This window comes from Benincasa hispida, chromosome 10 (genome assembly GCF_009727055.1).
Source record: "Benincasa hispida cultivar B227 chromosome 10, ASM972705v1, whole genome shotgun sequence".
Taxonomy (NCBI): Eukaryota; Viridiplantae; Streptophyta; class Magnoliopsida; order Cucurbitales; family Cucurbitaceae; genus Benincasa; species Benincasa hispida.
The window spans coordinates 4220812-4292900 of NC_052358.1; the positions used below are offsets into that span (position 1 = coordinate 4220812).

General features: G+C 33.8%; 4 protein-coding genes across 5 annotated transcripts in view; 1 reads left to right on the forward strand and 3 right to left on the reverse strand.

Annotated features, from left to right (window-relative positions):
• Positions 1-5846: 5846 nt before the first annotated feature.
• On the forward strand, positions 5847-7758 carry LOC120088504 (protein FAF-like, chloroplastic). Its single transcript, XM_039045869.1, has one exon. The coding sequence runs from the start codon at positions 5961-5963 to the stop codon at positions 7248-7250; it is 1290 nt and encodes a 429-aa protein (XP_038901797.1). The 5' UTR covers positions 5847-5960; the 3' UTR covers positions 7251-7758.
• Positions 7759-24042: 16284 nt separating this feature from the next.
• Positions 24043-39823, reverse strand: LOC120088049 (serine/threonine-protein phosphatase BSL3). Its single transcript, XM_039045075.1, has 21 exons — positions 38911-39823; positions 38062-38122; positions 37908-37986; positions 37729-37808; positions 37557-37651; positions 37328-37427; positions 36850-36919; positions 35978-36079; positions 35803-35884; positions 30685-30864; positions 29556-29826; positions 29219-29456; positions 28884-29054; positions 26959-27197; positions 26770-26854; positions 26580-26678; positions 26295-26494; positions 26080-26155; positions 25064-25199; positions 24850-24989; positions 24043-24754 (listed from the first exon to the last, which is right to left on the reverse strand). Exons 1-21 carry the CDS (start codon positions 39371-39373, stop codon positions 24671-24673), a joined length of 3051 nt encoding a protein of 1016 aa, XP_038901003.1. The 5' UTR covers positions 39374-39823; the 3' UTR covers positions 24043-24670.
• Positions 39824-56404: 16581 nt separating this feature from the next.
• LOC120087841 lies at positions 56405-59099 on the reverse strand. Its single transcript, XM_039044772.1, has 3 exons — positions 58625-59099; positions 57008-57115; positions 56405-56898 (listed from the first exon to the last, which is right to left on the reverse strand). Exons 1-3 carry the CDS (start codon positions 59030-59032, stop codon positions 56581-56583), a joined length of 834 nt encoding a protein of 277 aa, XP_038900700.1. The 5' UTR covers positions 59033-59099; the 3' UTR covers positions 56405-56580.
• A 10233-nt stretch (positions 59100-69332) lies between these two features.
• LOC120089479 (probable receptor-like protein kinase At1g49730) overlaps positions 69333-72089 on the reverse strand; it is a 3852-nt gene continuing 1095 nt past the window's right edge. For both annotated transcript variants that reach the window (XM_039046964.1, XM_039046965.1), the window contains exons 2-7: positions 71918-72089; positions 70602-70654; positions 70448-70515; positions 70227-70316; positions 70050-70119; positions 69333-69963 (exon numbers count right to left, since the gene is read on the reverse strand). The exon at positions 71918-72089 is cut by the window's right edge. In XM_039046964.1, coding sequence (XP_038902892.1) covers positions 69659-69963; positions 70050-70119; positions 70227-70316; positions 70448-70515; positions 70602-70654; positions 71918-72089 — 758 coding nt within the window. In that variant the 3' untranslated portion in view covers positions 69333-69658. The remainder of the gene's footprint in view (positions 69964-70049; positions 70120-70226; positions 70317-70447; positions 70516-70601; positions 70655-71917) is intronic.

The window sequence follows — 72089 nt, forward strand, 5'->3', positions numbered from 1 at the left end:
AAACCTCTTTCTTTAGATTACGTGGTGTTAATGTTGATTACAGTTCCCTTCGTGCCTTTGATCGTCTTTGCTTTGCCTCCACATTGGTTTCTCAATGAAATAAGTTTCATCCTCGAGCTATGGCATCTATGTTTCTTGGATACCCTGCAGGTGTTAAAGGCTATCGTTTTTTTTATATAGAATAGGGAAGATTTTCATTTCTAGGGATTTTGTTCTTCATGAAAACACATTTCCTTTTTACACTATTGATAACGGTGATGTTTTACCTGATCCTTTTCCTGATTTGGTTCTTCTAAAATCATACGACTACATTGATCATGGTGTGCCCTCATTGGTTACCGAAGCCTCTTGTTCTATACCTCTAATACCAATTGATTTTCTCTCTGGTGTGTCTACTGATGTAGTTAGTGAAGGGAATTGAATTTCCGCAGAAGCGTGAGATCGCCTTACATTCGATTTTTCCATTTAAAAGAAACAAAATCACAAGAGTCCATAGAAAGAACAATGGAGAATAAACATTATATTCAGTATGCTATTGAAGATGGAGAAAAAAGAAAACGTAGCTCACCTTTGTTGAATCCTAAACTTATAAAAAAAATCTTCTTTCTTTGATCACGAACACCTCTTCACGATCAAGGACACAATGTTATTCTCTAGGATTCTAAGGATTGGATGAGTGGTCTTCAATATTTGGAAGAGGAAGAGTTAGAGAGAAATTGATGAGAGAGTAGAGAGAATTTTAGTGTGGAGGATAGGTATTTTTGCACAAATGAAATCCTTGCCCTAAATGGACTATAAGGATATATTTATATGGAGAAAGATTAACCATTTCTCCAAATATTTTCTTTTATATCCTTAGTGCTAATTAATTAAATAACCCTTATTTAATTAATTGGCACACTAATTAAATAACCATATATTAAATAGAAATGTATATTTTTAAATATAAAAAATACTTAAAAATATTTACATTTTATAGCAAAAAGTTCCAAAAATACAAAGCACTTTTTGAATTTTTTGCTATAAAGTGTAAATATTTTTTGGATTTTGTTATTTATAAGAATTTCTCAAATAGATATCCTATTTAATATATGGTTAATTAACATATAAACATCACATATTTGTATGTATCCACCTCCCTAACATTATAATTAATTAATTCCTCATATTTATAAGAATTCTCTTCTAGTGAGCTAACAAGAGGACCTGGTGGACATGTAGATCAAAAGCTCCAACGATATGAGATTAAATGGCTAAACTCATTAACCAAGTTAATCAATATTCGTTAACTGTGGCTACACTTTATTAAAGACCCACAATTGCACTTTTCTCACTACAGATATATTTCTGTGTCCAGGGATATTGACCAATATAGCAAGTTAGTCATTCACGAGTGTTCATAACTCCAACTGGGTTAAATTACCGTTTTACCCTTGGGTTACCTTTGACTCCTTAAGTACTAATACTCCTTTAATGAACAATCTGTTTATGGTCCAACCAATGAACAGAAACCCCTCTCGGGTCAATGAGAAGGTAGGGCTCTTTAGGCAAATCTCAAAGACACCACCTAAGGAAACACTCATCTACTTACCCGTAAGATGAGAAGGAGTGAGTTCCATCTTGTATTATTATGCTCCCAATTCTCCACTCAGTCTTGTCCCCAAAATGTTAGGCTTATTGGGTAGACAAACTGGTCATCCTCACACATACAAATCAAAGGATAATTCTTTATGAATAGGAGTTCATAATATACTCAGGATTAAGACTAAGTTGCCTAAGTCATCCTATTGAAATAGGAACTAACTAGTTAAAGGTGTTACATCTAATGGTTACTATTTCACGGTCCCGTCTTATGCAAGCTCATTGTATAGGATACTCCCACTCGCATGTCAACTACATGAACCCATTGGATCAAATACAAAGTGGGTTGTATCCATAGTGTTACCAGGATAAGGTACCCAACCTTATCCCTATACTATAGACCCTTTAGGTTGTATGTTGGACATTGATCCATGTATGTCTCTACATATAGTTCAAGACTCATAAGGCAACCTTAGATGTTAGTTTATTGGATTTAGGGTTATTAAGACAAAAATAAACAAATAACACAAACAAAAACATTTATTGAATTAACATCTATAACTCTTTATTGATGACGATCAATTAATAACGTTTACTATCTACGAGTTTTAGGGCATAAAATCCAACAATATTAACATTTGTTTCATGGATTACTTAAGACGTTAACCATTTTCCATATGGATTAAGATTAGATTTAAATTATTCTCATACTTAAATATGATATCTCAAATTTTGGAAGCAAAATTAAAAAGGAAGATAAACTCTAGATAGCCCAACTATATGGTTTGTTTACCCATATTATCAATATTAGAATAGTAGGTGCCTCATTTTTTTCAAATGCTTCTTTTATAATATAAAAATGATAATTTTATCTGGATTATATGACACGATGTATATAAATTTTGGTGGCCATAAGCAAGCTATGCTTAACTTTTTATAGACCATTAATTATTTAGTGATCAAAATAAAATTAACAATTAGTTTAGGGTTTCTAATTTGAAAGTAGGAAGAGAGGTACCAATCTAAGACAGCTATGCGAATTTTTATTGGCTGGTTTTAAATATACATGAATCATTTGATTACTAATTACCAATTTTCTTTTTCTTTTTTTAGCTTTAAATTTGTTTTAAAGGGACCTATATAATTTTTTTCTAGAAAAATCTTACTTCAATATGTATGAGAAGAATTCGACGCTAAAAAGACAAAGGGTTGATGGGCAATTTCACATTTGAACTGGAATAATACTGACCATTTTTCAGCATTTTTTATTTTTATTTTTATTTTTTATCTTTGTAACCAAGGATTTCTTTCCCTTTTTTTTTTTCTTCTTCTTCTGCTTTTTTTTTTTTTTTTTTTTTTTTTTTTTTTTTTTTTTTTGATATATATGTGTGGTAGAACTAATTAACAGCTCCTTTAAAAAATAATAATAATTATTATAATTAATTAGGTTTCGTTTGGTAACCATTTGAATTTTTAAAAATTAAGTCCATAGATACTAATTTCACTTCCAAATTTCTTCGTTTAATATCTAACTTTTACCAATAATTTAAAAAGTCAAGCTAAATTTTAAAGTAGCTTTCAAAAAGCTATTTTTATTTTTGAAATTTGGTTAAGAGTTCAACCATTATACTTTTATACAAACTAGTGTAAGAAATATGAATGAAATAAACTTGAATTACCGAAAACTAAAAACCAAATAATTATTAAATGGGATAAAAATAATTACCAAAGGATAAATTCGGATATAAAATGGAATATCGTTCACGATAATTAGAGAGCTACAACAGTTGGTTTTATAATTATTCCATGTATATATATAGAAAAAAAAGTTCGATAAAATATAAATTACATTTACAATAATAGCTAATTCTAATAATTTGGCAAGAACAAAAGAAAAAAAAATATTATTACTGGATAAATATTATTAGTGGATAAACATTAACCTCATTTAACAAAAAAAAAGAAAGTTATATTGAACTTAAATAAATAATTAAATGAAAACTTCCAATTAGTTTAATTTGCCAATTATATTTCTGTTGGAGGAGACATGTTGGTTGTCGGGAGAATTCTTATGAACTTCATGGTTGTTTTTATAAGTATTATAGTTGCTATTTATTAACGGACATTATACATTTGATTTTGCTTTTGATGGTTTTTTTTTTTTTTTAATTTAAACATTTATTCAACTTGATTTTGAATGTATGCAATCTGAAATGAAACTACATATAAAAATAAGACGAGGGGAATAATTAGACTATATAAAGATATAACGACACAATTAAGAAAGTGTGAAAAAATTAAGAATTTATCATTTATATCAATAAACTATATCTTTTATGTATATTATTCATTCTATGTTAGTGATTTTATATAGAATTTCTTACGTAGCACATATGGTTAGTTTGTAGGAATAATTTTCACTCTCAAAAGTATTGTCTTAAGTGAATGATGTATATCACAATTAGACGAGATAGTCATTAAGCTTCAAATTTTAATTCTAAATCTTTTAATATAAGTCTAAATAAGAAACCACCATGAATAAACTAATAAAATATAAATAAGACCACAAAAAAGTTTTAAACACAAATACAAAAATCTTTAGTACAAATGTGTGAAAGGGTAAAAATATGAACTTTCAAATTCAAATTCAAAGAAATAGATATCTTTGGTAATTTAAGCTTTACTAAAATACTGATGATAACTTATAATAGATCAATACTTAAGAGGAGATGTGTGATGAACAATGGTTAGAAAGGGGAAAAAGGCTAAGGACATATTTGGAGTCTCTTTAGAAATGGTGATTTTAATAAAAGAGATTTATTAACAAGTTATTTGTTAAAAAGTAATTTTCATACCATAATTTTAATATTTGGGTTTATATATGAAAAAGATGATTTTCTATGACTTAAAAGCATGATTGGGATTGACTTTAAAAATAAGTGCTTTGAACTAAATTATTGTGATTAGTTTTGTAAAAGTATTATAAATCATGTATTTGGTTCGTTGGATAATTTTTTAATATGAAATAATAATCTTTTTTAAAAGAAAATTACTTACAATTACATAAATAAAAATCACTTGAAAATCACGTTTCAAGTGATTAGAATCATTTAAATGATTTTAGAAACATCCAAAAATCACTCTCATCATATTTTAAGAAGAAAAATAATTTTAGGCATGTCAAAAACTATTTGGGTTAATTATAAAATGACTAGTAAAAATTATTTTATCAATATGATCGTAGCACAACTAGTTAAGGGTATATTCTAGAGTGATTTTGAGATGGTCAAAATTACTTTTTCTCTTGCCAAAATCACTTTTTCTTTTAAATGATGTTATTTGGCATAAGCTAAAATTGATTTTTTAAAAAATCTAACACCATTTTAACTTGATTTTGGAGTAATTGGTTTATAGGTATTTTTTTTTGTTTAAATGATTGATCGAGAATCAGTTTCAAAATGGATATCTAATTCGATTTTTGTTAAAAATATTGTCAATTAGCTATTTGTAAAATCTTTTTTTTTTTTTAATTTTAAATATTGGAACAAAAGATGACATACATTATATGTCATTAAATTATTAACAAACCAAACAATTTACTATATATATATATAGTATATATATATATTGATTTTTCTTTTTAGAAACATTCAACTTACTCAAAATATCAACCATGCATATAAAAAATTAATAATAAAATAAATAAAAATAAATATTTATCATATATTTAGTTAAATAATAATTTCTCAAATAGAAAATACAATTTTGAGTAATTGTGTAACTCTAAAATCACCTTTAGAACCAAACATAATAATTCAAAATCACTTTTAAATATTTGAAAACCACTCTAAAAAGTTTGAACCAAACATAAATTTGATAGTTTAAAAAATCAATTGTACCGAACTCTCGTTTTTCTAATATCACTATTCCAACTATCAATTCTAAACACAGTGTAAATCATACACCAAGAGTTTAGAAGTTGGAATATCTTCCTTTAAAATGATTTTTTTTATATATATAAAAGAAAAAAAATTGGAATTATTTTGTGATAAGGAAAATGGAAGGAAATGAAAAAAAGAAAGGGAGTAATTAATAGGAAAGAAAAAAAAAAAAAAAAAAAAAAAAAAAAAAAAAAAGAGAGAAATAGAATAGTGGAGAGGAAAGGAAAAGAAAGGAAGTGGCGTAAGAGTGTGGGTCCCAGGGGACGTGGTTCCATTCAAGTGTGCTCTGTTTTTTGAATTGCTACAAATACCCTCTTCCCCTTCCCCTTCTCTTTGCTAAGCCCCATCAGCTTCAGCCTCCTTTCCTTATTTTTCAGATTGATTCCAATCCTCTCTGTTTTTTCATATCATATCATATCCCAACACTCTGTTTCCATTATGAAGACCCTTCACCATTACAAACAGGGCATCCCCACCATTCTCCCTTCTTCAGATCTCCATTCCCCCACACTCCCTCCCCCTTCCTTGAGAAGAACTCTCTCCGCCGACATGTCCTCCACCAAATGCTTCTCCTCCATCAGGAAAGTCGCTTCTTCCCAAGCATTCTCTCTCCCCAACCACAACCACGACCACAAGATTCACGAGTCTCGAAAACACCGGGATCCTGATTCTTGGAGTTCAATTCTGCTTCACAACTCTGTTTCCGATCCTCCCAAATCCACTATTTCTGTTCCCTATGTTCATCCTCTTCTCAAAAAAACTTCTCACTCTCTCAGTGAAATGAGTCTTCAGATTTGCACCGAGAGCCTTGGATCTGAAACTGGCTCCGATGCCTTCTCCTCCTCCGAGGATGGAGACTTCGATGAACTGATGGCGAAAACAGAGTACCCTCATATACATACTTCTGAATGGAAGCCTGTCAAGTTTGGACGTATAAAATCGCCGCCGAGGTCTTTTCCGCCGCCGATTTCTTCTCTTAATTCCCCCGATGGTGCGTCTGTTTGCATTCAGTCTCGCCGGGAAAATGGTCGATTAATTCTCGATGCTGTCTCTGTTCCTTCTCGGAAAAACTTCCGTGCCGAACGCCGTGATGGCCGTTTAGTTCTCTCTTTTCTTACAACTCCGGCGAATTTATTGGTTCAAGAGGAAGAAGATGAGTTGGAGGAATTAATTGCTAGGGAGTTTGAGGAAGTGAAAGAATCGGAAATTGTTGGAGAGAGAGACGATGAGAATGATTTGGAAGCCGAGGAATTGGAAGTTCCGATGGAGAAGGTTCCGAGATTGCCGAGCTCTCTTATGAACTTCCACCGATTACCATTGATGGTGAAGAAGCCTGATCGATTCATCAATCGGAACCCGGCATGGCCGAAGGAAAAGAATGCTTCAGAGACACCAACTCTACTGTCACAGTCTCTTCCACCGCGTCCGCCGTCACTCACGGCGGCGACGGCTGCCGGTTCCCTGAATGCATACGAGTACTACTGGCGACCAAAATCCACCGGAAAATCAGCCGGAATTCAAAACCCAATTGGCCCACAACAAACTCAACCTATCCATAGCGTAACCCGCAAACTTATTTCTTCAAACAATCAAATGGCGGATGAGAAACATCAATTTTCTATTCTGAGAGGAAACAGAGGAGATTATATGGTTCCATTGTCGAATGGTTGTAAAGTGCCAAGAAGGTCTGTTCTTCTCCGGGAGCCCTGCTGCATTGCCACCACCTGAGCCACCGCCGGCGTTCACCGGAAAAACCCATATCCTAATCTCCATACATATTGATTCTGAATTGTTAAATCTCAGCCATTTCTTTCCTATTTACCCAAAAAGCAATAACAGAGAGGCTATCGAAGAAGACGATAGAAAATTATCTCAAATTAGCAATTAGAAATTAGAAAATCAAAGGGGGGGGAAAAGAAAAAGAAAAAGAAAGTGACCCCAAAAAGAGAGGGAAAAAAAAAAGTGTACATTATGATTTCATTTTAAGTTTGTGCGATCTCTCAAAGCTGAACAAAATCATAGGCTGATCTTTGACCCACTGAACTGTTTTCTTGTCTGTCCCATACATTTTGATGGGTTTTTTTTTTTTCTTTTCTCAAAATAACTTTTTTTTCTTTTTCTTTTTTCCTTGGTTATGATGATCTAACCAATGGGGTTTGAGTATGAGTCTAGTCTGTGTCAATTGATCTTCCATTTTTGCAACATCATAATCCAACACTGATATGGGGTTGCTTTACTTTCCTACTAAGGTTTTCCTTTTGGATTCATAGTGTTGTGAATTCTTATTATTACATATTTATTATACTAATGCAAATAATATAAATATCTAAAACTTCAAATCCTATTTTTCTCTACCCTAATTACATTCATCTTATCGATACGAGCATAGTTGATAGAAATAAAATAAGGACCAAAATTCTCTATTCTTTCTGTTTTAGTTCATTTTGGTCCCTACACTTATAAAATTGGTTTGTTTTTGTTTTTATACTTTCAAAATGTAAGTGACCATTTTAGACTCTTCATTATTATTTTTACTTCATTTGTAAGGGATAAGAATGTTCATTTTTTTAAAATTCAGATACCATAATAAACTAAAGTTGAAAGTACAATAACCAAAATGAACATTTTGAGAGTACATGAATCAAAGTATAGTGACTAAATTTTAAAAATATAGAAATCAAAATAAATTAAAGAAAAAAATACAATAACCAAATTAACATTTAAATCAAATATAATTTATCGTCTACGGGATTAAAAAGTACAAATCCCTCAACCCACATAGTGTTTAACTCGGGAAAAAAAATTGCAATGATTTTGCTTTGCTTGTCAACATGAAACTCAACTCATTGGTAAAATTAGGAGTGTTCATGGATTGGTTGAGTTGAGTTGAAAGATTTTTTAGACCCAATCCAATTGTTCGGGTTGTAAATTTATTCAATCCAAATAACCTTTGTTGAAAAATGAACTCAATCCAATCCAACCATGAAATATTTGGGTTGGGTTGTTCGGGTTAATCGGATCATTTATTTAAAATTTTGTTCTTAAAAGAAGAAAAACGTAAATATGTAAAAATTTGATTTGATTATTTTCATATATTGAATTAAGATTAACAACTTAATTTCAATTTATATAGTGAAAATTTTATTTCTAAAGTACAAAGAAACTACTTTTAAAAGTTGTTGAAGAATAAATTATTCAAAAAATATTGACATTAAATAAAATTAAAATTAATATATGTATAAATAATTGTGTTATAAGTAACAAAAATATATATATTTAAGTTAATAATAAATTCGGATTGGTTTGGGTTATATTAGGTGAACCCATGAACCAACTCAACTCATAAAATTTTTATTTATTTGAATCCAATTCAATCCAAGTGAATTGATAACTCAATTTAAACCACACGAATTGGATTGGATTGATTGATTTTCTCGTGTCATCGGATTTTTTAAATATTCCTAGATAAAACTATCAATACTAAACTTAATTGTAAATCGAGTTTAATGTCGAAGTAATTTTTGTTCTACCGATAATATTTGAATTAACATGTGTTAAGTAGGAAGTAAAATCTCAAGTTTAAAAAAATGTTAAATTTCAAAATGAAATCAATATTTGTCAAATAATTAAGGATAAAGCACAATTGTGTGTTTGTAAGAGCTTAAAGAAAATATGAAAGTGAAATGTTGAAAATGGCTACGCTTAATTATCGCTCAAAAATATGAAAAGATGATGCTTTCTTGAGGTGGGCACTCCGAATTTGAAAATATTGACAGAAAACCCAACGAAATCAAAATTGATTTGAAATTAAGAAATTTACTAAATTTTCATCTTAATTATTGTAGTCAAAAATTCTTTTTTTGGTCTTTTTCAATACAAAAACTTGTCTAATCACTGCAAAGAAACGTAAAGAAAAAATCATCTATATATACCCCTTCACTAAGCAAGCAAGTTAAAGTCAATTGCATCTCTAAACCAATAATTCCATGATCTAAAATCCTTTACTTTGCAAGTCTATTCAATTAAAATCTACCGCTAATAATTTCAATGACTAAAACTTAAACCATTTTCCAAAAAAATAAAACTAAATTTTGTAATGGGTGAATTAAAATAATAAAATAATAATTATTAATTGAAACCCAAAATGATCTAAAAAAATTTAAATTCTAAACTTGGCTCAGCTTATACTCTTCGTTAGACACTATTAGAGGACTAAAGACTGTTACTTAAATTGAGACTAAGTGTGAAGCTTACCTTTCTAATATTTTATATTAAAAAGAGAGGAAAATTGACTCAGAAAGATTTCCATGATAATGAGAATACTCTACATAGTAAAGTAAAGAGTTAATATATGTCCTTTTTTTTTTTTTGAAGTTTATACGATAACGAGAATGTAATTTGCCACATTATCTACTAAAATCTAGTAGATAATGTATGGTGTCCTTGCCATCTGAACGAACTCAACGAAAACCCTACACCATCAATAAGAACATGTTCGCTATTGTTCAATTACCGTATATATATTATAATAAAAGCCTTACTCCATTAAAAAAGATATTAGGATGCCAATATAGTAGTAATCATATTAGCACTAAGAGAAAAATTGATGTGAACGTTAGAAAAATGAGGTCAAGAGTAAAAGAATAAGCTAGCATAAAATACCAAGATGAAATTAATTAGAGAATTAGAGTTGAGTTATAGTACGTTTAGGAGTGATTTTAAAAGGGTTAAATTCATTTTTATCCCTTTAAAATCATTCGAAAAATATGTTTGATTCAAATCATTTTTATTAGTACGAAAAATATAAATAAAAATATAAAATTAAATATTAATTTGATCAATGATTATATATATATTTTAAAGTGATTTTAAACCCAAAAAAAGTGAATTATTTCAAAATTCCACCGTAAAGACGTTTTTGTTGGTGGAGCAGGTACAAGAGTTACATATGATATAACTTTTTTTCACCATTTGAGATTATCTTTCAAATTCTTTGGGCATTTTCTGACTTGTAATGATACTTTTCTTTATTTAAATTAGAAATAAACAAGCCAAACAAGTATTTGCATTAACCATGCTTTCGTTTTCTAATATTAAAAATTAAATGACGACCATCATATGTGACTCTCACTTTAATTGATAGATATAATAGATATAACATAATATGTATTAAAATATTTTATAAATTGAGAGAGTTCTAATTAATTTATTATTAATTTTACTATATAGTTTAATTTATTACATGCAAAATTTAAAATTTTAATCATTAAAATTTTAATTAAATGGACCAATACTGAAATAAACATAGTTCAATTGACATAGTAATCATACTATCAATCTTGAAGTTAGAATTCAATTCCTCCTTCTCACATATTGTTAAACAAAAGAATTGATTGGACAATGGACCAATAAAATTCACGACGATAATCGTTTTTTTCTTTAAATAAAATAGTTTAATAACTCAAATTAATGTCAATGCATTTAATAAGATATAATAGGGAAGTAAACTATGTTGATTCATTCCTTCAATTTTAGCCCTTAATAGAAAGTTTTATTCATTTCTAGGAGAATATTTCTTAGAAACCTAAATTATAGGAAATACCTTTCAACTTTGTACTAATTTATTTTAAAATAAACACCTCTAAACTTTTCTTCTTTCATTTCCTCTCTCTCCATTGCTTCACAATCCATGACAAACTTTCTTATTTTCCCTATGTTTTCCTCTATCTTATTCAATACCCTCTTCTCTCTTTTTCAATTCTCCAATCTCTAAAATGTCCCCTTCAATTATATATATANTATATATATATATATAAAAGAGAGAGACAAGTGAAGAATTTGGGACAAAACTTTGAGGACAACTAGTAGAAGGAAAAAAAGGGAAACATGTGCATTACTAAATTTATAGCAATAAAGATTTTGTTGTTCATTTCAGTACTTCAAATTAGCCTATTTATTGTCATAACTTAAGAAAGGTTCCTCATGATTGAAGATGATATTCTTTGTTGGCCCTTATTGTATTTGGCGACTTATCGTTTTGCTAAATTTTGAGGAGAGATTTTGATTTGGGATTTTAAATATTAACTTGAAATTCTTGGGTTGTGTTCATTGCTAGAAAAATTAGTGTAACAACTGAACACATAGGAGAAAAATGAGGGTCTATCTATATGGTGAGAAAAATAAAAGTATCTGTAAGAGTTGTTTTCAAATTGGTCCTTTCTCAAATCAAGATAACTTCAAAAAAAACAAAAATTAACCATACTAACGATAAGAGCATTTTTAAGTATTCTTTTCCTTTGAAAGATTAAGGATAGTAATGTAACTTTTGAAAGTTCATAAGTTCTCTTTAAACAAGATACTAATAGAGTAACGGTTTCGTCCATATATTCATAATAATGACATTTTTCATTAACTTTTTTTTTTTAGTTTTAAGGATATTATTAAAACTTTGAAAGTTTGGGAATATTTTTTAAACAGACTATTAATAATTTCCATCTAAAACTAACGGTAAGAGTGTCTTTGAATATTTTAAAAAAGTTTAAGAATATTATCAATTAAAAGTTAGTTTTTTTTAATTAAAGTATAAAGTTTAAGGATATTTTCTATAATTTAATCTTTTTAAAATGAGTATTTTCATTTTTGGTCAAATTATTCTTTTTCTGACTTATGAAAATGGTCAACTTGTTCAAAGAAATTATTGGACCAAAAGTTCGAAATCACACCCCTCAATTATTAAACTCAAAGAATAATTTATAAAAAAAATAATAATAATAAAGAATGATGAACATCTTGAATATTTTTAGATTAAATACATAAATAAAAGTTTAAAATGTGAGGTTGAAGGATATGGCAGACTCACGCGGCAAGTCGAAGTGCTCGTTGTCGTTTGAAGAGGTATATGGTTGGACAGTAAACGATAGTGCTAGAGAGGTAGACGATAGTGTCAAGAGGCAGACGATAGCACATAGACAAGGTAAACGATAGCGTCAAGAGATAGACGATAGCATTTGGTGAAGGTAGACGATGACGTCTGAAGGAGGTAGACGATAGTGTCAAGAGATAGACGATATCGTGTAGACGATAGCGTCNGTAGACGATGACGTCTGAAGGAGGTAGACGATAGTGTCAAGAGATAGACGATATCGTGTAGACGATAGCGTCAGGAGGTAGACGATAATATCAAAAAAGGTAAACGATAGGTTCAAACAGGCAGACGATAACTCAGATGGTACACAACAGTGGCAAGCCAACTTTTCCTTTATAATTTCTTGTCTATTGAAATGTACATAAGTGATATATTTATACAACATGAAATCCCTAATTTGGGAATGCAAGAATAACTCAACAAAACAAATGGTTAGACACTTTGTTGTAACCATCTTGTTCCTTTGGTAAATCCTATTCTTTTGTTAGAGAGGCAAGACTGTAATTTATGAAGTCTTGCACTGTTGACGGAGTTGCTGGGTGGATTTTCCGTTAGTGACGTGGCTGGCTGTGTTGGCATCCTTAACATCCCCCTTTAAACGAGAGGGTAGCTCTACTACACCAAGTTTGGATCGAAGGTGGAAGAACTGTGAGTGTGTTAAGGTCTTGGTGAGGCAATCAGCGATTTGGTCGGAGGATGGTACATAATGAACATGACCACTGAGGACTTGATCACGAACAAAGTGAATGTCGATCTCAATGTGCTTGGTCTGCGCATGAAACACCAGATTGACGGCTAGAGCACCAGCGCTGAGGTTGTCACACCACAGAACTGGAGCCTACTTATGTTTGACACCAATCTCAGACAATAGTTGTTACACCTAGATGATTTCTGCAGAGGCATGAGCAAGCGCTCTATATTCAGACTCTGTGCTGGACCGGGCAACAACGGATTGTTTCTTTGAGGACCAGGAGACAAGATTACCACCAAGGAAGATGCAATAAGCAGCAACTGATTTTCGATTGTCTATGTTGGCTGTCCAGTCGGCATCGAAGAAGGCCAAAACAGACAGGTCAGACCCATGTTGAATATAGAGGCCAAAGTTTCGAATGCCATTCACATATCTTAGTACTCTCTTCACCGCTTGCCAGTGAATGTCCATAGGTTGATTTAAGTACTGACTTAGATGATTAACCACATCATGGTGGTTAAGTACTGTAGGACGCCAATCGTGCTCCGATAGATATAGGGATTGTCAAGAGGAGTGCTATCGGAGATGGAGAGTTGCTTGTTTAGAACTCGAAGAGGTTGCCGGTTTAGATCTCCAAGGTCAAGGCGGTGAAGTAAGTCTTTGATATACTTTTCCTGATTCAGTAGAACTCCATTTGGAACAGTGTGCAGTTGGACTCCAAGGAAGTAATGGAGTTAGCCAAGATCCTTTAGAGCAAACTTGGAGTTCAGGCTGTTACAGACTTGTTGATTACCTGCGGATTGGTGCCAGTGATAATTACATCATCAACAATATACAGTAAGAGTATCAAGGCTGAAGTGCTCCGATATATGAAGAGAGATGTATCAGACTTAGCATTCCGAAGCCCCAGCTATATAAGTGTTGTTTTCAGTGTGTTGTTCCAGGCCCTTGGCGCTTGTTTAAGGTCATCTATGGCTTGAGTAAGCGACAAGCATGATTTGGTAGGTGAGGATGAACAAATCCTTGCAATTGGCACATGTAAACTTCTTCATCGAGGACCCATTAAGGAAGGCGTTATTGAAATCTAACGTCTCAACTCACCCTTTGGATACAACAAGGCTAATGACGATCCAGGTGGTGGACGCCTTTACCACTGGACTGAATGTCTCAAAGAAATCAATGCCCGGGTTTTGATGGAAGCCTTTTGCTACGAGGCATGCCTTGTAAGAATGAAGCCATTAGGACTTCGTTTGATTCTAAATACCCATTTATTGCCAACAACGTTCATCGACGGTGACAAAGGAACTAAAATCCAGGTCTTGATTTTTCATCAGTGCTTGAAATTCATCACTCTTCGCTTTGTTCCACTACGTGGTTTTGAGCGCATCACTGACTCGGGTAAGGTCGGTTAGGGACCAGTATTTTTTTGGGTTTGGGAGGACAGTATTTTGGGTTTGAAGATGCCTGCCTTTCCCTCGGGTAATCATGGGATAAGTAGATACGGGTACAAGAGTATGGGACAGTATCGGGTGAAGACTGGGCAGTGGACAATGAAAGTAAATTGATCGTGTGGTTGGACGAAGGACGATGGTGAATCAGGTGGTAAATGATCAGAGGGTAAACGATCGGTGGGTAAGCGGATGGAGGGTAAACAATCGCTGGGTAAACTATCAATGGGTAGACGATCGGTAGGCTGGACATTACACGATGAGGGTAAACGATCGCTGGGTAAACGATCACTGGATAAACGATCGGTAGGTGAACGATCATTAGGTGAGCAATCACTGGGTAAGAAACTGGTGGGTAAGCGATCAGTGGGTTGGACACTAGACAATAAGGGTAGACAATCGTTGGGTAAACAATTGGTGGATAGACGATCAGAAGAATGAGGTGGGAAGGTTGGGCTATCTGTAGAGTTATTAACTGGTGATTAGGTGTGGGTTGTTCTGATAATTAGTGAGGGTGAGGTTGTGTACGTAGAGGGCATAGAGTCACTGTGCGGTGTGTCCTAACTGAGGGGCAGCGGGAAAACCGGGTGGACGGCAATTGCTTGCTTAGCTGGTCTGCAAGCTGAAGAAGACACCTGACAAGGAAAGTTAGTTTCATCAAACACAACATGCCAATAGATGAATAGCCTACCATTGGGGTTGAGACATTTATAGCCTTTATGATTCATAGCCGAACCGAAGTAGATGCACTTCTCTGTGCGATAGCTTAACTTATGTGAATTGTAAGGTCTCAAGCAGGGGAAACATGCACACTCAAATATTCAAAGCTCCTCAAACCTGAGCTTCTTTTTTAACATCACTTCCATTGGAGACTGTCCATTTAGAACAGGGGTGGGAAGGACATTAATCAGCAGAGTTGAGTATAAGAAAGTATCCCACCAATGATGTAAGGGAAGATGTGATTGGGCTAGTAGGGTTAGCCTTGTCTCCACTATATGTCTGTACTTTCTCTCAACCCTTCCATTTTGTGTTGACGTATATGGACAGGTGTATCTGGAGGCAATGCCAAGCTAATGACAGACTTTGTGTATCTTGACAAATTCTCCACCATTATTCGACTGTAGGGACTTGATCAGTGTATTGAACTGAGTTTGTATCATGGTGAGAAAGTGTTGAAAAGCTGCAAGTGTGTCACTTTTTAACCTCAGAGGATAGATCCATGTGTACCTACTGTGATCATCAACAAAGATAGCATAATATTTGTACCCATCTATAGACAAGAAAGAAGTTGGACCCCACAAATCAGTATGTATAAGTTCAAAGGTTGCAGACGCTCTTAAGTTAGAGTTAGAGAAGGCTAAAGAATACGATTTGCCATAGCTACAAGAATCACAAAATTTGAGCTCTTCATTAGATAACATAGGGAGATTACAGCCTTTGATAATAAATTCTAGTGTTTTGACGAATGATGGCCAAGCCTTCTATGCCATGTAACCTTAGACACCCTATGCTTCAAAGATATGCTAAGAGCAGACAGATCTTTATTGTTGTGCACTATTTGCGATGGTACTCTGTTTCCTACTGGCTTCGAGCTGACTTCTGCACCTTCTAACTAATATAGTTCATCTTTAAGCATTTCTTTCATTACTGTTTGTCTCGTACCCTTGTCCTTAACAAGACAGTAATCCGTGTGAAATTCAATAAATACGTTATTGTCTTTTGTTAGCTTAGATATACTAACCAAATATTTTGCTATGGCAGGCACACATAACATATCATTCAGTTTCAAATTGCAGGCATCACTAGACAGACATGCAATTCCAACATGAGAAATTTCCAGAGTATTACTATTAGCTACAGTGACTGCTTCAGTACCTTAGTATTCAGTCGGATTGCCAAGATTGTTGAAGTCTAAAGTAACATGATTGGAGGCACCACTGTCAGCATATCAATTTGAATCAGTCATGTTTTCTTGTCTTGTTAGAAAGGGGTTACTTCCATAAGCAGTGGCTAGGGCTGTTGGGTGAGGTTGTGTATTTTTGGTCTGGTTGTTGAGGAAGGGTTGTCCCTTGTTTTGAGAAGAATTAGGAACAAAATCTCTGTTATACCTATTGAAGCAGTAGAACGCTATGTGTCCTACCTTCCCACAGACTTGACACACAGGTTTGTTGTTGTTTCTTCCCCTGCCTCGACCTCTGCCATGACCACACCACCTTGTTGCCCTCCCCCAGTAGACTGATTGTTGTTATTGGTCTTGTTATTTTGGTTGACATGTCTAGTGTTTGTCATATTCACTGATGCATTACTGACTTGGTTAAAGCCTACTGTCATCTTTTGGTTTGACTGATGTTCCAATCTCCTTTCATAGAGGAGAAGTCCTGATTGCATATCAAGCCACGACATGTCCGCTCTTCCTTGGATCATGGCCATGATGGCATTGTACTCTTCATCAAGTCCTAGTAGTACCTGTGAAACAACAGCTCTTGGTGGCACAGGACTACCAGCTTGCTCAAGATTGTCAGCATTCATTTTCATAGTTCAAAGGTACTCTTCCATTTTCAAATTACCTTTCCTGGTTGTTTGAAATACATGTCTAAGATAATCTTCTTCAACCCTGGACTGAACACCAAAGAGTTGTTGAATGTTAGTCTACTGATCCCTTGCACATTCACATCCCATCACTTGAATGGTAACCTCTGGTGTCATGGAGTTATACAGCTAGCCGATGAGGAGTTGATTTACAGCCATCCACGCTTCATATTGAGGATTTACCTCAAGTGTTGTCGACGAGCTGGAAGCACCACTGCCGGAGCTTCCTTCTGCACTACGTGGAGCAGCTCCTGCTCCAGTCGATCCAATCGGTATGCTCTCACTGACTGCAGGTTGCAAAAACATTGGGGGACAAACCTTTTGTCCGGTCAGGTATCCTTCGAGTCGGTAACTTCGAAGAATTGGAAGCGTCAAGTTTTTCCATAGAAGGAAATTGTTGCGATCAAGTTTAATTGAGGTTATCTGATTGAGGAGTTAGTTTAAGGGTGGGCCGCTGAAGTTTGCTATGCCGAGGGTGGCTCCCAGGTTTCTTTGATTGACGTTGGTCATTATTAGCTCTGATACCAAGTTAAAATATGAGGTTGAAGGATATGCCATACTCACGCGGTAAGTCGAAGTGCTCATTGTCGTTTGAAGAGGTATACGACTGGACAGTAAACGATAATGCTTGAGAGGTAGACGATAACGTCAACAGGTAGACAATAGTGTCAAGAGATGGACGATAGCACTTAGACAAGGTAAACGATAGCATCAAGAGATAGGCAATAGCGTTTGGTGGAGGTAGACGATGACGTCTAAAGGAGGTAGTCGATAGCGTCAAGAGGTAGAAAATAGATGATATCGTGTAGACGATATTTTCAGGAGGTAGGCGATAGTATCAGAAAAGGTAAACGATAGTTTCAAACAGGCAGACGATAACTCAGACGGTACACGACAGTGGCAAGCCAACTTTTCCTTTATAATTTCTTGTATATTGAAATGTACATAGGTGATGTATTTATACAATATGGAATCCCTAATTTGGGAATGCATGAATAACTCAACAAAATAAATTGTTAGACACTTTGTTGTAACCATCCTATTCCTTTGGTAAATCCTATTCTTTTAGTAGGGAGGAAAGACTGTAATTTATGAAGTCTTGCACTGCTGACAGAGCTGTTGGGTGGATTTTTCGTTAGGGATGTGGTTGGCTGTGTTGGCATCCTTAACAATAAATATTAAAATCTTATTAACCAACTTCTCCGTAGGTTAGTGTGCATTTGAAATATATTCAGAGGTTACAAACTGAGAAAGACATATGTCCCTCGACTAAAATATTAATTTTCATATCATCACTAAGAAATAATTTACCATAAACCATTTTTTTCTAAAACTTTACATTTATTTAGTATAACTATGGAGATGTAGGACCGAAAAGTCATGATGCACTTAATATTAACTTTTAATGTAATTTTAGATTTCTAAAATTGTTTTTTATTAAAAAAAAAATGACCTTTTAAAGGACTGTTTGATAGTCTCCATGGAGTTGGGTTATGTTTGATACCCGCTTAAAAGAAAATGGTGAGTTTTAAACCCACCGTTTTACTTACCATTTTCATTTAAGGAATTGTTTGATAGTCTCCATGGTGAGTTTTAAACTCACAGTTTGAGAGTCTCCATGGAGTTGGGTTATATATATATCCCCCAAACACTTTATATTATATTTTTAGATGATATTTATTATATTAACTACACATAGTTGTTCTAGGTAATGTTATTAAGTAAGTTCTGAAACTATCATTTATTGAAACTCTAGAGTATGCTTAAATTATAAGCTAATGTGTTTTCAACTATTATAATAAATTTTAGACAAATCCAAAGATCTCAACTATTATCATACTTACGTAGACTTGTTTCGCTTTTACGTAGTTACACTTATAATTTGTCAACTAGAATATCTAGTTGCATAATTTAGTCTTTTATAAGTAGTAAAGGGTTACATACTCTTATACCATAACCATTAGAACCTCTGAATCCTAACTCCCAAAAAACAATTCACCTCAACGCTTATCACAAGTATTGACTCCCCTTATTTTGAAAATATAGGTAGATGGGAAAATACAAATTCTATGTCGTATTCATTGGTCGTAACCTAGGATCTACCTATCCTGGCACGAATGCCATAAACAAGTCAGTAAGTACAAGAGGGCATTACACAAGTCCTTTGATGAAGCGGAGCATGCGTATAGGTCTTACAGTACAACGCACGCTAGACAAGTTAATAACTAGGGCGTAGGACAATGTAGTACAACTACTGTAACTGTAATAGGCTTCATTTTTCGGATAATCATAATATACACTTGGCTTGAGATAGTAGGATATGAGTGATGTACTCAGTTGTCACGACTTTTCATTTTGTAACTAAACTCAAGTTCATTAATTCTAAGCATAATTCATCCTTTCGAGATCTACATACTTTCCCCCTTACCTTAGTATGATTGAGACTGTTCAGAAGTTGTTTTAAATCATAACAAATATTATAGAGTCTCAATGGCAATTGTTCTTGACATTGGCAATGCTGCTTAACAATAATAGAATGATATAACAACAACCAGCGAACATTAACACTACATTCAGCAACTGACGTTCTTCCACAGTGATTTGGCATGTCGTGAGAGTACTTGAATGGATAGAAGATATATATGATTTTGTGCAACATGATTAAAACGATGGGATGTTTGGAGCTAAGTAGATATGTTGGTATTGAAGAGAAGGTGGCAATGTTCCTACAAATTCTTACTCACGATGTGAATAATCGAGTAGTAAGCACACATTTTTCGAGAATTAGCAAGACAATTTCGAGATAATTTAATGCATTTCTTAGAGCATTAATACAGCTACAGCAGTCTTGTTGAAAACCCCCAACCGATTACATGTGTATGTACCAGTGGACGATGGAAATGGTTTAAGGTAGAACAAAGTTCCAATATCATTCTATTAATACATTTGAAATAAATTGTGTTGACATCTTCTTGAATTATCATGATTAAACAATTTCAATAGAATTTTTCGGGTGTATTGGACAGCATGTACGTCAAAGTGAATGTCAGTATCGTAAATTGACCATGATATAGGACGAGGAAGGAGGAAATCTCCATAAATATTCTTGCAGTCTATGACTAGAACGAAGAGTTCATCTTCGTTATATCAGGTTGGGAGGCTATGAAGCACAAACACAGATACGGCTACACGATATGGATACGATTGAATACGGTGATTCGTCAATCTCAACAAAACTAAGATACGGATACGTCTAATGATGCATCATTTTTTATATTTTTTTAAACATATATTTCTAAAAAACGAGGATACTGATACGATGAAGATACATTTTCTTTTTCTTTAAAAAAAATCTAGGATATAGATAAATTTAACATACAAATTAATAACAATAATACAAAATAGAATACAAACACTAAAATACAAAATTTAATTTTTTTTAAAAAAAAAAAAAAAAAAAACTAAGATGTTGAAGTACAGTAGTTAATAAAATGCAATAGAAAAGTGACTCATATTGTAAAGAAGAAGAAGAAGAAAATTAAAGGGAGAAGTATAAAGATAAACGAAGAACTTCTTCATTGAATTATTGAAGATGTCCAAATGGTTTATACTTTAGTGGGCTTTATGGGGACTCAAATGTGAAGATGGTGATTAGACGATTCTAGTCCAGGGTTTGGTCCGTTATTTTTTTTTTCTTTTAGTTTTGGACTCGAGTAGTGAGATTTTTAAATAGGTTGCCTGGTTTTAGATTGGAAAAGATTAGATGAGTTGATTGTCTTTTTTCTTTAAAAAAAAAGTATATGTAGAAATAGATACGTCAAATCGCGTGTCAAATACGTATCTGGAAAGTATCTAGAAGTATCGATATCTGATACGTATCTGATACTGATTATTTGCCTCACTTGAAGCATTTGTGCTTCATAGATGGGAGGGCTTGACCATCGACTCTAGGGTCCTGAGGGATGCAGTTGTGCAACCGCACGGACTAGGGGTTCCAAAGGGTATAAAAATACTCATGTACGTAAGTAACCTTGAGTTATTACATTAATAGATATGTATCATAATCCCAAAAATGGTATAGGATACTACTACCTCTATGATGCTGGCTACCCCAATGTTGAAAGATCTTTGGCTCCATATAGAGGGGAACGCTACCATCTCTAAAACTGGCATGACGCGAAAACGTACCAACAACATCGAGAGAATTTTTCAACATGAAGCATTCATCGGCAAGAAATTTTATCGAGCGGGTATTCGCACTGTTGAAGGGGCGATGAGCAATTCTTAGGGACAAATCCTTCTACCCGGTACAGGTCCAATGTCAATCTATAATTGCATGTTGCCTGATTCACAACTTAATCAAAAGGGAAATGGGGATAGATGCTTTAATTGTTGAGTTGTTGGACGAGAATTCTGCATCTGTTGTTACGAAGGGGAGAATATTGAATTTATTAAGATATCAAATGAATGGACCCAATTTATAGATGATTTGGCTATCGAAATGTTTTTCCAATGGCAACAATCATGACTGTATTTCTGGAAGGAAAAAAAAATGAAAAAGAAAACATATTTGAACATCTTATCTACTTGTTTAACAATATCCCGTGTTTCATTTACGCTGTGAACATTTTTAATTCGACTATTTAACTTCATGGTTTTTTTTTTTAAATGTGGCACGAAGCTGTTTAATTTTGAATAATGCCTTTACTACGTATACATGCATGAATCAGAATGGTAGGTGATGGAAAAAGATCAAAACACACATGGATGAAAGTCGTTGACGTTGGGTTGGCGAACGCCCTAATCTCTTTGGTGGAGTCTGATTGGAAGTCTGATAATGGGACTTTTCGGTCAAGATATCTGCAACACTTAGAGCGAATGATGGAGAAGAAGTTGCCCGGATGTGGCCTAAACGAGAATTCCATCGAATGCAAGATTAGAAGTTTAAAGAAACAATATTCGATAGTAACAGAGATGTTAAATCAATCAGGGTTCAGATTTAATAAGGAGTTCAAGTGCGTTTAGGTGGACAGGGAGATCTTCGACGTTTGGGTTCGGGTGAGTTTTTTAAAAAAGTGAACAATGTACACCACACCTGTTTTCATATAATTTTTAATATTGCTTCTATATACCAATGCAGAGTCATCCTAACGCGAAGGGATTGTGAAACAAGTCATTCCCCCATTACGATGAATTATCAAATGTATTTGGGAAGGACATGGCAACCGGACAGTCATGCGAGTCCCTAGTGATGATGCCGTCAAATTTGTTCTGAGAAATAGATGACGAGAATTGGCTAGGATCGTAGGAATACCCTACCCCAGATAATGAACAAATCCAACTACCTGAGGATGCAATAGAAAAAGATTAAGTAGGTATGTCCACGAGGAGAGCAGGTGTACTAGATATCTCTATGGGCAGAGCAAGCGTATCAGCAAAGACATCTAGAGGGAGTAAGAGGAAACAACTAACATTCTAGAATGAAATGATCGACATCATGCGATTAACCGCTGATATGCAGTCAACGCGCATGGGCAGACTCGCTGCTTGGAAAACCAATAAATATGAGCTGGAATTGAGACGTCGGAAGAATGTAGTTCAAGTCATATTTAGTATTAAAGGGTTAATAGAGGATGATAGATGCAACCTAATTGATATAATTGGCACAAACATACAAAAAACGGATCTCTTCCTCACTGTACCGGAAGAGAAACGGCTACAGTACTGCACACGCTTACTTACTCGAACCCACTAGACTGACCACCTAATATTTCAACCCAAAAACATATATTCATTTAATTTGTTTTTTGGAACAGTCACATATTCGGTCGTTTGATATAATTTTTGTGATGTTCAAAAGAATGTAACTGTACCATACTATCACATTCTCAACATCATTATGAAATGAAAGGTAATTATTCTATATGCAATTTAAGTTCGACATATACGATCCATATTATATAAAAATAAAGTAAATTATCCAATTATTCAATGTTTATGTATAGAGGCATGAAAAGAGATCTTTCTAAATCCCTTACAGGCTTAAGAAGCTCATTTCCATGAAAGTAAGTAAGGAAGGCTTTTCCGAGAAATAGATTTGAGATGCTAAGTTAGCAAGATTCAATATACATACATACAATATACCAATTCATAAATAATTGAGTTGTAATATGACATGTATTTTGGTAGTATGTTTTACAGATTGAAAAAAATTAAAATTTTTATAGTTTTTGAAAAGAATCAGTTATATTTTACAAATTGAAAAAAAAATAGAATTTTTCCGGGTCATGTCATAAAAGGATTGAGAAAATAGATGTATGGTTGAAAATTAATCAACAATTACAAAAAAAAAAAAAAAAAAAAAAAAAAAAGAACCAACCTTATTCACAAAAATTGAAACCCTCAACTCAACACACCAAACACGAACAATAATTATCAACTCAAATCTGCACAACACAGACAATTTAACTCTCCAGATAATAATTACCAATTCAACTCTCCACTTTTATCACACACCAAATGGCCTCTAAACAATTAAATTGATCTAACTTTTCTTTTTTGGAGGGGCAGAGATCTCAGCTATACCACACTTTCCCATAATTCATAAATTTTATTTTAAAAGTCAATTGATTATAAAAATAATGTAAATTTTTTTTAAAAAAAAATGATAATTCTTGTCAACCTATATATACTTCAACTAAAGTCATTATAATCTCAACCAACAAAAGAAATCTCGATATTTACAAGCATCGTTCAAATCAAGAGCTAGACAATTATCTAGTGACTACACCAGAAGATTAAGAGTTTCATTATTTGACTAATTATACATTAAGATGATTAAAGAAGTGGGTGAAAAAACATAGAAATAGAGTAAGGAAAGAAATTATAATGGCATTCACTAATCAAAACTTGGTAACTCTTGACATGACAGGTTGACAAGTTTCGTCGTCTCCACACAATTATATCGTACAAAGAAACAAAGCAACAACCTCTATGATACAAAGGACAATCACATAGACGTATTACTTTCACTACCAAATCACACCCTTAAGTTAAAAATCTGTCCACTACAAATGGAGAAAAATAATAGACACCAAAGAACAAAAATTTGTAAAATTACCATTGGAAAATGGTAAATACCTATAGGAGCAAAAAAAAAGAGAGAGAAAAACTAAGACCATCTACCACCTGTGCTTGTGACCCGATATTGAATGGTACAAGGGTCGACACTACATCTTGCAGCGCATCAAACATTTTAAACATCACTGCCACCAGCAACCTGATTCTTGAACCTATACAATCCATTTGATGGCTTATTGGAGGTGTGTGAATATTGGAACTCCAGCCTTCGTATATCCGTTTGAACAACGATCACAAGTTCTGGTACTCAGAGACGGGGGCGTGTGTTCTATACATTACACCAGAACTGCCATAGTGGTAGTAGCATGAGGCAAGACTCGATATAAGTTTTTAAGCGATGTGTCAAGCAATGTGCTTATATCCATGCAAGGGAACCTCGGTCGTTGGTTACTTGAGGGCGGCCTCTAGTTGGCGTTGGAGGTCTGTTGGCATTCAGCTCCTGAACTCATAGAATACCAACAAAATGGAATCAGTATTGACAACATACAAACATAGCCCAAGAAAATTAGTTGTGGATGAACATATCAGCAGCACCTGCATCCACGTATCTTCTAAATGACGTTCTGGTGATGCCTCTGGGGAAGTCATTGCAGGTGGTAAAGGGTGAATTAGCTTTGGGACAACAACAAGATCTCGACCAAGAACTAAAATAGCTCCAGCATTATTTGCAGTGCCTGTATGCAAGAACCGATACTGTATCAGCAAAATATTCACAGATCCTGGAAATAAGATCAAGCAAAAAGAATACCGCAGTAATTTGTGGCCGAGAAAAGTGTAATCAAATGCCCTTGAGCAAAACGTTCAAAACCATCCATGACACATTCATGGGCGCGAACTATCAGCTGGAGATCATTATTGTTGCAAAATTCCATGACACGATCAGGCTGCAGCAACAACAATTCCATATGAGCATTTTATAGTAACGGCCAATTCATTCATTGCACTTGAAAAGTGATTCAATCAACATCTATTAAAAAAAACAGAGTTCCGAAATATAGTGAAGCAGATGTGTTAACAACAGACATTAAGAAGCTATTTCCAATGGACTTCAAAGCTGAAAAATCTCAAAAACAAACAAAAATAAATAATTTAGCGAATGTGCTAACAAGAAATGAAAGATGCGCACTGGAGCTACTCATGAGCCATGCCGAAGGCATTATTAATATATCTTTTAATCATGTCCCTCACCTTTCACGAGTAGATTTAATTTCTATACCTGGCGTGCCCACTATAAGATGCCTTAGGCCCAGATTTCAAAATATCATCTTCCGACAATATGATATCTAAACCTTTCGTTCATAATTTATTCAAGGGTGAAAGAGTATGTAAGGTAACCCTTACATGACATTGATATCAAATGGAATAAAATTTCCCGAGGCAATACAAAATGCTCCCGACCAATTAGAGAGGGCTAATAATCCCTCCCTTCCCCTACAACTTTCTAAAACAGAAAAGCATAAAAATTACCATCACCATTTCCCAACACAAGTACCACCAACATTCCCTTGGTGGTCCCCCTTCCTTGGGACCCCCTTAATTTCATTAAACCCCATCATCATACATGTTTTGCATCAAAAGGTCAATCTTCAACTAGAATTTAGATTAGTTTCCTCCATATTAAGAAAGCACTGATGCTGTCGTGATTTTTTTTTCCAGAGTTTGGATGTTATTAACGCTGAGAACCAAATGTACTAGGTAATGTGCAAAAAGACGGTGTGAACCATCTATGACTATGACAGAGGGTAAGGCACATTTAACACTTACCCCAAAAGTGACTAAACCTGGACCTCTAGCATTAGGCCGTAGTCCTTCCACACTATCATTTTCTGTAGGATCAGACCTGTAAATTTTCATATCAATACATGAGATAAGTATATTGCAGTGATTACTACTGTTGAACAGAACAGCAAACCAGATATGTATTAAGATCATTGATCAGCTAGTCAAAAGAGTTGAAAACTGCATAGAAATGCACTAACCACAGCAAATCCATGAGGACAATTGAACCAGCTTCCATTGTAATTGGACGCTGAATATTCTCAATCTGCTCTACATGATTTATTGACCGACCAATACCACCATGCATACAAATTATCTTCTTTTCAATCAAAGCTGCTAGAGGAAGCCAGTTAAATAACCGGTTAATCCGATGCCATGCCCAAATTCCATCCCTTTCTCCCTGTTCCATAAGGAATGAAATGAGTCGCTATAACCAATTTATATGATGGAATGTGAAAATATACAAGTGTATACAATAATAATACCATCCGCTCAATACACTCAATCCGAAAGCCAAAAAGAGCATTAATATCTGCAGCTTCATGGTTCCCACGTATCAAATGTACATTCTGCTGATACTCGACCTGCAGTAAAAGCGTATAGAAAAGCAGCCTATCAAGGCACAGTATGTGATAGATTGAAATTTAACTAACAAAAGCAACATCACCCAAGTACCTTTAAAGCAAGTAGAAGGGTAATAGTTTCAAGGCTGTGTTGACCTCTGTCAACATAATCTCCTAAGAAGAGATAATCGATATATCTGACAGTTGTTCATCAAAAGATATTACGAAAATAGACTGAATAAAGATGATTGAAGATTCATATTTGTCTTTCATATATAGAACCAAACAATCCTTTACTTACGCAATATCCCCAGCAGTTGAAGGTGCACCATACTCATCAAAAAGGCGCATAAGGTCCCCAAATTGACCGTGTAGATCACCAAATATTTTTATAGGAGCCTTAAGCTGTAAAACGCTAGGTTCATTTGAAAATATTTTCTCAGCACTATCACAAAGATCAGCTATTTCATTGCAGTCCAAGAAAAATTGTCGGCGAACAGGAGGTTTCCAACCGCGAGGCTTTAGAAGGTGTGCTATCACCTGAGAAGATAAAAGTAGAAAGCATACTATATCAAACCAAAAGGATAACGGGAATCAAGGAAAAAAAGCAGTGGAACATTAGCAATTAAGTGAGAGTATCATCTGCCTCCTTCAACTAACAGCCAAAGGCAGCTTTAGGGTTTTCTTGAAAGGAGATGAGACATTGGCTCAAACAGTATAAACCGTTAGCCATGGATTTAAATTAAAAATACATGGACAAAATCATATTAATTACATAAGAGATATAAATAGGAAAGAGATCTCATCTAACAATCATAACTTAAATTTGTTAAAAATCATTCTTGGTATCATTATTGTTATCATTTATAATATGGTTTTTTTCTCTATTTTATCTTCAAAGGAAATTTTAATCCTGGATAATAAAGTGGTAACCAAGTCCTTACAAAATATTGCTTTAGATTGATCAAAATATCCACACTGAAAACTAAAATATCTAAGGAAATGGGCTTGAAGCAAAGTAGTCGTGTAGAAGAGAGAAGGATTGTGCCAAAAAAAGATGTTGTTGGACATAGAAACGAGTTATCTCTGGAGGGGGGAAATGATGCCATATGCTCAGGTGCAAAACATGTTTTTCTATTACCCATTCTGCATCATTCCAGAGATCTCTAACACTAATCTTAGCAAACCAGAGAAAGTTGATTATGATAGGAGGATCATCATAAAAGGAAGGGGAGATAATCGACTTCAACTATCCAGTTCATGACCTGGCAATTGGCAAAGCTTTTATCAAGGAGAATGAGACGATGGAACAAGACTGCACAAAATCCTAGAGAACATGGGGCAATGGGTAATACTGGAGCCTGATTTCTGTGGAAGACAGTCTTTGGTCGAGGGACTGGTTAAGGAAAGGTTAACTGTGGCAGCAACTAAAAAATATTGATGAATGCAAATCCTCTAGACTAGACACATTCACAAACTGAAACATAATCTTTCGAAATAAAGTTCTGAAATATATTCAAGCTGAATTATGGAACATCCAAATCATTTCCTAAAAGAGGAACTTATTTGCTCCCATTCAACTCTAAGAGTAGTTGAGCAATGGAGGACTGGAGAAATGAAAAGAAGAGAGCTCGAACATTCAAGATAGATCTTGAGAAAGCAGAAGACATGGTGGGGTGGGAGTTGTTCCAAACAGTCATGAAAAGAAAAGAATTTGGAAATTGAAGGCTGATGTGGATAAAGACGTGCACCTACTAAAACCAAATTCTCTATATATCTTACTGGAGAGGTAGTTGCATCAAAAGGGTTTGAGAGACTGAGACCCTTTCTCCCCTTTTCTCTTGGGATTGTGGGAGATACGTTGGGTCGCTTAAGTAGGATGGTGGATCGAGGGGATTCCAAGTTTGAAGGAGAGGCTTTTACAATCTAAAGATGAAATTTCATTATCTTGTAAAAATACGAGTGAGCAATTGACAACCTAATTAAAATTCTGGAAGGTTTTCTAAATTGTTGTGTTTAAAGATAAATGTAGAGAAACAAGTGGCACAAAATATTCACATTTCAGAGTAGAAATCACCAAAAACTTATAGCAAAGCTCTTCTATAAGTTATGCAAATATGCTTGGAAGATATTTTACCCAACACTGGCTATAATGAACATTCAACACAGAATAATTCTGCATAACTTGAATAGGACCTAAACTATAATGAGCTGATCCTTGAATACCTTCTTGGGCACGCTGTTGATGGACATCTGACGATCTAATAGTTTCCTTGCTGCAGTTGCATTCTCAGGAGTCCCGTAGCTTACCCTCCGACCTTCATTTTCAAACTGATCAATTGAAAGTTGCCTAACCATGCCACCTAGAGCTCCACCAGTCTCAGCAGCAACAACCACCTAATAGTGCAGTTCAAGTGTTAAAATATACAGCACAACATTTTATTACACAACCACTTTTAATGTGTATATATATTAAAAAATAATAATAATAATAATAATTGTTATTATTATTTTTAAAAAAAATGCACCAAACATCTGTAGTAATTATAATATATACTAACAGCTCTATGATGCAGCCTAACTCCAGCAGGAGCAATGCTATTTGATCCAGTAGAATCAGGCTTTATCAAGCTAGAAATCTGTTTCCCACTTGGAGTAGCCTCAGCCCCTCGATCCCTATCAGGGAGCTCAACTTCCCCATTGACTTGCCTTGCCTTAGCTGCAGCAAATGTAGCACTGATAGCCTCAGCTTCTGCTGCTGATGCCTCAACCAAATATTCGACACCTTTACTCATTCGCCTGCACAGTATTATTGTACATCCAGTTCCAGGATTCTGAGCAAGGCCATTTTAATACAAGTTGAGAACTGAGAATCTAGTCTAGAAAAATTTTACTAACCGTTGGCCTTGAAGCATTGCATTTTCTGTGCTTATATCAGTGTATATGTCACCATTCACGGGGGGAGCAACAGGATTTCCCAGCACCACTGAACCATCAGGAGCAGCTTCTGGCATCGTTTGTCTAGCTCTTTCATCAGTGAATCCATACCTGGGTGGTAATCGTCCAGGTTGAACAGATGCAGCAGCTGCTGCTGCTGCATGAGAAGCTGCACTTGTTGTTTCAGCAGCAGCCATATCCTCAGCAACTAGAAGGTCGTCTAACAAAACACCTGTGGATATATGAAAAATATTACTACGCCATGTATTATGAATTCTGAGGTACAAATGCTCTGTGAAATCTCATGAACAAAATACTTATCAGCATAATAAGTTCAGCCCTTCAGACATACAGAAGTCTACTGTTTCTATGAACAAATCATAGACATGACAAATATTAAGAAGATATACACTGTTAGAATAACACACTCCTAAAAAATTTTGCACAGAAAGCTAGAATTCCATCGGTCATCTTAGCATCATTCAATACGCAACAAATCAACTCATAATGATGCATGTTCCCAGATTGTCTTAGTAGCTAAGATCATGTCGCCCATTGGAGTCACACCAAACCTAATCTTGCCGCTATGATTCATCATAATTAAATTATAGTCCACTTTTTGTGCTGGTAATGATCCCTGATGAAAAAAAATGCACAACTAAAAGATAAACAAACTAAGATTTCCATATACATGAAAATGTACAATATTAAAGTTCAGCTAAGGAGATACTTAGGTCCCTGATAGCATTTTTTTCTCCTCACTGCAATACTGTTAAGAGGCTTTATATTTTAAATGGAAATATTCTACTTCTTTATGAGAAGATAAAGGAAGTATTCTACTTTAACAAAATTTGTCAGAGGAAAGTGGAGTTTATAGGCAACTTTGGTGCCTTGGGTAATCCAATCTTATCTTCATTTAAAAATAACAAAGGGTGTCTCTCCTTAGGTTGCATCACGAAAGTGCTAGTTTCATTATATCTTTTCTGGCTATACCATCTGTCTTTCTATGAAACCCTTCCTTTATTATCAATCTGAAAAACAAGGAGAATTTGTAATGCAAGTGGATAAATAAAAAGCTTTTACGACTCACCACCGCGTAAACCACCATAAATGAAAATTAGGTCACCCACGGCAGCAGCTGCATGCCTACAACGCCTAGTTAATTCTACAGAAGCATCACCACCTGCTGCATCAGCACTATATCTCCCCGTCCTGGGAGAGGTAACAACAGATTTTATGTCACACCAGACACCTGCTGCAGTATCCAACACTGTAAACAGAGTAATATGAGAACTATGTAAGACTCCCCGAGGTAAGAGATCCTAGGATTAGAAGACGCACATAAATAATCGTGTTAACATAGAGAAAAAGAAACAGCTTTATGCTAGTCAAAGGACCAACACAATTTCAAGAAAGAAAAAGAGAAGGAGAGAAATCAATGCCAACACGATTTAAATAGCATAGAAACTTCTTTTTTAAAAATCAACATTAACCAAATTTCATTAAGATCTACGGAATGAAAGTCATTCAAATGCAAGAAGTCAAAACTGAACAGAAAAATGACTTAAACAATGAAGAAACTCTCCATGGAACAACATCATTAACAGATTCAGCATCTATATGAGCCTCCCAATGTCAGTAAAATATTTCATGGATCAAGTCTTACTTTGGACAACCACAAAAAAGAAGAGCAAGAATTCTCAGGAGAATGCCATCATATAAGGCCTTTGGGAATTATGGAAGGAAAAAACAATAGAGTGGTCAGGGGTGTTCACAAGGAGAATGTTCAAATAGGTGTTCTTGTTTACACTACTTCCAACTGGAGGACTAATACAGCTTTTATGTAAATACACTTCAGCTTTATAAAAATAGCTCTTTTATAGCCTCCAGTACCTCAAGGGCCCCTCTTTTGCCTTTTTGGATGTAAATCAGTTATTCTACTTCATGAAAAGTTCTACTACTGTTCCAAAGTGAAAAAGGATCAGAAGCCTCTGACAATCTATTTGTATTAATTCAGGAAAAGTAGATATTTTTTAATAAGACTTTTCATTGATTGATGAGAAGGAAGAAAAATGTCTGGGGATACAATCTCCCGAAGAGTGAGAAAGAAACAAACAAATAGGACTAAAAACCAGAACCCTTAAGAAATGGAAACATTAATTAAAAAAAATAAAAATAACAGCTGCAACAAAGAGAATAGAAATACAAGGACGCCAAAAAGGATCAATGACTTTCAAATAGCAAGAAGAACAAATATATTGATCGATGCTGAAAGCTTCTTCAAACAAAGACTAGAGCAAGCTGAGACAGCAAAGAGAAATTTAAATAACTAAACAGAAGCAACAAGCAAAAACTTTGACTAATACATAAAGTTTAGAGTTTAGGGTTTAAGGATTATAGCCTTACATCTCTCATAGCAAACTTGTCCTGGTTTTGTATTAGTCATGAAAAATTACAAAAAGTAAGACCAAAATGTTTCTAATCAATAAGAAAGACCAACAACAAAACACAGAAAAACCAAAGGAGCAACCAAATTTTTCTCTAAGATGAGGTAGCCAAAACTGAGGAGCCAATTATGTTCCCCAATACTTCTGTGATTATAGCCTTACAACTCTCAAAGAAAATTGGTCTTGCTTAAACCCTACAACATGTTTCTAATCAATAAGAAAGACCAACAACAAAACACTGAAAAACCAAAGAAGCAACCAAACTTTCTCTAAAATGAGGTATCCAAAACTGAGGAGCCCATTATGTTCCCCAACACTTTTGTGATAAAAGCCGTACATCTCTCATGACAAATTGGTCATGCTTGCTTTTTGTAATCTTTCATGCTAATGGCTCCCTATTATAATTTCATAACCCTAATGAAATGAAGTTCGAGTGTGTCTCAAAAAAAAAAAAAACAATTGCTTTCAATGAGTGGAAATGAAAGAATACAAAGGCATACAAAGGACCAAGCCCACAAAAATCCCATTAAAGAAAGGGGTTCCAACCAAGTAGAAAAAAATTTATAAGAATAACAACTTTCATTGAGAAAAAATGAAAGAATATAAGGACAAACAAAAACACCCCGCCCACAAAAGCAACCCCTTGCAATTAAGGAGTCCAGCCATGCAAAATGACACCTATAGGGTAATTACAAATGGTCTTTGAAACCAAAGCGCACAAGGAAACATGAAAGCGAACCATCAACCAAACCTCACTAGGATCTTTATCCACACCCCTAAAAGTCCTACTATTTCAATCACCCCACAAAGCCCAACCAAGTAAAATGTTGCATAAAGAGTAGTTACAAGGTCTTCAAAGTTGACGCTCTATGAGAAACATGAAACCTCACCAAAGACCAATAAGATTGGGCTTATCAAATGGTTTCTTCTTAGGATTAAATCTTTTTTCCCAAAAAAGATTGCAAAGAACCCCTTCTACAGCTTCATCAAAAAAGATCTTCTCTGCTTCATCATCAATTGGAAAATTTTGCTCCCAATGAACAGAATTCTAACCACAGTTTCCATATCTGAATCCAAACCATCCCCACAAAATTCTGAACTTTGGGTTAGCTTGTTTGATGAATAGAACACACCTCTTGAGAGATAATTATCAACTAGAGGTAAAGAAGAATTGATGATGGTTGAGAAATGTATACTGATTCTCTGAATGTTTTTTGGCTCCTTTTTCCTTCTGGTTGAAATCTTTTTCAGTAAAACTGAACAAATGCATTTTTCTTCAAATACATCTTGATTAGTAGCTTGATGTATCACTAACATAGATAAAGTAGCATTTGAGGCGGTTGCGCTCTTTTTCCTTGTATAGAATAAAGAGTAAGCTTTTAAAAGGCATTTTTTATATGCCTGGCATTTTTTTTAAAGACTTCTCCATCCAAGACATCAGTCTCAATTGGAACGCCTTCATCTTCCCGCTTTCTTGATCTTGTAACAGTCTAGTGATGGATTTTAATTTTCAATTTATCTTTCTGTTGTAAGCCTTGATATATGCAAGGTCTTCTTAGTATTGTACTCAGCAATTGAATTTTAGTCCTTCTAGGAGATGATGAGAATGCTATGGAGGAGTCAACCTAGTTGAGATGTCCTGGTGTATTTACTGATCCTTTTTGTGTTATTTAGTTTTTGAATAGTTTTGCTCATTATGGTTTGTTTCCTTTCATACACATGTAACATCTTTCATTATCTTAATGAAGTGGGTTGTTTCTTGTTCAAAAAAAAAATATGCCTGGCACTTTCCAAAATAGGGGATAACTCTTCATCTTCATTAAGTCATTTAGCCGAGAGTCATTAATTGGAGATTTATCAACCACTTCTCTGAACACACTGGCGATGCAGAATCCTTGTCAATCAAAAAACGGGAGAGATGCTGAGAAGAAATGCCATCTTCCTAAAGTAAAACAGAATGCTGAAAATCTAGGGCATTAGTAGTGTCTTCAGACTCTTCACCAACCACATCTTTGCTCGAATCTACCGAGGGGTCATGTCAGAGGTTTTTCATCTTCCAATACACTTTGGATACAAATTAAGTCCAAAGGATTCAAAAAGTCATTTGGAGGAAATTATTCTATTAATGCATCTGGAGGATCCAAAGGAAAAATGTCTCCAAACCTCATAAAAGAGTTTCTTCTTTTTGTATCCATTATCTTGACGAATGCTGGAATTAATCCACATAAGATCTTCTCTACTTCAACGTAAGTTGCAGAACAATCAAACAAATTAAAGGTTTTAAAGGAAATGCTAATAAGACCACCAAAATGTTCACCTATTGCTTCAAAAACACTTCTTCCCCAACTTTGTAAAGGTAAATTCTTGATAGTAATCCAACCCCATACCCTTCAACAAAATCTGGAATACTATGCTTTTTATTGGACCACCTTTCAATTTTTACATGAAATTACCTGAGGAACTTCCACTTCCCAAGTGTACTCATTCCACTCACATGCTTCCATCCTCTAAGTAAAGTTTTGTCAACCATGAACGGATTGAGAAGAAAAAGGGACTCCAAAAATTTATTCTAAAACCTTCCGAATATTCATCCACTTGTCATGAGCAAAAAATTTGGCAATGACCAGTACTACACTATATCCATCCACGTTATTTCATAATTCTTCTTCACCCAATAGAAATGGGAAATGGCAAATTAGAATCCATTTCTGAAACATCATTAGACTTCAAGTTCCCTTTCACAAAATCTACAAAACTTTTGTGAGAGCTTACTTTTTCTATGAATGGGAGAGGTTAAACTGGATCTTAGATCCAATAAAATCTTCATATTTTCTAAGATAATCATGTAAAATATCCCAAAACCGAAAAAGGTAAACCACTTTTAGAAATTCCCACAGAAATATTGATTAACTGCCTTCCTCCAAAAGGGGCCACACAACACAATCAACACTTCAAAGTTCAACCTAAATAACCGAGTTGTACCATAATCATCACTATCTTTTAAAAAGATATGTGAATGCACCGAGAAATGTAATAAAAAGAATGTTAAACCATAGCAAATGAGAGAACGAGATGGATTACCATCTTATTGTTCATATTTTCTATAAAGAGCATCTCACTTTCAAACCAAATGCTAACGAAGGTGTTCCTGACACAAGAATGTTGTAAACCCATAACTAAAAGGGGTGGTATTCTCGAAAAAAGCAGCAAAATGGCAGATTGCACTCGTGGGCGATGGACTGATGGACAGATAGAGCAAAATCCAAACTACCCAAATGAAGAAGACGTAAAAATACGGCAAATAAATGGCAATGGTGATGTCAGAAGCAACAACAACAACTAGGGTTAAGGATGAGGTGAGGGGACGCAAGCAGAAATGGTGGGAGGAGGCATATTCCGAGGAAATTAGATATAAAAACAAATAAGACAACAACAGTAACTATGCGCCTCATTTTTAATCAAGTCCTAATTTGTTGGTTTAATGACATATACAAGCATCAACAATCATCTGCACCCCAGAACAGATAAGTACTACGAAAATCTATCCTGACACATGAAGATGAAGTGACGATATCACAACCACTCATGATGCTTTGGCCTCCCAACTTAAAGCCCTATGTCGTGTACTCTTTCCAACCTAGGTTATTAATAAAGGCTTCTATTCAGGCTAACATATTTTGCAAGGGTAACCCATAACAACATCAAAGAATACATTGACAAAAGGGGAAGATAGCTCATACTCGATAATACTGATTTAGTACCTGCCACGCTTGATGAATCTTCTACCATGCGCCCACCACCAAGGGCCCCTCCAGATACATGGAGTCGTGCATTAACAAATACCTGGAATAAGAGGAAGCGCAGAAAGATTTTTAATAGTAAAGGTTGAGAGAGAGAGAGAGAGCAAGATGAAAGATTAAAGATGGATGAACGCACAGCAGCATGCTGATATCTAGGAGATGGTGAGACACCAGGAGCAATTGCCCATTCCCAACGACCATCTCTGTGTTTAGCAAGTCCATATGCACTTGCCAGCGGCTGCAGGAAATGAAGACAGGTAGTAAGAAAAATCTTAAGTTCAACATCAGTTTAAAATGTTTTTAAAATATTATAGCTTTAGCTAAGGTAAACACTTTTTTCCCTTTTATTCCTTCAGAGAACCAAATAGTCAAATGTCACGCATGAATTCTTTGCAATGATATTCATCTTCCAAGACTTTGAATATATGGAGGCATTCAATATGGAAGTAAATGTAGCTTCATGGTGTTGAAATACTTTATACCATTTTTTATAGCATCTAGCAAATCACACTTCTTTTATTATAACCATGGGTATTCGAGTCAACTTGTGCAAATCTCAACTAATTTTTACAAACGAAATAAGATGTCACTCATAGATATTGTGACACATTTTTTATATGAAAGAAAAAACTTTTTATGATTTTAGGATCTCATAATTTAAGCATATTGATTAATTGCATTAGGCTTTACATTAATTGCATCTCGTCATCTTTAGTAAATATTTATCCTTAATATACTTTTACCATAGAACTAAATAATATGGGATTTATATCTATTCATGTGTCGCAATGCACTATCTCAACCTCGTAACATAAATCAATATTCAACTTAAATCTACAACTTGATTTCAAAAGGAGGAATACCATAGAGATTATGTGATGAACCCTAAAGCAAACGATAACAAGTGCTAAGAATTCATTCAAGTCAGGATCAAATGAATAAAAGCATATCCCATAACAAACCATTAAACAAAGTCAAGTGCCATGTAACAACGATTCTTTTACTCACCACACTATTAGCATCTCTCCCTCCACATAGCAAAAGAAGACCATCAGATCGCGCACTAGCAGTTGCATACCTAGTGATATTTGAAGTGTCAAATAATGGCTGAAACTCATAATATTTTGAAGAAGAAAATTGGTTCTACAGGATTTGAACAAAAAATGCAAATGAAATCCAAATAGGTGAACTCAAATTGTGAAATTTTTTAGTCATAAAAGAGGTGGTTTGTTTGGCATTAGTGAAAGAAGAGTTACTTTCAAATTCTGAGCACCCAAAAAGTAATTATTCGAAAGAAGTAAAAATCGGTAGGATAACATGATTGTGATTTACCTTATGCCAAAACCACTAAATCACTAAATAAGGAAATAAGTTTGAGGTGTAAAACCACTAAAGCAAGTGATAACAAAGAGAAGTAGAAATGTTGCCAAAGCACACAACAAAGTAAGACAAAAACCACATAAAAAGCCAAGATGAAGGGTCTTACATGCACGGAGGTGGACCCTCCCCTTCTGGCTCCAACTTCCGCCATTCATAAGGTTTGGCAGCAGTATCTAGTGCCCACACATCAGCCAAAGGCCGCTTGCCTAAAACATAGACCAAATTTTATGTTGTGTAAAATAGTAAACAAAAAGTAAAAATTGATAATTTCTGAAATAGAAATCATGGGTTGCATCAGATGAACATATGAAAAATTACAAAGAAGTATGGCTTACCATCATTACCACCAATCGCCATGAGGTACCTCTGCCCCACTAGAGCCATTACATGTCCATAACGTGGTCCTGGACCAGGGCCTTGCACAACTACTCTATAGGAAAATAGTCATACGAGGCATATCTTATAAAAACATTCAAAAATGAACAAAGCACATCACCAAAGTCTAACCTATGCCATCGTGGGCGCTGCTGTGTCAGGTCAAGAACATGAAGATCCTCAGCAGACAGACCAGCTGGTCCAATTCCACCCTGCGTCATAAGAAAGGTAAGAGATCCATAATGAAGAACTAACAGAACCCTGACCAAGTAAATTTTACAAACTTAAACCAGAAATTAAACAAGGCTGACCTGAATGACTACCATAGTTCCAACAGCAGTTGCCACATGTGCAGCCCTCGGCGTAGGCGGTTCTCCAAGTGGAGTAATTCTGCAAGATATTTGATGAGAATGTTAGATGAAGACAAGGGGAACGGAAGGAGATGGGATGAAGACCAGGACTTACCTGGACCATTTATTAGTTAAAACGTCATAACAATGCACATCAGCAGTGGCACCTGCAAGCCCTGCAACACAGGAACTACAAAATAAGCATAGTTTACAGCATTAAAAATAAAAATAAAAATATCTGAAAAACCATGTGCAGAGTCGTTCAATTAGCTCCCATGAGATCAAACTGCAGCTTACAAAACTGAAGTGGAATTAAAGTTGTCTGCTCTGCTGACAAAATTAATGATACCAAAAAAAGAGTTTGAATATCTTGAGTTGTACTCAGTCAACAATTTCAATTCTTAGCAAGCAGATCAGCAAATATGCACCTCTAGTTCCACTAGATTAAAGTATCTATCACAAACATAGACAACAAAATGTTGGGCATAAATGAAAAGAAACAAATTCAGAGCAACACGCACTGTTTTGTATCATCAACACGATGAAATTACAGGAAAAATGGATCCGAATTTCAAACATAATCAGTAACCCCACGCCCCTAATAAAACAGGAGGATTTAACTTCCCAATTAGATGTGTTTGAAGGCGAAGTTACATATGCCCCAATGCATTGACTGGTTAGAATGGCAAGAAACCACAACATTCAAGTTTCGGAAGAAAGCAATTCAAGTAGAGGAGTGTTTCAAACGAAAGACTCCTAGGGATACATTAATACATTATATCTGGTGGGATCAAGTGGAACTAGGGTTTTAACAGAACAATTAACGAAAAGGTAGTAACTCCCAACAACGCAACCAGCACCAAGAAGAAATGTTGTGAGCTTTCACGATGTAACGCACACCCCATAACCGCTCTCCGAACATAAATTCAACAATTGAAGAGTATAGTTAGCAAAATTAACATACGGATTCCAGCACTTCCAGCTGATGATGGAGTCCCAGAAGCCGCAGAGTTGCCCTCGAGAGCAGTGGCACCACCAAACAATATTAATCTCGGCCCAATGTATCCCGGAGTCCCCTCCTCGCCAACAGACCCCACAGCCGTCAAGGTATGACCGCATCGCGGCCCTGGTCCATCTTCCTTCTTTTCAATTATCGCGTTTACTACCGAGTACGTAGGCGCGAGTCTTGGCCCTACAACCGTAGTCTGCTGCATCTGCACGGCGGTCTGTTGCTGCTGAGACGACGACATAGACTGCGGCGGAGTTCCACCGCCGGCTTGAGGCTGCTCCCTAAGCTGATCTCTATCGACTCCAGCAGTAGCAGCAGCAGCAGAAGAAGAAGAAGAAGAAGAAGAAGAAACAGTAGTGTGATTCTGCACCGCCGGATCGTGATCGGGCTCCGGAACCATCGAGGAATCGACGTCCATTTATTCAGCTCTTGAATTGAAACCACAAACTTGAAGATCGGATTTAGAATTCCGACGAAACGGAATTCCAAACAGGCATTTCGATTCGGTTCAGAAGTCCAATACCGGACTTTCGAAAGTAGTCCGCAACACAAAAATACCCAAAACCCTAACAGAAATCCTGGATTTCCCGATTCTATAAAAGAACTAAAAAGAAATTCCGAACAAAAAACATCCAGCAGTAGAAAGGAAAAACTTCCTTTTATCCTTTTACACAAAAGAAATGAACGAAATCACTTTCTCTTTCTGCTTTATTTTCCCTCAGAAAAAGAAGAAGTAGATGCAGTACGAGACAATCTTCAAAGCTCCCTCAACGATCAAACCCACATCAAAGTTTCAAGGAGGACAAAATAAAATTAAAATTCCGCTTTCTCTCTCGCTCTTAAAAAAAATAAATAAATAAAATAAAATTGTGCATCATATAATGCGAATTATGCGATATGATATGTGAATGTCTCTCTATCTATCCTTCTTCGACGATATTTTTATTATTTTGTTTTTTTATTTTGACGGTCCGGTTTAAGTGTGTGACGGGAAATGAGTTTTGAGCCGTCAGATCTAAGTTCTGACGGCGCATTGTAGAGGGTTCACCGGCATAACCGGGAATATGGGTTTAACTATAAACGGTGATTACCGGTTATTATATCCTGGGGGGTTTTTAATTTTTTGCAAGTCGAAAAAATTGTCGGGGTGCTTTGAAGACGACGCGCGAGGTGGCGCGTGGGTTGGACGTGGCGGCAAGAGTACCGGCGGTTTGGGCGATGGATTTGGAAATGGTTTAAGTACAGAGTGTAGGGGTATAGTTTCAGTTTCACTCCAATGAATAATAATCGAATCATTTGTTCCGTACTAATAACTTTTTACCATCCACCTCCCACTTCTCAACTACTTCCTACCCATCTGCCAGATAATTTTTTTTCATTTATTTTTTTATTCCCGTGGTTTAAAATTTAAATCATGGAGTTCTCAAAAAAAACAAACCATGTATATAATCAAATTTTGGAAATATATTTCTTCCAAAAAAAATTAATTATATTTAAATGTTAAATCTTATCTATTTGTCATATTATGATTTCATTCTCAACGGTGAAGATTAAAAGGTGTGCATTCAAATTCTAAGTATATATTCTTATGATCGCATTACACTTTAATCTCATAAGAAGATGGAAATGATGTTTAATTTAAAAAATAATAAATATGAAAACAAAATTGTTTGTTTAAAAAAAATATAGTATTCTAGTTGTGAAACTATAAAGAAAAATAAGGTTTGTTTATCAATCAAAAGTACTCGATGACATACACACTAATTATGTAGGGTAAACGATAAGAAACGAATAAAAGACTAATCTACCCTTAGAATAAATAAAAATAATAAAATACGTTAAAGCAAGTAACACTAATTGATCATTTATCTAATTAATAGGTTTTTTTTTGTTTAATAATTACAGGATAAGAGATCGAATCATCAATCATTTGAATGAGCTATAATTGGATTAGTAATCAATAGATATCTATATATATAAACAAGTATTTAAAGTCACATCAAATAAGCTAGGTGTTGGGTTCTTAAGGCGTGTTTAGGACAATGAGTTAGTTATTATAGTTGGGTTATAATAGTTTGTATTTTACATGTAGATTATTTTAAATTGGGTTATAACAATATGTGTTTTAGGTGTAAACTATTTTAATTTGAGAAGAAAATAGTAAATACTATAACAAAAAATTAAAAGACGATGAATGTAAAATAATAAAAACTTTAGTAAATAGTAAATACTATAGCTAATGAGATTTTGAAATAGTGTTTACTGTAACTAATTTGGGGTTTTGAAATAGTATTTACTATAGCAAGAGGTGGTTATTATAGTTTTAATATAGTTTTAGCCCCAAATGCACCTGTAATATCTTTATATTATTATTAAATGATTAATAAAATTTGGATGAAAATAATTAAAATAGTTTTGTTCAAAATTTAATAAGAGAAGTGAAACATTTCAAAAGACTAAAATACGATATTTACAATTTAGAAGAGGAAAATAAAATAAGTGCTAAGGTTGGCATTAAGTGAAAACTAAAATTATGTCTTTTCAAAAGGAAAAACTAAAATCAAATACTTCAACCGTTTTTGTGGACTTGAAACGTGGTGAATATCATTTTTTGAAGAAGTTCCAATAGGTAATATTTATAGGGTCACAAATATAACAAAATTTATTGATAGATTTTGCGATATGAATATAAATTTTGTTATATTTATAAATTTTTTTTATATTATACATATATGCTAATAATACTTTGGATCTAATGGTTAAATTTGCTAACTACTTTCTTTTTTAAGTCAAACACTTATATAACTCGTAAGTTGCTAATAAAATGGCAGTAAAAAAAAAAAACAAAGGAAAAATTGGCGCGTGATATCGTAGGTGAAACGTGAGAGTGACCTTTGTCTGTCTTGCACATGAGGTTAGAGCTGGCTTTTCCTAGATTTTATATTTTTATATCTAATTATGTTATAGTAAAATAACTTTTTATTTTTTAGACATTTAATAAAATAACAATCTATACTCAACTATTAAGATATTTATAAAATAAAAACTGTATATCATTATTAATATTTTTCTTCCCCTTGTATCAGTTCGAAAATTTATGATTGGTTGATGAAGAGATCATTTTCCTTTTATTGAGGATGAAATTAGATTCACAAACTCCAAAGTAAAGCGAGCAAGTCGAATAAAATAAATGCTCTGTTTTCATTTTAAAACAAATTTAAAATTGACCAATATAAAAGTAAAACTTCGATATTATTGGAGGTTATTTTAAAAATATATATTCTATTTTTCTTAAATCATTTTTTGTCCAGGCCAAATTACATAAATAGCCCCTCATGCTACATGTTCTTTTATTTTTCCAAGGTTAAAAGTTCATACAAGTATATTATTGTCTACTATAACGAACGTTATCATTGTTTTTGTTCAATTTCCTGCCTTTCTAAAAATTATGAATTTAATCCCTAAAGTTTGTAAAATTATTATATTTAGCCTCTAATGTTGCTTTTTTTCCCTTCTTATGGCTACAACAACCACGGCTAGTTGATATTTTTTTTTCTTTTGTTAGTTGATTTGTTAATAGTAAGGATGATATGGTAGATTAGGAAAAAACTTTCATATAAGTCAACCAATTATCTATCTTGTTCTCTCATTCACTCATCTCCATCACGTAGCAATCCTCTCTTCTTGTTGTACTTCGCAACTATATGAGAAATTATTCGATAAGACCGTCATAGTGTGTTGTTTTTTTCTCTTTACAGTTTGATGTATGAGAGAGAAGTAATTTGAAATTTTTATATGCACTCAACGGTTGTTACGAAACATTTGCATTTGAGATAGTTTTTTGAATAAATTTTCAATAGTGTAACTCCTTATAGATAAAACTAAAACTCTCAAAATAAATAGTGTCTTTGTTTATAATTATTGTTTGAATGATAACTTTCAAAGAAAATGCATTTATAAGAGAGAAAGATATATAGGTATATATATGTCTTCTCAATGTTTCTCAAATTATTGAGAAAAAATTATGCAATAATTTGTTTTGCCTACTTTGGTAGGATTCTTGAAGAAGAATACTTTTAATTAAAGTGATTTTAAGTGAAAATAGACCGGAACAAAATCAAGTGAAAATAGCTCTAAAATCACGCAATGGTCAAAAGCGAATCATTAATCAAAGTTTAAAGTTTGATTGATATAATTATTATTCAGTAGTTTTAATCAATACAATGGATATAGATTAAATTTTTCGGAAAAAAATATTTATGATGAATTTTTTTGCTCAAGCAATACTTGACAAATGCATTCATGTTCATGCACCTCACTTCAACCACACGAAAAAAAAATATAATAAAATGAAATAAGAAGAATTTGTGACATAGGGATGTTAAGAAAACTGAAAGGAGTTAGAGTGTTTAGACCGCCAACTTGAAATTAGTGGAGTGAGCTACTATAGCCTAGTTTGTAACCGAGGCTCCAAATATAATAGTGATGATTACAACTATTTATAATTTACCGTTAACTAGTGAAATCCTTATTTGTTATAATATTTACTATTTCTTACCGTTTTGTTTTAAAAAAAAAACAAAAAATATTTTGGGAAAAATATAAATAATATAATTCATGAGAGGTCATTCGGCAGGGTTCCATGTAGTTGGATTTTGGGAACTGCCATAATTACGAAAAAAAATATGGTAATTAAAAAGCGTGGTGAAGTCCATGCATGCATTGGCAGCATGTGTTCGTTTATTGTATGTATCTATAAAAACAATAGAACTTTAATTTGGATTAAACGTGTCACTTTTTTCAAAAGCCAATCACTAAAGTGAATTTCTTTTCTTTTTTTATCACACTATGTTTGAATTTAATGCTTTCTTTCTAAAATTGGCTTTTTCAATGCTCTCTAGTCTCTCAGCCGTGTAACTATCTGATTTCCACCCCCCCTTTTTTTTTTCAGGTTAACTCGTCTAAATCCATAATGAATTTAGGAATGGCTTTTTGAAATTAGTGCTTTTAATTAAAAGTATTTATTTTTCTCTTTAAAATCACATTTAGAAAGTACCTTTTAAGTATATGTGTTTTCAAGATTATATTGAATATGCAAACCTACCAAAGGGCTGTGAAAAACTTTTTTTTTTTTTTTTTCTTTTTTGTATGTATTGTTTTTAATATGGGTTTAAATTAGTGCATTTTTCTTAGTTTAAAAATGTCGAATTTCAATCTACTTTTATCATTATGACTATTTCGTTGTCAAGCATTAAAATAGGTGCATTTATTACATTTATGAATTTTAAGATGTGTTTTCTATCTAAATATCATTGTTGACACTGTTAATGAACTAACTACTCTAGATATATGTGCCACATGGGTGTGTTATTATGTTATTGTCCGTTAAAATAATAGAAACTAACTAATATATCTTGGTGGGTACTTTTGAAGTGAAAGTGATTGAAGCAAAAACATTTTTACATGTTAACATCTTAACATTTTTTTATGATGTATTAAATCACAATGAATAGCTATATACTCTTAAAAATATCATTAAGTGTTTTCTTAAAGATCTATTGCGCCAAAAATGAATTAAAAGTGTCATTTTCACAAAATAGATTTTGGTGTTTTAACCTTTTCAAAAAATCACATCTTCAAATATTATGAGTTTAGCTTAAAGTGATTTTACTTAGGACGAAAAAACACTTGCGAGAACATTCAACCATGGTATATTAATAGAAGAACAAGTGGAAAATTATGAAACATTTTCTAAATTTAAAAATAAAATGATAGATAAAAAGTAACTTTTTGGTACAAAGTATAAATATTTTTGGAATTTTTTTTGTTTATAAGAATTTTCCTAAAAAAAGTATAATAACTAAATTTATAATTTGATATATTTGAAATTAGTTGGAGACTCTCATTAGGTCTAAATGAATTACATAATAAGAAAAAATGTGCAGTCTTTTGGTCATAAGAATTTGAAATTTCAATATTTGAATTGGCAAATTTGAAAGTATATATGCATGTATGGATAGCTTGAAAAATTCCTCCAAATTTCGAGGTAATCTGTAAATACTAATTAAAACAATATTTTATGAAATTTGAATATTAAATAAAGATCCACTATATAAAGGTTTGTTGAGTAAAATATTAATGGGTCAGGAGTAATATTTGGGAAATGAAATTATGACTTTTTGTAGCATAAAGGAGAGATTCTCGAAAAAGGAAAAAAATAAAAATAAAAAAGGTTTAAATTTAGAATTTCCATTAGGGATATACATTCATTATTGACCGGATAACAAATAAAGTCGGTCCATGGGGTCGTTAATTCATGTTTGGGGGTCATCTATTTTTATCAACATTTAATGCCCAATGTTTTTGGATGTTCAACATTCAAATCTTTGACTTTGTTTTTTTTTTTTTCCACACTAAACTTCTAGATGGTTTTGTTTAGTACAACATTCAAATCTATCTATATATATATATATATATTAATACAACTTTTTTATACGAATTTGTCTTATTCTGCTGGTGATTCTCGAAGTTATCGGATCTTAATTGGTGCTCTTCATTATCTAATATTTAGTAGACCTGAACTTTTAGTTATATTGTCAGCAATTTATCTCAATACATGCATACTCCTCACATTCTCACTTAATTGCTACAAAAAGAGTGCTCAGATATCTTATTGGCACCTTTGATTTTGGGTTCTTTTTCAAGAAGTCAGACAAAGATTTTCATCATCTATGTGCTTACTCAGACTCTGATTGGGTTGGTGATCCTATGTATAGAAGATCTATCTTCGGTTTTGTCATTTTTCTATGGTCAAATCTAATTTCATGGGGAGCTAAGAAACAGTTTATAGTGTCTTGGAGCTCTACTAAAGCTGAATATCGAGCCTTAGCATCTAAAGCCATTAAGTTGGCTTCGTTAAGGTCTTAAGGATCTTTATGTTTTTAGTTCTCAAGCACCTTTATTACTTAGTGACAATGATTCTACCATACAATTGTCTCAAAATTATGTTTTTCATAGTTGTACGAAGCATGTTGAAATAGATTTTCATTTTATTCGAGAGCGTGTTGTTCATCGAGACATTAATTTACAGTATATTTCTATTGAAAATCAATTGGTTGACTTGTTTACAAAGCCTCACACTAGTATCCGACTGCAGTTTTTTCGTTCCAAACTTTTGCCTTATACAACATATGTTTGAGGGAGGATAATAACTAATTAGTTGCAATTAGTTTTAAATCTGTTTAGCTTTCTAGTATGGTGTGTTTTATTATTATTTTCTATATTTCTTTTTCTATAAATACTCTTGTACGCACTTCATTAATTAATGAGGAGAACTTTTTCTTTCTAAATGAGATATTTCATCACTTCTTGCATCTGCAGTAGTCAAAATATTATTTGGCGCACTTTTCCACTCATAAGGGTTTAGAGGAGCTAGAGTCCTCAATTTTTCATACTTTTCATCTTGAGTGGTTTATTCTGTTGGTGTCTCGTGATATAATCTTATAGTTTGTTTTTGTCTTTTTGCCTTAAAAAAACCTACATTTGCTAACTTTTTTTTTTTTTTTTTTTTTTTAATTTTTGAAAATTGTGTTTGTTTTCTTGCAATATCCTTATTATGGTTTTAAAATATGTGTTTATTTTCTTACCACTTATTCTAAAAAAAATCCATCATAAAACAAATAAAAAGAGTGCATGGTAAATTTAATAAAAACTATCTTACGAAACCGTTTCAAAAGCTATGTTGAGTGGTTATCAAACACATCAATTTTTTTTCTAAATTGACTTATATATTTTAAAAACTAAACGCTTGAAAAATTAAACAAACACATCTTAAATTAACAAATTCCTAAAAACATGAAGAAGTAGCCAATTAGAGTAATCAAAATTAAAATGGAAAAAAGTTGAAGATGAAGAAGGGACGTAAGGTTGTAGGGATGTGAAAAGTAATGGGGTGATTTGGTGAGTGGGGTAACATTTTGATGTCAAGTGCTTTAAGAATAAAGTCTTTTCCATTCTGTTGGGGGCACTGTATACCCTACAAACAACACAACACAACCCCAAGCTTTTATGTAACTCAGAACATTCACCTTTAAGAAAACCCTAGCAAAGAAAAAAAGAGTACAAAGTGCAAAGTACAAAGTATGTTTGTATGTGTGTATGTATATATGAAGAGATTTTGGATGCTTTTTTCCTAGTTGCATTAGAAGAAGTCATTTTCTTCTTGTTAATTATTTTAGTTTTGTATTTTCAACATTCCATATAGATTTAAAGTTATAATACTTCATTTTCTTAAGATGTCAGATTTACCTTTTATCCAACAATCTCTTAAATTATTTATTGACCTAAAAATTGAAAGGTGTGTTTGAAATGCATCTTCAAGTGTTTAGTTTAATAAGTAAGTCATTTCTGAAAAAGTTGGAGTGTTTGGCAACCACTAAAAATAGTTTTTTGAGTGTATTTCAAATTTTTTATTAAAAGTGTTTAAATAAAAATGGGTTTTTTGAAAAACACTTTTTTCATGAGTCAATCCAAAGAGACCTGAGTGAAGGTAAATTTAAATCATCTTAACCAACATGTTAATAAATAATATTTTCTTATAATTATTTTTTTTTTTGGAACCATATTCGAATTGGTATTTACAATTAAGGTTAATAATCACTTTTAGTCCTGAAACTTTCTTGAGAGTAACAATTTAGTCCCAAACTTTGATTTGTAACGATTTGGTCCCTATACTTTCAATTTTGCAACGATTTGGTCCCTAAATTTTAATAACAATTTAATCCTTGTACTTTCAAAGTTGTAACAATTTAGTTCCTCGGTTAAAATTTTTTATAAACATTTGATGTCAATTTTTAATATTTTATGATGTAGACTTTATATTTTACATAAAAATATTGAGTTTTTAATTACTTTAACGGTTTATTTATGTATTAAATCTTATCATTAATTTTTTACAATAAAGACTAAATTGTTATAGATTTTAAACTAATTTTTATTCTTCCATTTATAAAAGTTTAAGAACTAAATGAGACGTATATCTTTTATAAGTTGAATTAAATGCCCTAATACAAAGAACAACAATAATAATAAGTTGAATAAATGCGCTCCATAGGATAGCAATTGTTGTTTTTCATTATTTTATACTAGTAGTTAATTAAGGTCAATTAATACATTTTATGAATTGGCAAGCTCAATATCTTTAAGTAGTTCATAATATATATATATATATATAAGTAGAAGTCAATTCCTCGAAAATTCCTAAAAAAAAAAAGAAAAAGAAAAAAAGTGAAGTCAAATAATGGCACGTAGTTTGAGATAGCCATAGATTGACGAATAGTTATAGTTTGTTTATTGAGATAACTCAATCAAAGCAACCTTCATTTAATAGTTAAAAATGGAATAAAAGTTATACAAACATAATGTTGATTGTTGAAGTCTGAAGAGTGTTTAATAAATTTTTAAATTTTTAATTATCTATCTATTAAGTTCGTCATAAATTTAAAATTTAAAAATTAATTGATATATTAGATTTAAATTTAAAATTTGTTCAGTGAAACTCTAATTTTTTTTTCATTTTATATCTACTACATCCATGTTTTTTTTTAAAATGAAAGTTCATTAACCAAATCTATAAGTTTGAAACATTCGAGAATTAAATAGATGGAACTTTTGTAGTTTAAGGAACTAGATTTATAATTTAATTGGAAGGAATTTATAGTTGATATTATATTATGAAGACAGATTCTTTAAATTAGATATGGACACCAGGAATGATGGTGTTTCAACTAATAATTTAATATCTTTTAAATCAAGTGGGGGAAGTTTTAAAACATACTGAATTCATATTTAGTTTATTCATTTTACTTAGATAGAAATCTCATCTAATTTCAAACACTGATTTTTATGATAAGAACTAAAATGGTTGAAAATTTTAAAATACATATACTATTATGAATATTATAATAATAAATAAATGTCCATTGTTTAGTGTCCCAAAAACCTCCTGTTGTCCATGTGTCTTGTAATTATTCATTATTGGTGTGCATGTAAGTCCACATCTTACTTGCCATTTTGCCTATAAATAGTGGCATTTTGTGGATCTTAAAAATACACATACATGGGTGAGAATTCCACTAATTTTCATATTATCTAATTTTATAATTTTAGTTATTTTGTTTTATATTATATTCTATATATTTAATATTATTATATAAATATATTATTTTATATTATATTTTCTCTATATCCATATTTCTGTTGTACTCCTCAAATTCACAACACGTTATCAGCACGAGTTCCTATCGTTTTTTCCGCTAAAAGTAAGTCTAAAAGGTATGTTGATTTTTCCCTCTTCGTTATAATTAATAAATTTAATGTTATTTTTCATATTCAATATCTATTAAATTTCTAACATGATTACAATATTTTATGATAGTGCTGCCATGACAAATCTAAAAAAATTAGAATTTTTTGCCCTTGATATTAATGACAATAATTATTTGTCATATGTACTTGATGCCAAAATCGACCTGGATGCTATGAATCTTGAGGAGACTATTAAAGAAAGAAATACGACATCCAGTCAAAAGCTATGATTTTCCTTCGTCATCATCTCCACAATGGGTTGAAAATGAAGTATATTACAATAAAAGATTCATGTATCTTGTGAAAAAATTTAAAAGAAAGGTATGGTCATAAAAAAATAGTTATTCTTCCTAAAACTCGTTATGAGTGAATGCACTTGAGGCTACAAGATTTCAAATCAATAAGTGATTATAACTCCGCATTATTTAAAGTCAGCTCGAAATTATTGTTATGGAGAGAGAAAATTATTGATGTCGATATGTTAGATAAGACATTTTCTACATTTCATGTATCGAATATGCTCTTGCAACAGTAGTATCGCGAGAAAGGTTTTAAACAGTATTATGAATTAATTTAATGTATTCTCGTGGTTGAACAAAATAACGAGTTATGATTAAAAAAAAAAAACATGAATCTCGATCAATCGGAACGACATCATTTCCTGAAGTGAATGCTGTGAATCTTAATAATAATCGTGGTCGAGATCGTGGTTGCAGTCAAGGTCGTGACCGTGGCAGAGGAAGAAATCATTATTATTTTCTTAGTAGTCGTTTTAATCGTTTAAATTTCAAAATGACCACACAAAATGATGATCATAAAGGAGAATTTTCACGAGATAAGAGTTCAAAAAGTGTAAAAAATAAATGCTTCCGATGTGGAATGACTGGGCATTAGTCATATACTTGTCGTACGTCAAAACACTTAGTTAACTTCTATCAAGCCTCCATGAAGGAAAAAGAGAAAAATGTGGAAGCAAATTTTGCATACTAGGATAATGACATATTTGACCCATCCCATATGACAAATTTGGATGTGGCGGACTTTTTTGAATCTCCTGAAGAGAAGATTGACACAGTTGGTGGCACATCAAGTGTTTGTTTTGATTTTGAGAACATCTAGACTTAATGTTATTGTTTTCTTTTATCTATCTTCATGTTTTTCAGTATATTTCGTATATTTTAAGTGTTGTTTTTCTTATTGTAATTATTTTCTTTTAATAAAGCAACATGAATCATTTTCATATGTTGGGTGTTTAAAAAATGAGCAAAGAAGATCTATGTATGGCAGACAATGCAACTACACATACAATACTTACAAATAAAAAATACTTTTCCAAATTGACAATGCTTAAAACATAAGTAAATATAATATCAGGTTCTACAAACTTGATCGAAGATTTTGGAAAAGCAAATATTATTTTGCCTAGAGGGACAAAATCTACAATTGACAATGCATTGTTCTCTAGTCAATAAAAAAGAAATCTTCTAAGTTTTTAAGATATACGTTGTAATGGTTATCATATTGAGACTGATAGTAAGAATAATGTGGAATATTTATATATCATATCCACTGTCTCAAATGAAAACGTATATTAGAAGAGTTGCCTGCTTTATCTTCTAAATTGTATCATACTCATATACGAGTAGTTGAAACATATGCAAGAATTAACCTGAAGTTCATGAATCCATACATATTTACAATTTGACGTGATTGATTGGGTCATCTAGGATCTATAATAATAAGGAGAATTATTGAGAATTCAAATGGATACTCATTGAAGAACCATAAGATTATTCAATCTAATGAATTATCATGCGATGCTTGCTCTCAAGAAAAATTGATAATTAGACCATTATTGGCTAAAGTGAGGATTGAATCGCCTGTATTTTTAGAACGAATTCATGGTGATATATGTGAACCCATTAACCCACCAAGTGAACCATTTAGATATTTTATGGTATTAATAGATGCATCCAGTAGATGGTTACACGTGTGTTTATTAACGAGTCGAAATTTTTGGTTTGCAAGATTACTTGCTCAAATAATTAAGTTAAGAGTACAATTTCCTGATAATATAATTAAAATCATTTGTCTTGATAATGTTGGTGAATTTACATCCCAAGCTTTTGATAATTATTGTATGTCAATTGAGATAAGTGTTGAACATCCTGTAGCTCATGTTCATACACAAAATGGTTTAGCATAATCCTTTGTAAAATGTTTGCAATTAATTAAGAGACCATTACTTATGAGAGCTAAGCTTCGCTCATCTGTATGTGGACATGTTATTTTACATGCAGTGTCACTTATACGCATTAGGCCAGTAGCTTATCATAAGTACTCGCCATTACAGTTAGCTTATGGTCATGAGCCAAATATTTCCCATCTAAAATTTTTTTGATGCGCAGTATATGTTCCAATTGCTCCACCACAACACACTATGATGGGTTCTCAAAAGAGGTTAGGAATATATGTTGGATATGATTCCCCATCAATTATTAAATATCTCGAGTCTCTGATGGGTGATATATTTACTGCACGATTTGTTGATTGTCATTTTAATGAGACAAATTTTCCAACTTAGGGGAGAAATTAAGAAGTTGGAAAAAGAAATTACATGGAATGCATTGTTATTGTCTCATTTAGATTCCCGTACAAATTAATGTGAACTTTAAGTTCAAAAAACAATTCATTTGCAAAATATAACAAATCAATTACCATATGCATTTATAGGTTCAGAGAGTAACTAAATCACATATACCAGCTGCAAATGTTCCATAAAAAAATGGTATCCCAATACAACAAATTGTCACTAATGAGTATGGAACATGTCAGAAGCGTGGTAGGCCAGTGGGTTTCAAAGATAAAAATCCTTGGAAACGAAAAATAATTAATAGTGAAAAATAACTTGGTTGTGGAGGTAAATACTCATAAAGAAATCCTCAACATAACTAGTTATGAAGGTGAAATACCTAAAGATAATAATGAGATTTCAATAAACTATGTCATGACAGGAAAAAGATGAAATCGAACTAATGTAATTATTGACAACATTTTGTGCGTATAATGTTGCTATTGATATTATATTTGAAAATGAGGATCATGAACCAAAATCTGTCAAATAATGTCGACATAGAAAAGATTGGCTTCAGTATAATGAAGCAACCGAGGCATAATTAAACTCGCTTTCAAAATATCAGGGTTTTGGACCAGTAGTCCGAACACCAAAAGGTGTTAAACATGTAGGATACAAATGGGTATTTGTGAGGAAAAGAAATGAAAAGAATAAGGTCACAAGGTATAAAGCAAGATTAGTTGCACAAGGTTTTTCACAAAGAACTGATATTGATTTCGAGAAGACGTATTCTCCGGTGGTGGATGCAATTACATTCAGATATTTAATTGGCTTGACTGTGTATAAAAGTCTAGATATGCACCTTATGGTGTAGTCACAACATATTTATATGGATCTCATGATAATGATATTTATATGAGAATCTCAGAAGAATTTAAGGTACCTGTAACATACACATCAAATTTCCAGGAATGGTATTTAGTAAAGTTACAGAGATCACTATATGTATTGAAATAATCAGGATAGATGTGGTACAATCGCTTGATTGGATATTTATTGAAAGAAGGATATCAAAATAATCCAATATGTCTGTGTGTTTTTATAAAAAAAATCACAATCAGGATTTACTATTATAACTGTATATGTTGATGACTTGAATATAATTGGAACTCCTGAAGAGCTTTCAAAGGCAATAGAATATCTTAAGAAATAATTTGAGATGAAAGATCTCGGAAAAACAAAAATTTGTCTTGGTTTGCAAACTGAGCATTTAACAGATGGAATATTTATTCATTAGTCAACTTATACAGGAAAAATTTTGAAAAGATTTTATATGGACAAAGCACATCCATTAAATATTCCTATGGAAGTCCGTTCATTGGATATGAATAAAGATATATTTCGACCTCGAGAAGATAATGAATAATTTCCTGGTCCTGAAGTACCATATTTTTGTGCAATTGGTGCACTTATGTATCTTGCTAATAATACAAAACCAGATATTGCATTTTCAGTAAATTTATTAGCTAGATATAGTTATTATCCTACAAAAAACATTGGAATGGAGTTAAGCATATACTCTGTTGTCTCCGAGGAACAATCGATATGGGTCTGGATATTTATCTGATCCACACAAAACTAGATCTCAACACAACTTGCATAGCCAAAATCGAATGAGAATATATTAAAGGAGATATAACAAAACATATTTCACCGAAGCTTTTCTACACTCATGATCTTGAAGAGAATGACATCACTGTACAACAAATTTGTTCGAATGATAACCTGGTAGACTTATTTATAAAGGCATTACCAAGCGCAACTTTTGAAAAATTAGTGTATAACAGTGGAATGCGGCGACTCAAATATCTTAAGTGATGTTTTCACGAGAGGGAGTAAATATATTGTATTCTTCTAGGAGTATGTATTATATGAATTATGTACTATTTTCCTTCACTAGGATTTGTTCCCAATGGATTTTCCTAGTATGGTTTTAACAAGACATATTTCATATATATATATGGGCATCTAAGGGGGAGTATTATGAATATTATAATGATAAATGGATGCCCATTGCTTAGTGTCCCAAAAGTCATGTGTTACCCCCTATAAATAGTGAAATTTGATGAATTTTAAAAACACACATACATCCTACTTGTCACTTTGTCTATAAATAGTGACATTTGGTGGAACGCACATACATCCTACTTCCTACTTTGTCTATTAATAGACATTTGGTGGATTCTAAAAACACACCGTGAGAATTTCGCTTCAAAATTCCACTAATTTTCATATTATCCAATTTTATAATTTTAGTTATTTTATGTTTTTATTTATTTTATTATATTATATTTTCTCTATATTCGTATTTCCACTGTGCTCCTTAAATTCACAACATAAACTATATTATTACACATTAATGTTTAATATTGCAAAATTAAAAAAATATAGTGACCAGATCATTATATATCAAGTTGAAAAACTAAATAGTTGAAGAGATTTTTTACTTGAAATTTTTTATTTCACATTTTAAAGCACACGCGCAGATACTTGTCTTTTGGGAAACCCAAAAGGAAAATTGCAAAAAACCCATTTTAAAGGTTCAAAATGACAAATTATCCAGATTTTGAAAAAAAAAAATGTCCTTTGCTGATTAATTTACAATATTGTCTTTCTCTTTGTTAATTTCATAATAGTGTGAATTTACAATATTTTCTTTCCCTATTATTATTATTATTATTATTTTTTATTTTCGTTCTTCTTTCTTCTCCAACTCCCTTCTTTTTTATTTTTCTTCTTTTTCTTTTTATTTTTCTTCCTCTTCCTTTATCCCTCTCTGCACGTCGTCTCTTCTCTGAATCTCTTTCATCTGGGCATTGTCGTCTTCTCCTCCAACACAACGAGTTCACACGAGCAGCTTCGATGCGACCAACTTTATGAACAACAAAAAGAACGAGAGAGAGGAGAGTGATTTTGTGAGTGAGAAAAAGAAAAGCAATTTCAGCGAGAGCGAGATCGACGAAAACGAGGGCAAGACGGGCGAAAGCAGGATTAGAGAGCGAGATGGGCGAGGGGGAGGTGGGGAGGGGAGAAGAAGACGGCCTATTGTTCCATGGATGTTTGCAAATGGATCATTAATGAGAGCGAGCGGAAGCGAATGTTTTTTCACATGCGCACGAATATATTTTAGTAATTTCATCCGAAATTGACGTCAGCAAAGGATCATTCGATATATTTTTTTAAAAAAAACTGGGTCATTGACATTTTCGACCCAATTTTTTAGTCATATGTATAAATTTCCCTTGTACCGAGCCCACATATTTTAACATTTTACCTACTGTTAATTTGTCAAAGCCAGTTATGTAAAGTTAGCCCGGTTGTTTTTGTGCTAAGTGTCAAGGCCAACTTACGTGCACCTTGGTTAATCTTACGAGACGACTTGTCTTACCCTACAATATTTGGATGTCAAGAAAAGATGACTACTATAGATGTCCCCATTTACCATTAGACCAACACATGATGGTTGTGCAAATAATGATATAAAGTTTGTGATTCGTTGAGAAAGCCTTCAAAGACCAATCTCTTAATATACTTCAATATAGTTTTGAATGCAAGGTTGATAAACGACAGAGAAAAAAGATGGTAACCACCTCAGGAAGAGGAAATGTAATGTAAATGTATAGTCCGAGAACGCAAATACCAACTTTTAGTAGTTTTCCAAAATTCCTTTGTTATTTTAGAATATGACTCAAAACATTGCTTTTGAAAAGTCTCAATCAATTTATTTTGTCTCAACTTGCATTTTCATAAATCACTTTTAAATTCATTACCAAATAGATCCCAAATAATTAAATTTACCTCATCCAAAGCTAAGACCCCATTTCTCATTTGAGAATCCTTTGCGCTTTTGTTTTCTCCCAATTTCTTACTCATGTTTTGTTATCTTTTCTTAAATAAACATTTGAATTCAATTTCTTAGTCCGATTCCAAAAAACAAAAAACAAAAATTTAAAACTACTTGTTTTAGTTTCCACAGCTTTGCTTGAATTTAAACAACTCTTGATATGTAGACCAAAAAAAAAAAACCTAATGGCTAGTATTGTTTATAAACTTAATTTTCAAAAACCAAAATCCAAAAATTAGGACCTTATTTGGTAATCATTTGATATTTGGAAATTAAGTTTAGAAACACAACTTATATAAAGATTTCTTTGTTTTGCTATCTAATGTTAACGAGTGTTTTCAAAAACCAAGCAAAGTTATGGAAAAAAAAAAGAGTACTTTTTAAAAAACTTATTTTTTTTTTTTGGGATTTGGTTAAGAATGCAAGTGTTTAGCTAATAAAAATGAAACCCTCCGTAAAGAAGTTGTAAGAAAACAAACACAATTTTAAAAAACTAAATAGTTACCAAATGAGATCTAGATGACAATGAAACGAGATCTAAATGGCCCATTTCAATTATAAAAATAAAAATTAAAAAAGGAAAAACCAGAACAAAACAGCAGGAGTATATGCTAAATGGTAGCAATTAGTTCAAAGAGATTTTCATATGGGATGTCCCATACAAGGGAAGGGGAACCAAAAGAATGTATAGCGAAGCTAAGCAGGCAGACCATCATAAACATCAAAATGTAATAGAAGTTATAAATCAACAGACCTTGAGAGGAGTATGAAGAATAAGTAATTAGAAGAACCTGTTGTACTGGCCAGTAAGAGAATCCATGAGATTTGAATACACACTATAGAGAGAATATTGTCGAAGATTTTTTACTTCATACCAGGAGTTCAGTGCTGCAAGATGCTTATCCGTGCCTGAAAACGTAAGCTGTATTCCCAGACTACAATCCACATTGCCCCCTCGGTTCCTACAACTTGATGTTCTGATGGCACAATCCTGATTATTAAGGCAGACATAACTAGATCTTGACTTGCCTGAGCACGAAGCACATCCATCTCTTTTCCAGTACAAGTTCTGCAGCCTGCCCTTTTGAAACTCAAGTACCTGCTCTCACCAAATTCCATTTCATTCATCAGAATATTTAATTTCATTTCTAACGAAACCTACAACTTCTGTAGCATCTGCTTTGCCGTAAAAGGATTTTAAATCTTACCAGGGTGAAACTTGTCACTATGAACGTGCTATTAGCAACAAATGCAGGCTGAGACCTTGCAGCGTATTTTCTTCCAGCAAAAGCCACCATGTAACCACCAAAAGCATCCTGGAAATTGTAGGCCATCAAGTATATATTATGGCTATTTCTATTACTTATATTGATGTTGCATTAAGAAGCAGGGAATTCTTTTATAACAACTAGGGATGCAATCAAGTAAGGATCGACATTTAACAGCATTATAAGAAACCTCCCTCCCCCTTTATTTTTTCCATATCCTTAAGTGTATGAGCCAGCTAGAACGCTCCTCGACTAATATCATGGGATAATCCACTTAACTCTATGACATTTGGGTGTCAAGAAAGCTCGTAAGATATCAAATTCAAAGCAAGTAGTCAACATGAAAGCCACCATCCCTAATTAATCAAAAACCATTACATGATTTTAGTCACCACACTTCACTAACGTATGATGCTTTGCCATTTGATTGTGTAGGGGACCAATTATTCATTATAGCTTTAAGATAATGCAATTGCAACCTGAGGGGACTTGACATAAAATGAATTCATCAGTTATGAAGAGAACCGTAAAACTTCATCATTCTATAAATGCCATATGAATACTACTCGGCTGAATACAGACATGATGAGTACCAAGACTTATAATCTAGTTTCCCCGGACACATTTCGTAAACGAGATATTATATTCATAGACAAGACTCGGTGGCATAGATTGCAAGGTCATAACGAGTAAAATATGGAAACAAGAATGAAGACCATGAAGGTGCTATCTATCTAATTTTCTCCATGAACACATCTAATCAAACAAGATTTTAAATTCATAACAAGTAATCTGTCATTGAGAGACGAGACGTTGTGCCATAGACTACGAAGTTAAAACCAAGGAAGAGAAGAATGTGAGAACAAAGAACACAAGCAGACTATCGATCTAGTTTCGTCCACTAACACATTTCATCAAACAAGATTTTAAACTCATACCAAGCAATCTGGTACTGAGAGACAAGACACCGTGTAATATATAGTGAAAGACATGACCGAGTAATATATGATTTTACAAGATGGCTGTCCGAATCAAAGAATTAAGTTACATCAAGAATCCATAATGCTAAGGTATAATCATTTATCTATTCACTGTAATTTGTACCATCAGTACTATTACTTTACTTGTTTATCTTAACTTAGCATTTATTAGAATTAGGTTAGTGAATCTCTTCCCTACTAATCCTTGGTTAATTAGTCTGTGTATTTTTTAAATTTAAACAGATAATGTAGGTCTCATGACCAGTCCCAAGAAGTAAAGGCAGCAACGCTGCTCCACAAGGCAATGGAATTAATCTGTGTATTTAAGAGGCTTATCGACCTCTATGTAATTTCAAGTTCTTCAGCAATCAATATACTAAAAGCATTTACTTCTCTAAATCTTCTTAAAAAGAAACTCATAAGTTAAATCCTCGTGAAAACAATAGCATAACCTAATTCCAACCACTATAAATGGAAGGAAAAACGGAAGAAAAAACATCGATTAAATTAGAAACTGCACTGATCTATATGAGTATTCAAAATAATCCGAGACATAAAATCAAGATCGAGTTAGTACCGGAAAGAAATCGGAAGTATTGATGGAGAGAAGTGAGATCTCGTCTACTCTAGGTCTGAAAACTGCAAGCTGTGAGTTGAGCGCGGCCAGAGAAAGACGACGGTCACACGGCGAGAGCTGATGGGACTGGTTAGAGAAGAATGAGTCCCTGGAAGAGAATGCGATTCCGAAGGTGAATCCGTCGGATCTCTGAATCTTGGTGTCTGCACAAGGTTGGTATACATTGTTCGTATTTGCAGCTTCAGAGTGAACTATCAGCGGCATTAGCAAGAGCAGAAGCTTCATCGGCACTGTGACGAAGAATCTCATCGTCGCCACTATTGGAAGCTTTGCGGACGCCTTTTGGATTGGGGGATGTAAAGCAGAGGAATCAGGATTGAAAGAAGTGGAAATTCTTTTATCGTTCATCTTGGGAGGATTTGAAAATTAATTTCTGTGTGGTTTTGTAAGTCGTAAGTAATCTGGATTATTGAAATAATAAAACGGGCGTCAACTGAAAAATCTATGTCGGGGGAAAATACGGATTCCCGTTTTTAAATCTCCCTCTAAACATAATTGCACGCTAATCATATTTTAATTAACGTTAATTACACTTTTTTATTGCCATTTTCTAGGTCCTGCAACCGGTGGAAATCTGAAGCTCCAACTTGTAAATTATTAAAACCTAAAGTAACTTTATAAAATGACATGCTTTCTAAAAAGTGGTTTTTTCAAAAAAACTTTTTTAGGAGTGAAATTCTCTTTTTTGCCATTAGATTACAAAAACATCAAATAAACCATAAAATTTCTCCCTCGCCTCGTCTCTATCTTATTTTATGTCGTCTTCTTCGAAGACTATTTAGGTACAATTTAGTTTCATGCTCTCCTTCTTCTACACATACAAAAATAATAAATTTTTTACATGACAACTTTTAATTAGGTGCAATAATTAATTTACAATAATTGTGCACTCTTCATTTTTCTGTTCAACTTCGAATATCTCTTATTTATACATTTGTTCTTATACTTTTCACCTTTGTCTTCTTTTATATCCCATTTCTCATTCCACCATGATAGAAGCATCTAACCCAAAATGTTGAAGAAAAATATTGTTTAATGATAAAAATCAAGCACATAGGCACAATCACCTACGCACTTTACAAGTTCATTTGATAACTAGTTAAAACATATATTCTCTAATCAATAAAACAAGACACTCAAATCTCTACCTCACAATTTGTTTAATTCATGAACAAAATACGTGTCATAATTTTGATTACCAACGTCAATATCTCTCGTTCAATACTCATCATATCAAGCCTATGAGGTCTATTTGGATCATAGATATTGTTTCACGAATATAAATATTAAATATCTAGGATTTAAATGTGTTAGATAATTAATGTTTATGTTTGGATGTACAAGATAATTAATGTTTGGATATGAAATATTTGTGTTCAAATATCAGTTTTGTATATATAAGTAAAAAATAAATAATTATTTAATTAATTAAATGCAATGACACAATTAATGTCTTCCACAATTAAAACAAAAGTAAATAAATATTCTTATATTAAACATAGTTAAATATTTAAATTAATTACTAAAAACAATTAAATTAATATAAATTAATTACAATATAGATAATTAATTAAAAAATTATATTGAATAGTCATGATGACACAAAATATTAATGGTAGAGATATTAGTTGAAATTTATTATATTTAAATAATATAGTTATATTTAATAATTAATAACGAATAATTGATATTAATTTATTAATCAATTGACTATATCTTCACTCTTCATCTCTCAGACATGAAAGTCCTATAATCGTGCAGGATGTTAAAAATACTAATTCTATTAAACAAACAGTCATATTAAATGTTTGTTTGAAATTTCATGAAAAATCTATGAACCAGACAGACTCTAAGAGTAACAATTTTGATCTTGATTTTTTATTTATCAATTTGTGTTTCTTTACCGTTTATTTGCTATAGTTTTCACCTCCCTCAAAATAACACTTGGCTTGAATTTTGGAAATATTTGTAGAAATGAATGATAAAACAAATAAGTTCATAGCATGTATTAAATATATAATTAAATAAAGAGATTCCTAATGTTAAAGAAGAAATTAGAAATGGAAAAGGCAAAGCTAGGGTGGAGGAAGGAGGTGGCTCACCAAGGTAGTTAAGAATTTGTTTACCACCTCTGAAGCAACTTCAAGTTCTCAAGTGGCAAGCGATGACAGAATAAGTTCATTAGAGGAACGATCATTCAACCCGCAATATGAAGCTTGGCTTGCAGTCGACCAACTCTTGCTGGGATGGCTTTACAACTCGATGGCACCAGATATGGTTGTCCAACTCATGGGATATGAAAATGCCAATGAACTGTGGCAAGCTATTCAGGAACTTTTCAGAGTTCAATCATGAGCTGAAGAGGATTACTTAAGACAGCTATTCCAACATACAAGAAAATGAGGCCAAAAGATGAGTGAGTACCTCAAATTGATGAAGCTGCACTTCGACAATCTTGCACAAGCAGACAGCCCTGTGTCGACAAGAGCCCTCATCTCACAAGTTCTTCTTGGTCTAGATGAAGAATACAACCCGGTTGTAGTAGGCATCCAAGGTAAACTAGGTATATCATGGTTAGATATGAAATATGAGTTGCTATCTTATGAAAAATGACTGGAGCATCAAAACTCTATCAAAATACATAGTTCTTTTGCATAACAACCTTCTGTCAACGTAGCATTCAACAAGAATCTGAATGGTGGTAAGCCATACTTCAATCCTTTATACAATGGAAGTCGATAGTAGGGAAACAACTCCAAAGGCAATAACAACAATCATAATCCATTTAATGGACAAGGAGATGGTCGTGGTCGAGGAAGAGGCCACAATAACAACTCAAACAGACCAACATGTCAAGTGTGTAGGAAGTACGGTCACTCAGCCCTGGTATGTTATCATCATTTTGACAACGAATATTCACAGAGTACTGGACAAGGCAGAGGAATCCAAGGGTCAGTCGGCCCCAACAATAATACTACTGACCTGTTCACGTCAGCTCAGCCCTCCAACCCCTTCATGGCCACACCAGAGATAGTAATAGATTCTAATTGGTACATTGACAGTGGGGCTACCAACCATGTCACTCAAGACTACAACAACATCAATAATCCAACCGAATATGGAGGTAATGAACTGGTAACTGTAGGTAATGGTGAACAATTACACATATCTCACACTGGTCAATCTTGCTTGTCTGATAGAAGGAATGAATTTATCTTGAATGATGTCTTATGTGTGCCTAATATAGCCAAGAATCTGATTAGTATATCAAAGTTAGCCCATGATAATGCTGTGATTGTTGAATTTCACACTGACTGTTGTGTCATTAAGGACAAGGAAACGGGCAGAACATTGCTGAAAGAGGAGCTTGACCAGGGCTATACATACTTTAAGGGGTTGGAGTGATACATGAGACTATAGAGGGCCGAGGATCTGCTCAATACAAAAATAACAAGTCAACTGCCTTAATTCTATCAGGAGTTAGATCAATGTAGTTGAATCAAAAGTTGTTTGGCATAGGAGACTAGGAGATCCATTAGTAAAAACCTTAGATTATGTGATTAGATAATGTAAACTGCCAGTTAAATCAAATGAAGGAAATGAGTTTTGTCATTCATGTCAATTGGGAAATTATCTGCCTTACCATTCCCTAATTCTCAATCTTGTGCTTCTAACACGTTTGAATTAATACATACTGATGTATGGGGGCGTGCTCGTATTAAATCTACTGATGGGTACAAATATTACATATCATTATTAGATGATCACAGCAGATATGTGTGGCTGTACCCTCTGAAACAGAAAAGTGAAATATTGGCAGCATTCCAACACTTCATACAACTAATACAAACTCAATTCAACACTGGAATAAAGAAATTACTGTCAGATGATGGGAAAGAATATGACAAAATACACCATCTCTGTCAGTCCAAAGGCATTTCAGTCTGAAAGTCCTGTCCTTATACCTCAACACAAAATGGCAGGGTCGAGCGCAAACATCGACATATCATAGAAACAGGGCTTACGCTGCTTGCACAGGCATACATGCTCTTAAGCTTTTGGTGGGAGGCGTTCTTCACTACTGCCTATCTCATTAATGGCATGCCTACCTCAGTTTTGCAAGATAAATCACTCGCTACCATTTTGTTTGGTTCTAACCTTGATTTTCTTAATCTCAAGACCTTCCGGTGTGCTTGCTATCCATACCTACGGCCTTATCACAGTAAAAAAATTCTAATTACACTCGGAGAAATGTGTGTATATTGGTCATAGATCGCATCACAAAGGGTACAGATGCCTCAGTCCATCAGGCAGGATCTAACAAGCAGACATGTTAAGTTTGATGAAAGGGAATTTCCGTTTGCAAATCAATCATGCACCACGATCGTGGCAACAATTGCTAAACAGCCATCGTTTAGCACGACCGCCCATACGACAGACCATACAAGAGACACCACGATCGCTGAGACAACATGATTGTAGAGAATGATCGCACAGATGACAGACAATGCAATCTCTCAGCCTCCATCGTTTAGCACGATCGCCCAGACGACAGACAATACGATCGTTCAGTTTCTATCGTGTAGAACGATCGCCTATATGCCAGACGATACGATCGCTCAGCACCCATCGTTCAAAACGATCGTTCAGCCTCTATCGTTTAAAATGATCGCATAGTCGAAAGACAACACGATCGTTCAGAACTCATCGTATAGAACGATCGCACAGACAAAAGACAAAGTGATTGTCCAGTCCTCATCATGTAGATCGATTTTGCAGACCAAAGATAAGACGATCGCAATGAGTCCATCGTCTAGGCGACAACCCCACCCATACCTACTGTTCGGATTGGTGTCCTAATTCTCCCGGAGTCTCGTTGTTGTGTAAAGATACACATTGTTCAATGAATAAAATAAGTGTTATTTAATTCTGACATTTACTCATATCCAATAAACAAAGCTCCTTAGTTATCTTATGTGAACTTAAGCATGTATATGTGATATACAAGTGAATCATGCCTTAAATGATAACCTAAATCAGTCTGTAGTATAAGGATTAAGGTGGGACACCTGATCTTGGTGACACTACGGATACGACCAGCTTTGTAGAGGTTTGCAAGTGTTGTAAACTACTACAAATGGTAGATCTTGACCATTCGTGTGGAGACGTCGAGCGAGGGTGTCCTGCTGAAAGAGGCCTCCGATAACTCAGCTAAAATCGGAAATACCTTTTATCTCATACTACCCTTACCTTTGTCGTTTTGTGCAATCCAAATTGTGTCCCAAATTCTCTACCCTCTTTCTCCCATGATAAATTCCCATAAATCCTGCCCTCCTTCAGTACTTATACAAAGAGTTTGTAAAGACTTGGACCACGAGATAACTAGACTCTGTATATAATGTCATTGATACTAGAGACTTGCATCTCACCTAAACGACCATAGGTGACACGAACTTAATCCTGAGTGTTTTGTGAACTCCTACCTTTGAGGGCAGTCTTTTGATTAGTATGGGTGAGAGTGGCCATACTGCCAACAACATGCCTACCTTTTTGGGGACTTTTCTGATCTGGGAGCTGGGAACTCAATTCACAATATAGAATTCACTCATTTCCCAAAGTAAGGATAAGTAGAGAGATTGCTCCCCCGAGGACTGATTCCAGGGCTTGAACATAGTGGCCACAACTTCTCTTTGGAAGAGAAGACTCAGTCATAGTAGGACTATGATTTATGTTCATTAGAGGGATCAGTGGTACTTAAGGAGACAGATGTAACTACATGGCATAACAGTTATTGGCCCAACTGTACTTACGAGGGATCTGTGAAGGGTTGTGCACTACTGATTGGTTAAGATGGACACATAATATATCTGTAATGAGAAGAGTTCAGTTGTCGGTCTTCAGTGGACTGTCTAGCAGTTAACAAATGGTGGATCCCGTGACTAAAGAGTTTAGTCAATTATTCACGTACCGTTGGAGCTTCGGATCTACAGGTCCATGAGGTCCCATTGGTAGCTTGGATTCATGTTGAAGGATCAGTTCTTGGTGTTGATTTGAAATGTTTAAATTGACAAGAAGTATTTTGATTATATATGATATAATCGGTATGATGTATAAGATACATCTAGTAGAGGATTGATGTAAATGAGGTTTACATTAAGTACCATGGAATAGAAAAAGAACAATAGTTTATATGTTTCATGAGATGAAATATTAAAACTATAGGTTATAAATATAGTATGATAAGTTGGTTATCATTTATATTTATAATAATATTAATTATTAAATAATTAATAATTTTCTTTTAAATAACCAAATGTAGTGGGTGGTTACTGGATCATGGTAACCATGAGTATAAAGAAAAGTGGTTTCCCATTTTTAAAAGAAGAAGTTTTCTACAAAAAGTTTGAAAAGATTTTGAGTTTTCTCTCCGGCGAAAAGAAACTCACGGAAGTCGTCAAGTAAATTCAGATAAAAGATGGTTGGGCGAGCTAAACGATCGTGCAGGTGCGAACTAAACGATCGTGCAGTGTTTACTAAACGATCGCATAGCTTTGCTAGACGATTGCTGGCCCAAGGTAAACGATTGTGTAGAGTCTGTACACGACAGACCGAGCTAGACGATAGAGCTAAACGATCGCATAGTTTTATCTAAACTATTGGACATCGACCTATACGATAGGTCTTCGACTTCTCCCACTTGCCCAGTCGTGTATGCAATCATTGTTTCCTCCGTTCGCCTGCCTCACACCAAGTTCGAACATAGCCCACATTTGGATTCTTACACCGAGAATACTAAGGTCGCCTTGTTGATTGTGTCAGACTCAACTCGACACCGTCGAGGTTTTCCGGAGGCTGTTCGCTGTTGTGGAGAGTTCGTGACCGAGGAGATCGTTGAGGACGAGCGCGAAGTGTTCATGCGGTGTTGCGGTCGTGTAGATCGAGCATTCGTGGTTGCTGTTGTTCGATCAGAGTGCACATCAGAGCATAGAGACGCTTCTGTCGTTGTTAATATAGTTTTTCCCTTTGTACATTCGTTGTTTCATGCTATAATTTCTCTGTAAACTGTATAACCACTTGTATTGAAGTCGACTGTAAATGATTTGTAGGTTCATGATTGTAAGTTAGAATAGTCTTGTTCTGCTGCTCATGGAAATCCCGATTCCGATTTTCGTACAATTGTGAATCCGATTTCCTTCACCTACTCCGTTCAATGAGTCAATAGTCTCGAGCCTTCAACCAATCCTCAATACCCTACCTCAGTCACCATCTTTCCCTCAAACACAACCAGCCTATGAACCAGACCATACCTTATACTCCACAAACCAGACATCCTCACAACAGTATGCATCACACCAACACCCATCGGAGACCCTGCTTCAAACATTCTCTGAAGACCATATAAGTCTAACCCTGCTTCACATATCACATTCTAACACTACCTCAACCTCTGCAAGCTCATCACAGCCTACCATCACCACCCGCCCCCCATGCTCCAACTCATCCTATGATCACCCAAGCAAAAGCTGACATTTTTAAACCAAAGGCCTGGATAATAAGCAAAGCAACTGACTGGTCTCAAACAGAGCCCACCAAAATCCCTATAGCACTTGCAACCCCTTAATAGAAAAAGGCGATGGATGAAGAATACATGGTACTGATGAGAAATAAGACATAGACACTAGTTCCTCCATCTCCATCTCAGAATGTTGTTGGAAACAAATGGATATTTCGCCTCAAGTGGAGCATGGATGGCACGATACAGAGGTATAAGGCCCGACTAGTAGCAAAGGGCTTTCATCAACATCATGGAGTCGATTTCTTTTAAACATTCAGCCTCATGGTGAAGTCCTCAACGATCTAGGTAGTCATCAATGTTGTTGTATCACACAGTTGGATGCTGAGGCAACTTGATTTCAATAATGCATTCTTAAATGGAAGACTAACTGAAGAAGTGTATATGAACCAACCACCAGGATATGTCAGCACTCAATATCCAAAGCACGTTTGCAAGCTGGACAAAGCAATATATGGTCTGAAACAAGCATCACGAGCTTGGAATACTGCTCTCAGCTCAGTTCTCAAGCAGTGGGGATTCTATCAGTCAATATCCGACACCTCTCTATTCATCTGCTGTAAGGAAGGCTCGGTAATATATCTCCTTATCTATGTGGACGATGTCATAGTCACATGTAACAACACTAAACTCACAGAACAACTCATACAAACACTGGACATATATTTTGCACTTAAAGACCTCGACTAACTTCGATATTTTTTGGGAATTCAAGTAAACTATCTTGACTCTGGCTTTTTGATAAATCAGTCGAAATATGTTGATGATTTACTACACAAGCTTAATATGTCTGATGTGAAACCAGTGCTCTCGCCAACAGTCCAAGGAAGCAAACTGTACAAGGCTGGTGGACAACCTCTCTCTGAATCGTTTATATATCGAAGTACTATAGGAGCCCTTCAGTACTTAACGCACACAAGGCTGGACATCATATATGTTATCAATCAGCTCAGTCAGTTCCTTCAAACCCCAACTGATGTCCATTGGTAAGTAGCAAAAAGGGTACTTCGGTATATCAGTGGCACCAAACACTATGGAATCTTCTTTCAACCGAGCTTGAACTACACATATCTGTCTACTCGAATGCTGACTGGGCCTCCAATCTTGATGATAGAAAATCAGTGGCAACCTACTATACTTTTGTGGGAAAGAACATCTTCTCCTGGTCCTCGAAGAAGCAAGTAATGGTAGCAAGGTCGAGCACCGAATCCGAATATAGAGCACTTGCTCATGCCACCTCTGAAAGTCCTCTGGCTCCAACAACTACTAGGTGAGATGAGATTACAGTCCAACACTAGACCAACTATATGGTGCGACAACCTAGGAGCAAGAGTCTTAACTGCAAATTCGGTGTTTCATTCTCGAACCAAACATATCAAAATTGATCTTCACTTCATCAGAGACCATGTTCTAAAAGGACACATCAATATTCGCTATGTACCATCGACCGACCAACTTGTTGACTGTCTCACAAAGCCACTCAACGACACACATTTCTATACATTATGAGCCAAACTAGGAGTACTTGAAGTACCCTCTAGTTTGAGGGGGGATGTTAGAGAAGAAATTAGAAATGGAAAAGGCAAAGCTAGGGTGGAGGAAGAAGGAGGTGACTCACCAAGTAGTCAATAATTTGTTTACCACTCACCAATCATATAGTGCCACTTGTATTATTCTTATTCTTTTGTATCATTACTATTGTAACAACTATGGCAAAACTTGTATAAAGGAAAAGGGTTGTGGCATTTAATATTGTAATTGGAAATACAATACAAAGGAGAGAAAAATGGAAGTTCAAAGAAGAAGTAGTATTTAAAAAGAAATTTGAGTCCAATATTAAAAAATTTAAAACATAGGTCACGTTTAGTAACCAACTGATTTTTTGTTATTGTTTTTTAAAATTAAGCCTATAAACTTACAGCTCTAAATTTATTCATTTGTTTTCTACTTTTTACCAATGATTTAAAAAACCAAGCAAACTTTTGAAATCTAAAAATAATAGCTTTTAAGAACTTGTTATTGATTTTTGTGTTTCATGAGATTAAATGTAATGATATCAAAATATTTATCTGAAATTCCATGAAATCCCTATGAAACAAACGTAAGAGTAATAATTATGATTTTGATTTTTGATTTATGAATTTGTGTTTCTTTACGGTTTATTTGCGGTAGTTTTCGTCTATCTCGAAATAACATTTTAAAAACTTGATTTAAATTTTGAAAACGTTTTAACAAATAGATGATAATACAAAGTTCATAGCAAGTATTAATTATATAATAAAATAAGGAAATACCTAGGAAGTAGTATTTAAAAAGAAAATTGAGTCAAGTATTAATTAAAAAAACTAAAAGCTTAGGCCCAATTGTGTAGTCATTTATTTTTTATTTCATTACTTATACCTCCAAATTTCTTCATTTGTTATCTACTTTTTCAATAATTTAAAAAATCAAGCCAATTATTTTTTTTAAAAAAATAAATTCATTATTGTTTTTTTAAAATTCGACTAAGAATTCAATTATTGTACTTAAAAATTTATACAAATTCCATCGTTACTGTAAGAAATGGAAAGAAAATATACTTAATTTCAAAAAAATAAAAAAATGAATGGTTACCAAACGGGCCTTTAAATTTCAAAAAATTCAACAATTTAAAAAGTTAAGACTCCGTTTAGTAACAATTTGGTTTTTTGTGTCTTGTTTTTGAAAATAAAGCATATCTACTCTACATTTCTTACAATAATTTGCATCTTTATAAGTATAATGGTTGAATTTTTAGCCAAATTTTAAAAACAAAAACAAAATTTTTAAAGCTATAATTTTTAGATTTTAAATTTTGGCTTGTTTTTTTATTTATTTTTTTTTAAAAAATCATTGATAAAAAGTAGATAATAAGAGAAATAATTTGAAGGAAAAAGTCATGTGCACAGACTAATTTTAAAAAACAAAAACAAAAAAAATAAATAGTTATCCAACCGAACTTAAATAACACATTTACCTTGAAACCATGTTAACGCACTTTGTTTTTACTTCTATTTAGAACAGCGTTGCAGGAAGAAAAATGAAAAAAGATATATATTTGTCGTATAGAAACGGCTGTATATGGTATAAATAATCTAGTATGTACTTCCATTGTCCATTACAAGAATATGACGTGTTTACGGGAATAGGACACAAGGTGCAGCTCCAAAGAAAGAAAGAAAAAGAAAAAGTCATCTTATACAAACTTATGAAGAAAGAAGGAACAAAACAATAGAGTTTTTTCCTAATAAAATAATTAATTTACGTGGATATAAAAACAAGTCTGGAAGATGATGGTGGTCACAAAAGGGAAAAGAAAAGAAATTAAAAGAAGAGAGAGAGAGAGGATAAGAAATTTTGGAAATAGAAGGGTGAAGAAAATACTAGTAGCTAGTCACATCTACTTTACTCTGCAGATACCGGAAAATCTGGGGAATGGAGAATCTTGGCTTTTCTCTGGACTTTATACACAACTTTGCTATTGATAGAAGGTTTCTCACATCTTTGTAGTCAAAACTATTTCCAAGATCAGGGTCGATCATCTTGTTCATTGACCTTGCAAAGTTTGCCCCTTGGATCCACTTTATAAGATCAGCTCCTGTTCCATCCGACGATTGTCCGGTTATCAGCTCCAGGATCAGGACTCCAAGCTGGTAAATAATGTTTCCACATTTCTGATCCATAAAATCTGCAGTTATCGAAGCCGAAAGAAAAAGTTAAATCTGCAGTTATCTTTTTAGCCTTATATTGCAATTCCGTGTTGGGAAAACTAACCATCTGACTTTGTTGCATCCGGATAACCAACGTTGTTTATGGGGGAGCAGAGAAAGCCAACATCAGATATCTGAGCAGGTAAAAGGAAGAATTTAACATATTATGCCTCAACTTCAACTTCGCTTTTATGGAAAATTCAGCAAGGAAACTCCAAAAGATTAATTCAGTAGTCAATACCTTTGCAGTGAAATTTTCGTCTAACATAATAGTGCTCGAGCTAATCGACACGTGACACATTGGGGGATCGGTGAAAAGAAGCAAGTATTCCTGCATCAAAGATAATTTAACTATGGATGCTTAAGTCCTTTGTCGTGAGTGTTTTTTGATTGTGTCGATGCATGCAGGAGGTCCTGAGAACTTATGATGTGTTAAGTGACAATATTGTTAAGGTAACTCACCAGCGCAGCAGCCACACCTGCGGCTATTTGTAGCCTCATCCTCCAATTCAAGGGAGTCCTGAGAGGATCTGCCACAGAAGACCACTGTGATTCAATCATCTATGACAAACATACACAAAACAATTCATTCAAACAACTTGGTTCTCGATGATACCATTAAGAAGATCCCTCAAACTTCCATTTCCAATCTCGTCAAACACGAGCAATCTGCATAGAATCAAAGGATAAAATGCAAAAGTACAAATTTCAACGACAGAATTGAGTTATATCAGATGGCAAACAACTTATCAATGGACATAATAGTCAATACAGACAGGTCAAAAGCAAATGCGGCGATGTTTTGATTTGATGAACTTTTATTTGAGCATTTGAAAAGTTTTTAAGCGGAGTTTCCCTCTTTTCCTCATCATCATACCGCATTTGACCTACACTGTACACCCTATCTCATTCCAAACTTATACTCGATGATCAAAATATCTCAACATGTGCCAATATAAGCATAACTCAATAAGGTAAGACATACCTCCTCAACCAAAATGTTAAAGGTCTGAATCTCTACTCTCACACATTGATGGGATTTAAAAAATATCCCAACATGTTATTCAAATAATCCAATCATTTGAATGATAGAAATATGTCATTCAGGCTTATTCTACCCAGTTGCATTTGAATATGGATGTGATATAACAGGCATGGGAAAACAACCATACGTGATGAAGTGTTAATATTCTTAGGAATTTGACACACTTTTTGATGCATCAGGAAAAGCGATACTATAATCAATATTTCTGCTCAACCATCATGGATTGGCCTAATGATAAAAAGGGAGACATAGTCTCAATAAATGCCTAAGAGGTCAAGGGTTCAATCCATGGTGGCTACCTACCTAGGAATTAATTTTCTACGAGTTTTCTCGACACCCAAATGTTGTAGGGTACAGGCGGGTTGTCCCGTGAGATCAATTGAGGTGCACGTAAGCTGGCTCAGACACTCATGGATATAAAATAAAAAATAAAAAATCAATATTTCTCTCAAAACTCTATAGACTTCTCAGGAATGCAAGTTAATAATCCACATTATACACTTGGGCAATGGGATTAGCCCAAGTTAGTGTATGGCTGACCATATGAACAAGGCAATGCTAAATAGAGCAATATCCACTATTGCACATTCCCATTGCCCTTTACAGTATTGTGTTCCTCGTACCGTGCATGTGAGGAGTTAGGACAAGGTCCCTGAAAAATAAAGCTGGAGCCAAGGCTATACTCGTTCAATTGAAGCAGTGAAGCCAACATCACCATATATCATGCACGAGGGGGGCAGGGGGAGGTTTCTCTAAAGGGCCCAATGTGCATACAGGATTCAAAAGACAATTCTTTCTTCCACAACTGGTTTAATACTAGTAACTTCTACAAATTTTTTTTTTTTTTGGTGGGGGGGGATTATGATTTAAAATAAGAGTCATCAAACCTCTTATGGCCCGTGGAGAAGCCTCTCAATGTAAGAAGATGGCGATGGTGCAAGCGTCCAAGGAGCTGCACTTCTGTGTTGAAGACATTGTCATTCAAAGCTCTCATTTCTTTTACCAATGTAACTCTGCCATCTTGAAATTTAGCATTATAAGCAGCACTCCGAGGATTGG

What these genes read in the sequence shown, in the direction of transcription:
- LOC120088504 (XM_039045869.1), top strand. Translation starts at nt 5,961, where the DNA reads ATGAAGACCCTTCACCATTACAAACAGGGCATCCCCACCATTCTCCCT.
- LOC120088049 (XM_039045075.1), bottom strand. Translation starts at nt 39,373, where the DNA reads ATGGACGTCGATTCCTCGATGGTTCCGGAGCCCGATCACGATCCGGCG. An exon ending in GTCCTCATGGATTTGCTGTG is followed by an intron (nt 26,156 to 26,294) that starts GTTAGTGCATTT and finishes GAAAATTTACAG; the next exon opens with GTCTGATCCTACAGAAAATG. An exon ending in TAGAAGATACGTGGATGCAG is followed by an intron (nt 24,755 to 24,849) that starts GTGCTGCTGATA and finishes CTATGAGTTCAG; the next exon opens with GAGCTGAATGCCAACAGACC.
- LOC120087841 (XM_039044772.1), bottom strand. Translation starts at nt 59,032, where the DNA reads ATGAACGATAAAAGAATTTCCACTTCTTTCAATCCTGATTCCTCTGCT. An exon ending in ATACTTCCGATTTCTTTCCG is followed by an intron (nt 57,116 to 58,624) that starts GTACTAACTCGA and finishes TACAATTTCCAG; the next exon opens with GATGCTTTTGGTGGTTACAT. An exon ending in TAGTGACAAGTTTCACCCTG is followed by an intron (nt 56,899 to 57,007) that starts GTAAGATTTAAA and finishes TGGTGAGAGCAG; the next exon opens with GTACTTGAGTTTCAAAAGGG.